This window comes from Amblyomma maculatum, chromosome 2 (genome assembly GCF_055883805.1).
Source record: "Amblyomma maculatum isolate TAMU_Amacu chromosome 2, ASM5588380v1, whole genome shotgun sequence".
Taxonomy (NCBI): domain Eukaryota; kingdom Metazoa; phylum Arthropoda; class Arachnida; order Ixodida; family Ixodidae; genus Amblyomma; species Amblyomma maculatum.
Window position 1 is genome coordinate 132,105,625 of NC_139345.1, and position 70,929 is coordinate 132,176,553.

Consider the following 70,929-nt stretch of genomic DNA (forward strand, 5'->3'; position numbering starts at 1 on the left):
GCCTTGCCCTTCAAACTGATCTTGATGCTGTGGATGCTTGGTGTTCCTCTCGCTAATATCGATAAATGCATCTAAAACAAATGTCATTTTGTTTACCACCCGCTCCAATCGAATTCCTACAGCCTACTCCCTCAATAATGATAACGTAGAACTTACGGCCACTTACAAGTATACCTAGGAATTCGTCTTCAGTCTGTCTTAACTTGGCATCTCCATATTAACACAATCTTAACATCAGTGAACCGTACACTCGGTCTTCTTAAGCGCAACCTCAAGAATTCACTTTCTCACTTAAAAACACTTCCTTATATTACGCTAATCCACCCTAACATTGAATATACTTCTGAAATATAGGATCCTCAGCAAACTTACGTCAAGAACAACATGGAATCCCTGCAAAACCGTGCTGTTCGCTTCATCTTTTCAGGTTATTCACGCTTCCCCAGTGTCAAAGCATTAAAACAACGAGCCGAGGTGGAACGACTATCACGTCTACGTTATTTCGCTCGCCTAACCTTATTTCACAAACTACATCATAATTCCATCCTTCACGATGACTTCTTTTGCCACCCCCTGCAGTCTTCCCTCGCCGTGACCACGATAACGAAGTAAAGCGCATAGCGTGCCGTTCATGTCTTCCCGCAAAGTCATTCATCCCTCGAACAATACTATAGAATGGAATAGCCTACCACCACGCATAGCTACTGAGATTAACGTACAGTCTTTTCAAGATTTGTTAAAAGAAAACACAAACTAACAGCTTTTGTATTTCTTGTGTTATTCTCATTTTACTTGATACATATATCAAGTCTGTCGTGAATTGTTTTGTATAATTCATTTGCGTTGCTTGTCGTTTTATTTGTGTGCAACATTTCATGCTTTCTCTATTACACGGGTTATTTTGTTTTCTGAGTGCTTGTGCCGTAGTTTTAATTTATGCGCTTATGCCCCCCCCCCCCCCCCTTTATGTAATAGCCTACCACGAGGGCCCTTAGGGGTATTGTAAATAAATAAATAGATATGTTTTAACCAGTCACAGTAATTTTCGTGATCTACTTGCGTATCTGGTCGTCTTAATCGTATAGACAGGAGCGCGCCCCTTACAGAACCTGGAATTCGCGAACGACGCCACATTAAGCTTCTACATTAAAATTTGTCAACATTCAACTTTATTTCTGAATAAAAAGTAAAGGTGATAAGAAAGTTTAGCTGCCGCCTGTTGCTCATATATTTATTTCGTTCATAAAGAAACCATCTATGGCAAGCTCGTCGCAGAACGAAAGCAAGTAAATAGCAGGGAAACAGATAAATACCACGGCCGCTCGATGGAAGCGATCGAGCGGCCGTGTAAATACTCAGCTTAGTATTTAAGTAAGTTTATGATTCTGTTAAGACTTACGGTGTTGTTACTAGGGGAAAGAAGGAGGGAGGGGGGGGGGGGGATGCGAAGGGCTTGAGTCTCACAGTAAGCACACAGAGTTGGAGTAGCTCAGCCCAGAGCTCTGCGTTCCCCTGGCGTATAAATGAGAACATTCAATACTGTCTCTGAGGTAAGCCGTTCAGTCAATTACCAATAGTTATAAATCTGCTATTGACACATGTTGTAAAAAGCTTACAGCGTTATGTCCAAGTGCGCGAACACTAACAACCATTTATCGCTCCGTGTCTGTTAGTGGATATTCGCCCTGTTATAATCGCGTCGTCTTCATTTTGTTCTCGTTAATAATAATAATAATAATAATAATAATAATAATAATAATAATAATAATAATAATAATAATAATAATAATAATAATAATAATAATAATAATAATAACAATTGGTTCACACAAAGGGAAAGGCGCAGTATCTGTCAAACTTGCTATGTGGACACCTGAACTGCGCCGTGAGGGAAGGGAAGGACTTTTTGCTTTTTCCTCAAATTATGTGCCTATTTCTGCTGCCTCATGCCACGCGTACTTTGCATAGCGTCAACAAGTGTGATTTGGTTTGGAGCAAGTTACTGCTTAAGGCATCCGGCACTCCGGCAGTATTAAGGCGAAAGCCTTTAATGGCTCATGCTGTCGTGGACAAAATGTGTCTCACTTTTGCGGCGTTCTGATTGGTCGTGGCGGGATGACGTCATAAAGGTCTCGACCAATCACAGAGCACCACCACAGTATGCGCGAACGCGTGCCACATATAGCCATATATCAATCAATTATCAACTTATTAATAATTAATTGGTGACTAATTAAGTAATTCGTTAATTAGTTAGTCGTTATTGATAATTGCATACTTCATCATCATCATCATCAGCCTGACTATACCCACTGCAGGGCGAAGGCCTCTCCCATATTTCTCCACTTAACCCGGTTCTGTGCTAGCTGCATCCACTTGACCCCTGCGAACTTCTTAATCTCATCCGCCCACCTAACTTTTTGCCGCCCCCTGCTACGCTTTCCTTCCCTTGGAATCCAGTTTGTTACTCTAAGCGACCATCGGTTATCCTCTCTTCGCACTACATGTCCTGCCCATGCCCATTTCTTCTTCTTAATTTCCACTAGAATGTCGGTAACCTGAGTTATTTCTCTGACCCACTCTGCACGCTTCCTATCTCTTAATGTTACCCCTACCATTTTTCGTTCCATAGCCCTCTGAGTTGTCTTCAACTTAAGTAGAACTCTCTTGGTTAGCCTCCACGTTTCAGCCCCATAGGTGAGTACAGGTAAGATGCAACTGTTATATACTTTCCTCTTTAGCGATACCGGTAAGCTGCTAGTCATAACCTGTGAGTGCTTGCCAAATGCGCTCCATCCCAATCTTATTCTTCTTGTTATTTCCTTTTCATGGTCCGGATCTGCGGTTACCACCGGTCCTAAGTAGATATATTCGCCTACTATTTCCAGTAGTTCGCTACCTAATGTAAACTGCTGTTCCTTCCCGAGGCTGTTGAACCTTACCTTAGTCTTCTGCATACTTACTTACTTACATACTTACATACATACATACTAACATACTTGTTACATACTTACTACTTAGTTAATTAATTGATTACTAATCAGCGCCGGTTGCGTAGCAGAATGCGGCACTCAAGCTTTAGCCCTTCACTACTTTAGTCGCTAAAGTCCCTCGTAATTTTTTGGTCCATCATATTCCTGTTTTGTGAATTGGCCCTCCATACTCAGTTTACTGGCAGTCTATTTCTGTAAGCAAATAAAAGGAAAATGAAACAAACACGACAGGAAGCGCGATATCAGTATGGAAATAAATAAGCGTTGTAGCGCACCACGTTCAGCCATATGAATGCTGCGTGTAAATTGTCTCGAGAGCGTCCGAAGTTAATTCAACGTGCTCACGAAAAACGCCTACGAGAATAAAGCGAATTATTTTCCAGGCGTCTAACTGAACCGCTGTTCCATAAAATTTCGTCGCCAGGCATCCCCTTCCAACCCGCACTTTTTCAGCACCACAACCGGTCCTTATCCTGCCTTTTCCTATCTGAAAATTGCAGCCACTACAGCATTAGTATTCCGCTCTTTAAAACCTATTTGCAATAAAGAAGGAATGTGTGCGTGTCGTCCGGTTATTTACTTCTGCCATCATGACTCTCACGCAGCGCTGTTCGTTTCGAGAGAGTTAATTACGTGCGCAATTCTCAGAGTTTAATGCATGCAGCGGTGGCGAAAATGCTATTAAATTCGAGGCTCCGCAAATAAATACATACACGCACGCACACTTACACATGCTCACTGGGACGGGCAAGTTATAGCCTTACTGATTCCAATGAGAAGAAATGGGCATTAAGCACTGAAATGCGGAAGAACAGCCCGGCCGGGGATGGTACGTATAAATGCGCCTCTCACACTCTATTGAGTCTGTGTGCAGGGAAAGGGGGATGGAGGGAAGGAGGTTTAAGGGTGCCACCAACGGGAAGACATAGCCGCGAGAACTCATGTACGTGCGTGTAATAGCATCGTAGGCAGCGTGGCGGTGGCGCCGCCGCTGGAAGAAGGGCTATTGAAAGAGCCGATCTCTCTGTTTTGATTTATGTGTGGGAGGAGTGGGCAGTCGTGAACGCCTTCCACTGCTGATCCGTGGTGGCGGAGAGGTGTGCTCTTGCGTACGTGGAGATTCTCTGGCGGGGCATTTCTTCGTTTTGTTTTTTTCACTCGCGGAGGCGAAATGGCGCAATGTCGTCGCACCTCGAGCATTGCGCGTACCGACGCTTTTAGGAGAGCCCGCTCGTGCGCTTCTCCTGTTTATGTCTACGTGAGAATGAAAAAAAAAAAAGAAAAATGAACGTAATCCGGAGGAAGAGAAGCGGTTGAGACGTGTGGCAATACGTGTGAGGCTCCGTATAGTGAAGGATGAAGATATGGTGCACATTTATCAAAAAGAGATGTCGGACAAAAATATGACCCCTTGAGAGCTTCCTCAGACGCAGTTTGACGCGGCTGTTTCGCCACGCTTGTTCGCGGCTGGCATGGAAGCGCAGACTTTTTTTTAAAACGTAGGTCAGGAGCATCTTCCTGGAGTTCCCCCTTTTTTCTTTCTTTTTTTTTTTTTTGCCGTGGAAAAAAAAGAACAAAGGAAACGGAAAGGAAGGAAGGAAGACTGCGCCAATGTAACTCATAGAGATGCTTGAAAAGAGCTCGCAAACGTATAGCCCCTTCGGTGTCACGACATAGCGGCTGTCTGAGAAATGGTGGTGTGAGTGTATACCTGCCTGTGATTCACCGCACGCGTCTGCAAGTCACGTGTGGGTTCGATGTTCGTGTTCACAACGAAGCTTCTCTGCAGGAAAAACAGAAGACCCTGACATTTGATAAGGCTCAATTATTGTGCAATCGCGCGGTACTTGAAGTGCTATAATTAGTTGTGGCGTGACTGAAATGATTCTAATGCGGCAATGACCAAAATAAATGCTGTTTTTGTTTATCTACTTTGACCAGCCTATGGACGCCCTTGGGCCAGGCTGCCTTTTACTTTCTAGCAGGCTACATCGAGATAACATGTGGTCCAGTATCAGTTGGTTACTCGCATACATCTGGTGGTTGTTGGTTTATTCTTTCACTTGCGCTTTCAAAAAAATTAATCATGGAGAGGCGCCAGAAAATATAGTGATACTGGTGATAATACTCTTTCTCAAGAGAATTAGTAACCAGGCAGAAAATTTCGTTCAATTCTTATCTGCAGTAAAGGTTGAACCTGCGACTCTTTCCGGCTGCGTTTAAAAAATGCCGGAGGGCAAAAGGTGTCTTTATTGCTCAGAAAATTCGGTTTTAAGAAATGGAGCATTTTCCCCCGCCTCGTGATATAAACTCTGGCGTCAACAGCGAACCTGACTGGTTATCATTGTTAGTAAGCTAAATAAGCTGCAACTATAAACTCAAAGATCCGTGAAAATGCTACTTTGACGCCCACCGCCGGTTACTTAAAAAAATAGCCAATGGTTGCTATATCCGCGTTTAATATTTCGGCCTTGTCTATCTGATTCGTTTGCGATTAAAACAGCCTTGTTTTTCGGACCGCTTAAATGAATTAACATGTGCCAAATTTAATTTGTCCTCAGTGCCACTTCAGTTTGATTCTTATCAAATCATGATTAATTACATCGGTTATATTGTCTCAGAAGGTTGGGTTATCGCGGTCCTGGTCGTATCCGTAACTATTTAAAGCACGCATGAAGAAACAAGTGGGAAGGGTTAGGTGTCTGCCGCTGATAACGTGTTCCCTGACCAGTTTAAAATTTTCCCCATATTGACGCCACTGCTTCTCGCTCTCTTATAAAAACGTGTCATGTGCAATGTCAGGATGTATTCTAACGAAGATTCAAGTTTTGTTCGAGTCTCTGCTTGGCGGATGTTCCTGCACCTTTTTCGGACTTCAGAGCTCACTATATTTCTGAACAAGGGTGGAGAATTGCACAAGTCGGTATCGATCCAAAATGTAAGCAGCGGACTAAAGACAACACGAACCATAAGTGCCTGCGACGTGCGTTCTGTCTTTTGTCCGTCGTCGTGGTTTGCGCTCTTATGTTATACTTGGGGGTTCAGCTGTTTACATACTTGCATGCCTAATAAGTATTTCCAAGATTGAAATATTAATTTAAAGGTGGCTGCTTGTGGAATTCGAGGCACAACTTTTGTCACCCTCGGGCATCTCTCTCTCTATCTCTCTCTCTATCTCTAGAGAGAGAGAGATATATATATATATATTTTGGTTAAAGCAGGAGATGCACAACGGGTGTTCAGGGAGTGATATATTTTGTCATGTAACGAGAATACCACTGTATCTGTTTCGCGATCCAAATACATTGTCAAGTTTTTAATTGATTTCGGTGACAGCGAACCCAACAGCTTGATCGGTGCCGAGAAAGCTACGTTCACTTGTCAGCAGCTTTGTCATGCCGGCTTCCCATTTTCACAGTGAGCTTCAAGGTTGGCTTCTAACGCAGCAACCAATGCAAAGTACAGCCACTTACGAAACAAGCGCGAATGGGGGTATAAAAAACGCTTTGCGCCAAGTATTGTGTAGCTGTTACAATGCGCGAAAACGCCTATACGTGGGCGAAATTAGTACACTAAGCGAAAGACGACGACAATACGCGAAGCTCAATCACGGCTCGTACATTTGTTCGTGTGGGCTTAGAATACGCTTTGCGTAAAAATAGCAATCTGTATACATGCCAGCGGCTCCCGCGGGCCCATTTGCTGTCTCTTCGTTACATGCCGTAGCTTCGTTATTGCCGGCTGTCACGGGCCCCAGCCGAATACGCTTCTCTGCGGCTGAGCGAAAAATGTCCGACGTGATTACGCGGGATTGCTAAACGCGGCCCAACACGCGACATAGATGTACGCGAAAAAAGATGTAAACACACACGCGTGCGTGCTTAAGCAAGAGCTGATGCGGTAAACGTACTTAGTGGTACAGAGTTCCCTCGCTCGTGAATGGAAGAAAACGGCGCGACCCACAGGCAACCTCCGCGGAAGTGCCGCAGTGGGCCGAAGCAAATTAGGTACTAAAACAAAAAGGTAAGGGGGGGTGTAATGGCGTGGTGCAAGGCCAGACAACACATCCGGGGAAAAATAGCAACCGAGAATTCTTTTGAGAAGTTCACCGCCTGGAATTGCGGACCCGGTTTTAGTAATTAAGAGTCGTCGCCAGCATACTCCCACAACCGCGACCCCCGAACAGAGCGCTCCTCGTCACCAGCCACGCATGACCGAGCCACATTTTAAAGGCAGGCGAACACAGAGTCGTGTCCAGGGTCCCATCTCCGTCTACTCAAGAAGCGAATGACCTTTCGCATCTATTGGACTTTGTGTTCAAGAAATGGGAAGCTCTGAAGAATCACCGTGTATGAAATATAGGCCACGCGGACAAAAAAAATATATATATATATATTTTCGACCTGCTTTCGAGTGCATCATTTTCTGTGGCGTAGAATTTTTGCCGCTTTCGGCTAACTTCTGAACTTATTTTTGGTAAGAAACAGCGTGCTTTCCTGTAGTCTGAGCACTGAGCGTTAGACATAGAGTTTCCGTTCCTTTTTTTTTTTTTTTTTTTTTTTTTCGGAAGGCCCGACATGTTTTACAAAGCATAAATGACTTTAGATTCATTTCAGTCTGAAGCTATATTAGAAGCTAAGGTGGACGCCAGATAAGGGCACATGGCTTTATTTCGTTAATTAGCTAAATACGTTAAGTAATATTTTATTTCTATTTTGGTTGTTGTATTTGCAGATGTGACGCTCATACTCCGAAAGGCGGAAAAAATTCTTTAATAATTGTAGCACGCGTTACAAAGCTAACAGACGTCAACCTGCTAGGCACATTCAGACCGTAAAACAGCGGCAGCCTGCTCTAGTGACGTAGACTGCTATAACCAGAGATTTCGTCATTCTGCTGGCATCACCCGAGACCCAGAAGAGCGCGCGTTATTTACTTCAATATCTGACTAATTGAAGCATTGTGCCTCTTACTTGCTACCCGCGGCCCAAACTGCAGCCCTAGGGTCAAAAAGGAAAAAGAAATAATCATGTCATAAACATTTTGTGCCCTTGAAGAAACTCTCGCTATGGCTGAAAGCCTATAGCAAGGAAATGCGCCCATTCGTGTTCCCCAGCCAATCGAGTCTCGGCATTTTATTTTCCCTCAGCTACATAAGGTGCGAGTACCCCCGAGCGCGACTTTGTGCATGTCTTATGTAACTATTCGTCTTCCGCCCAATTCCATTCTTACCCCACTTCTTTATTCGGTCCTTGTAGGTCACACAGAAAAATGGTAGTACTGGCAATGGCGCGCATGTGCTGAATGCTTCCCTCAATGCGAAAGTGCTAAAAGAATGAACTAAAAAAATAAATTAAATTAAAATAAATAAATAATTGAAAATAAAATAAATAAATAAATAAATAAAAATTCTGACGATAGAACACCGAAAATATCCACCGCTAGTCCCACTGTCCAATACAGATAAAGAGAGCCGCTTGCTGGAAGACTACCGTTATATTATTGAGATCTTAGTGTCTACTTTATACAGACCTCTAGCTTACAGGGCAAAAGGTAAAACATCGTATCTGGCTAGGCATCTTTAACTACTATTGCCTGGTTTTCATTATGCCTTGATGAGCATATATCTACGAACGATTGTGCCAAAAGAACATTCCTCGTTAACTATACACATACGCGCTGACTGCTTCTCCCGAAGCTTGCCAGCTGCAGAAGCATCTTGCTTCTTTACCTTTGGACAATGTACTTCAACTTCTCATTTTCTATTGCTTGGGTTTTCTTCTCTTTGGCCGTTCTGGTCACACGCGGAGCCGTAGATCGGCTATTGCGACCATTAGGAACAGGCACAGGTAAAAAGAAGGCGCACATCAGCCGAACAAGAAAAAAAAAAAAAAGTTGACGGCACAGCGAACAGCGGCTGCGCCCGCCTGCTTGAACATAGGCGCCGGCCCAGAGTGAAGCCTCACCTCACAAGGCGGCAGCATTTGGTGAACCCACGCTTGACTAGGCCCAAAGACAAGCTGGCGTTAAGGAGTTCAGATGAGCAATTTATTACCGGCTAAGCACATGCGCGAGGGTAGCGCTCGTTCTCGTGTGCATTTTGAGTAAGGATTAAAAAAAATAAAATGATTAAGCCGTCGGTATCATATCGTGCATCACTCGCGCGCCCCGAGAACGTGGTAGAGTCTAGCACGTCATGGTATCCTGCTCATAGTGGAGAGCACAAAGGGGTTCCCTAGAGGGAAGACTTCGTGATCAGCCAACTTTGAAGAGGGGCGCCTAATGACGACGTTGACGTCTTTGTCAGGCGCTATATAGGCGCTAATCGCAGCACATATCCGCTAATGCATGCCGCGCTAACTTGGTGGGCCTAACCGTGCCTGCTTTGGAGAAGCGCTGTAGCAAAGGTGTATATTGCGGAAGCAAGAGGTGGCTGAGAACCGGTGGTAATACGGTAAAAAAAGAGAGACTTGGTCACCTACAGAGGTTCCGCTCGCTATTTGCCGGAATGCCTTTGCAACTGTTCCCAGTCGGCCAGCTATTCAAAATTGGTAAAACTCCTTCTGTAAACGCGTTAAAGCAATAATAGTTGAAGTTATTTTCCGGTAATGCAACCCTCAATCGATTAGCAGTAGTCGCCAAAGCAAGCACACCAAAAAATACCAAAGGGACACTGCAAGATTTATAGCTCTACGCTAGACTTGGATTCGTATTTTAGTTTAGTGTAGTTTATGGGGTTTAATGTGTGAAAACTACCATGGCTATAAAAGACATCGTAGTGGAGAGCTCCGAAAATTTCGACCACCTAGTGTTCTTTAAGGTGCACTGACATCGCATAGCACACATCTGCCGTGCTTTTTGCCTCCATTGAAAAGCGCCCGCCGTGGCCTGGATTCGATTCCGCATCTTTGGACACAGTAGTCGAGCGGCTATAGCCACAGCCCCACCACATCGGGGTAATTAGTATATTAGCACTCCGTGAAAACTTAGCTCAGTTTCGGCGGCGAGGATAGCTGGCCAGAATTTCGCGGAAGGCACAGTAAGTATAGATATAATTAGCGGAGTGTGCTAGTGTAGTTTATTATCGGCCCTTGCTATGTAGTGCCATTTTCTCTGTTGCCAAAAGGAACATGTGGTTTGACGCAGTCCATTAGTATGCTTACAGAAAATTTACGCCATGTCAAAGTCTCTTCTTTCTTCATTTTTTATTGCCCCTAATTCGTTATACAATTGCGCTTTGACTTTAAAATGTGCTGTCTCTCGTATTTTCATAATGGTCTTCAGTAAGAGCCCAGTTCATCTGTACAGTCAAAGCTTGCCAAGCGGTACCAAAAAGATGTCTCCTGCTACCGCACTTTATGCTGTAAGATGACCCAGGTTTAACACAGATTATCCTCCAGTGCTTTTTTTATTTTATTTTTATTCATTATTCTAATTCAACAGTCCGTGAAACACTACTGGGGACAACTAATGCGACGCGAGACAAAGAGCCCCATTCAAGTGGCACAGAAACATGGCGCAGACAGCCGCCTTTTGCGTCGACAACATAATCTTGCTGCTCCTCCTGCTCCTTTTGACAGCACAACGGAGAACCGGACAAGCAGGGTCGACGTTTCGTTTGTGCAGACCGTTGTTCGCACTGGCCTCCGCTGCTCATTTTCTTTTTATTTCCCCGTGTAGAGTCCCATGGCCGTCGCCGCGTTGACCGCGCCGCCCAAAAACATGAATTCAGTTAACACGGCCTAGCCGGCGCTCGACACCAAGATTATGCTGTCAAAAGGAAGACGCGCTTCCATGAAGTTTTTTTTATTCTATTCACCCGTTTTGTAGCGCTCCCTTACTGTACCGGCTGCCGAGGACACGGAGGCCAGAACATAAAGGCGGTTAACCTTGCAATCGCTGCCGTCTTATCGTGTGCCCGCGCGCACCTTCTATAAACTTTGTGATCACTTATGCAAAGCAGCTGCCAACGCGATCAACACGCAGCTCTGTATAGCGATCCATTTTCTCTAAGCTCATTCTTCTCAGTTTGTTCCCACTCGCACCCTATCTACCACCAACCACGGTTATGCACAAAACGACTACTCTGCCTGGAGCCTTCAAGAAGCCAAAACAGATCAAGCAGGTGCAGACGCAGTGGGAGATTCGAGCGGACGGATAGCGCCCAGGGAGTCGGTCAGGCTAGCACCCGACCACTTTAGATAAAGCGGCTCACTATCGTGCCGTTAAAGTCGCGGGTAAATCATTCAATCCTTCCCGCGGTTCCGCGCTCACGATGAACCAGGCGCGGCTTTGCTTCGTGTGAACGCACACGCGCGCGCACACGGACCCAAGCAAGTCCACAGAGAGGTGCGTCCGAAGGTGAGCATTCAACGCAGATTGCACAGCGCGAATGCATACGGGCACCTCGAAGCCGGGAAGACGAGACCGGAACTAGCGGGCTGACCCGCAACACCGCACGAGCGATTACTCTAATTCTTCAAGGTGAAAGAGGTTCGTGAGCAACCGCGAGAGCTCCCCTTGCCCCGGCAGCCGCCGACGAGCGGGCCTGCAGAAGCAGCAGTGGCGGAAGAGGGAGGACGCTGGGCCCTAACCAAGTTCTCACGATGCGCGGCCCATTAATCACCACCCGCGGCACGTACGTGTTCTTCCGTGCACGCATGCGCCCCAAGACAGGATGATGCGTCCGTCGAAGCTGTGAAGGTCTGTCTCGGACCGGTCGCGATTGCGAGTGCTCCTTCCTGCGTATCTGCGAACAATAAGGTATACTCCGAGCTCGGTGTATGAAGCTGTTTTCATCGCTGTCGTTTTTGTTTTTGTTTTTTACTTCTTTATTCTTACTGTGGCTCCGTTTGGTCTCCAGCGTGACGGAAGATGAAGAATATCAGGTTACTGCCGAGATGAAACTTGTAGACGCTTCAACTCTCCTCAGCACCAGATACTGCTCTTGCCTTTACACCAACACAGAAAATCGTTTGTTTTTCAGTGTGGCGAAGCTACTCAGCGGCTCCATGTCCCCATCCTTCAACAACCAATTTGGAAGGCTGGAGAAGATCATCACTGCCTGTCAGGCTACCAATCTCCCGGTCGCTTTGTCTGATACCCGAAAAAGAGGTCTACTCACTGTATACCTTTGATGGGTGGAATTTGACAAGATACATGATATAGTTGTTTTCTTTAGAACTTTACCTGCTATATTTATTTTTATTTTATAGGCGGAATCCTCATTTGTCGAAACGCCATAACAAGGTGCATTGGTGATTAGAGGGAACCTTCACTCAGTGGTGAAGCGCGGGGAACGTTTCCTTCAGCGCCCTTTTAAGAGATTGAGGTTGTCGCGACCTACTGAAGGTATTATCCTTGAGGATTCTGCCGGGAATCGCTCTGTGGTAGCGACGCTTAAATATAGATAAGCTTCATACATAAAGCATATACCTGACATAGCTGTACTACATCGCCTTGTACATAATCACCCACAGTAACGCGTTTTTGCTATTTGCCGTGCCCTATACAATGTGCTTACTCGTGCGCTCAATTTATTGAAGGAGTACTAGTTACAGGCGCTGCGATCAACTGTTTCCCAGCCCATTCACTGAGATACGTAGATATAAAATTGTTCACTACGGTAGACGTTCTGCACATCATTCCTTGCTCACACCTCCCTATATACCAGTGAATGACATATAGCTCTGCGATCAGGAAAGAGACCGTTTTAGAGACGAAGAATACACGCTCTGAATGTGAGTTTCATCCCGCTTCATCCCGCGCCGTTCGCGACTGCGGATGCGCGCCCTCCCGCCCGCTCGCTCAGGCGCAGCATATTCCAGACACAATCGCTGCTCGGATAAAGTCACGCACCGCAGCGCGCGCGCACTGCAGCGTTCGGCGCGGTGCATCTCGGTACGGCAACCAAGGAGCTCCTACTTCTTCACGTCGCATCGAAGGATGCGAAAAAGTGCGGCTGCTGTCTATTATTCGGAATTGAATATGCAATGCCACGCGTCCCAGATTAGCGAGGTTCCCGAAGACCACGGGAGCGTAAAGTGGGTGGATATCCTGCCCAGCACGTTCGATTGCAAGGAACGATTATGGCTTCGACACGATCAACAGCACTCAGCAGCCACGTTTCCCGCGGAATCGAAATGACCGTGGCATGGAAGGCTGTAGACGCGTGAACTCGGCGTTTTGCGGATTGGGATGCGGTCTGCCGCGTGCTGCGAATAAACGCATGCGCAGGGTGCAAGTGAGGACCGTTCAGCGAACGAGAGGCGTGGCTCGTCCATTTCTCGGCTCTTTAGACGGCGGGCTTTCCAATGCTGTTGATGGTGCGAAGCGTCGTGGTTATGAAATTTGTTGAACTGTCAGCTCACTTTCATAACGCCAAATACAGTCAAGGCGCGTGATGTCTTTCACAGTTTGTAACGTTTTTCGCCTTACCTCAGCTCTAATATGCAAAGGAGTCCTCGCTTCTGTCCCATTTTGCATATAAGCGTGTCATGTTGATTCTACCTCGTTTTTATCGCTCGGTGCTTCACGCAAACGGCGTACCGTGCGAAAGACCTGGCTCTTTACGGACGACGTCCTATCGTTGGAAACGCAATCCGCTAGTGAAAGCGTTGTTCCGGTGATAACAGCCAAGATATCGTCACTTCTTGTATGACACTGTACGTATTCTACGAAGCCCGGGTAGTTTGGTTTATTGCCACACTAATAAACATAGTAAGTGCCAGGCCGCGGCCAAAGCCGTCGCCATGAATAAGTTAGTATTCACATGTTTATAGTGGGCCATAAACATGCAAAGGGCTAAGCCATAAGCCGCACATGGCGCGTTATCACCACCCGCACCATATATATGGTCGTCATCGAGCCATGATTTCTTATCAAGAGCTACTTTACACAATTTTATAATCAGTACACATCGCTTTATTGACAGTAACTAATGCGTTTGTCAGCACCTGAGAAAAATGGTCCGACGGCTGATAAGATATATATATATATATATATGAAGGAAAGAAGCCAACAGTCGGCGAGGCCAAGGAAAGCGTTGGGGATGATACTTTGTCTTTTTTTATATATATATATATATATATATATATATATATATATATATATATATATATATATATATATATATATATATATTGGGTCTTAGTGGTTGCTTTTCTGTAGATGAATGGTTTGTTTGCTTGTTTGTTCACTTGTTCACATAATCCTACACTCTTTGCGACATATGCGGATGACTATGTCCTGTTGAGATCCCTACCTCCCATTTTTCAATAGTGTTTTATTGACTGAGTAATTTTTAATTGTGTTAAATGGTGGTATTCTATTTAACGCCGCCTGTAATTTCGTTGCTCGCGATTATTCGTTTCACAGAGGTTAAACTTTTTTCATCATTCTTTCTGCTCTTGTTTGAATGAAATAATTGCCTTTGCATACATCCAGCCCTTTCATAATGCAAATGAAAATACTTCGTCCATCTGGTACTTTCGAGCCGCTAAATGAATCATTTAAGACCACTGCAGCTTCCTAGTGGTTTTTATGACCGAGACTTCCACCCGCTGTGAGCTGCCCCATGCTAATTGCATGCCGAAAATAATAGCTTTACCTTCTCCACCTCGTTTCAATAGTCGGCTCTGCCTTCTTCTCAATAGAAAGTCAAGAATATGTTAAGCTGTACGCGGGCCCACGCGGTCTGGTCTGCGTACAGGTATGTTAATTGCGTTTGAAAAGCCCGCACAAATTATAAGTCTGATGAAATTCCGGCTTTTATTGATTCACCGAAGATGTGACAAGCTTTTAAGCGACTACTGAAAAAGAGCATCTTGCCCTCGGATAGCTGACTTCACTGCTATACAAATGCCGGGACGAGGAACCAGCCCCATGAGATCAAATTTGCAGCAAGGTCAGGGGGCCCATTTGACCGCGCATCCCTCCATCCCTTCTCGTATTGCAGCCGCCAGAGGAGCTCCAGACTAAAACATTCCCGACTTAAGCGTATTGAGCAAAGTTCCCATCCATTTACAATCTGCCACAATAATCGTAAATAGTTCGCGACTCGTAGACACGGTCCATTTCCCACAGCCGCTGTTGTTGCTCGCAACTTGAACGTCGTTCTGTCTCGCAAGACACCGGCAACGCAGTCGATACACATCAGCAGCCGGCGACAAGACGAGTTCCTCCGACTGCGGAACCTGCGCTCGCGTGTGGTCGCGTTTATATTTGCATTCCTGGCGCCAACCAGCAGCACGCGCAGACCTTCACGTATGCGCACAGTGTAGCGAGGGCCCTGCCTTCGGGCCGGACACGGAGAATGGCGGTCGAGTACGTCCCGAGCGAAAATTCCCTTCTCGCACTTTATTCCCAGCCACATTTACGCGTCGAACCGGTGACGCAGCTGAGCCAGGAGCTGTAGGGAGACGACACTTCCCACGGCCGCCTCCGTGCAAGCGCGAGACGAGGGCACGTCTTGGCGGGAGGCTGAAGCTCGGCATGCGACTGCTGGCGCGGGCTCATTTCCGTGGCGTTCCTCGTCCCACATGCACGCCACGTCGACGGCTTGCGCTCTACGCGCGGCGGCAATACACGCTTGGCTTCACGCGACAAGCGGGCGTGGCTGGCCGGAACGAGTGTTGGCGTGTGTCGTGCACTGCACCTCTTTCACAGGGGCTAGCTATGCTATAGGTTTTCTTTTTTGTTGTTGTTGTTGTTGTTGTTGTTGTTTTTATTGGGGGGTACTTGAGATCGCGCTTAGTGGTCCTGTTTCTTTGCGGTTCGTCGCGCACAGAGCAGAGTGTTTTTAGGGGGCTAGCGGAGAAATGAAAGAAGAGGGAGGGGAGGGATGGGGGATGGGGGCGTGCGCGAGATAAAAATACGAACCTTGTCTGCCCATAGCTCGCAGTGAAGCGTCTACGAGATCACGCGTGTTACAACGTAACTGAAGCAACGTCAAGCGTATACAGTGGTGAAAACACACGCTGCGTTAAGGGAGACGTCAGTGTACGCTTTGGCGGATGGTGGGAAGGGACGAGGAACCCTGTCCTGTTTCTTTTTGTGGTGCAAGGTGCTTTTACTAGAGCGTCAGCCTCTGGCGTCTCGCTCATGAGGCAGGGTTTGCGATGCATGGCTTTGTGATTTTTAGTTTTTGTATTTTTTTTTATAAATACCCACAACTATATGCCACTGTTATCCTCTACCGTCCTCGAATCATACCCATTGAATATCAGAAGGCCAGTTGAAACGCAGGGAAAATGAGACAGTGAGTGCGGCAGAACGAGACAGCCCTCGAAAAAAAAGCATTACTCAAGCTCGTAGTCAATGCACGCGTAGTTGGCTGTATGGGCGCCCGAGTTATGTACCTTTGTGAGCTCTCTCTTGTGACTTCGTCTTTACTTTTGCTGCCTTTGTTAACGGTCTTGATATTGAGTTGAGTTCCTATCGAAGGGATCTTTGATAGTGCTCGACTGATATAGTGCGCTGACATGAGATGCTGGACGCGATCGTATGACACTCCGAATGGCTTTTTCCGTCTGTAGCCGTTCTTTAGCTAGCCGGAAAGGGTGCGCCGCCTAGATCTCGAAGAAACTCCATGCAGTTCCCGGCCTTCGTATTGTGTACATGCTTCTCTCTGTATGGCGTCTTAACAAGGCTCTAAACGCTCTGTACCACCGGTGCTGTCTATGTTCTTTCTCGGCATCTCTTTCCACCTAGTGGCAAAGCAGCATTTTACTATTGCATGCTCGTAACATTCTTCGAAATGAGAGAGAAATAAGGGCATAGCATTAGAGAGAGAAGCAAATATATTGCATTCACTTAATTTACAGCCCGGAGAGCACCAAGATGTCAAATTTTGTCCCACGTCTAGCCCAGTAACAAAATACTCGTCCTGTATGAACGCGAAAACCAAGTCCTCTTATATTTAATTTATCAAAGCAAATAACTAGCTGCAACAATGAAACGCTTCATGATTGTACTGCGTGGCGCCGAAAACAGTGACCTGGAGAAATACATGGTTTTTTTACTCATTTTCCGTTCACCAAGCCCCACTTCGGAATATTTTTTTCTCCTGGTTGAGAAAGCTAGTCTCGTCAGCCTTAATTTGGGTTCCAGAGTATACGTGCAAGTTCCGAGAATTTTCGCGCTATGTTATACACAGACACACAAGAAAGCAGGAACCACGTACACAGGACAAGCGCGCACTGACAACTAAGGTTTATTGATAACAGGGTTACATTAATACAGGTTATTGATACAGGCTTACTGGGTTAAAGGAATACTGTAATGATATAGGCAAAATCAATAACCCTGGAAACCTCGCACCCCATTGCGCAAAACACAAATGCAAGCCAGAATTTGAAGGAACCACAATCTTAGGCAGTTCAAAAGAAAGAAAAGAAAGAGAAATAATAGAAGCGTTTCAGATATGGGAAGCTGGAGAAGACAAGTGCGTAAGCACGCCATCAGTCATGCTAACGAATCATGAGATAAAGATAATAAAGGAGCGTAGGTGCGTAGGGATGCGACACTGCCTGTTCAGTGTTCAGTGAGTTTGCGAGATTTCTTGTATCAGAGAGGCCGGGTGGAATGTTTTAAATGTAACCCAATAGACCTCAGTTGTCAGTGCGCGCTTGTTCTGTGTACGTGGTTCCTGTTTTCTTGTGTATCTATGTGTATCGTAGCGCGGAAATTATTGAAATGGTAAACCAACTAGCCCCCATTGCTGCTTTGCATACATGCAAGCTTGGTCATTTCGGGTGAATATGCAATTTCACTGCGCGTAAGGAAGTTGAGTAGTGCTCAGTATAACTAAGTGCCCAGTTTTTCCCCTGCCCTTCTCTGCCTCATCACCACCATCAGTCGGGTTATATCAACTACAGGGCGTTCACCTCTCCCATATTACTCCAACTAACTCTCACTTACGAGCATCCAATTCAACGTTTCATATCACTTCTCAATTTCAGGATTTCGATCTCTCCTTGACCTTTGGCAGGCATACTAGCCGTAGTTTGGAGGACATTTTACAGATAGGGTCTGCGCTTTAAAGTGCGCTTAGCGTCGCAGTACGTGGTCATTTAAGCACAGTCAATGACTGTACAAAAAGCGCCTAATTGCCTGCATAGAGGTGCATCAACATGGGCAAGCATTGTGGAATAGTTCCCAGGCATGCTCCCAAGCCAACGCGCTGGAAGCTCGAACTTGACCGCACGCGCACTTTGAGGCAATTACTGCTCCGTTTCGTTCTAAATCGTCACAAATTATTAGCCGAAATTTTCCTCGACAATTTCATTAATGCGAAAGCATTACTTCGCTATGTTCACAGATTTTTGTCCGCAGACCGTGGCCACAGGCCGTGTCCGCAGACCGTGTCCGCAAAATCGTGTCCGCAGCAGTTGTGAATATTTGAGAAGTGTTAGAGGTTAATGAGTGGTGTCAATCGATAAAGGGGAAGTAATGTTGTTGCCGGAAAAATAATTAGGTTAATAAGTTAATTATGTAATTAATTAGAATAACTTGGTCGCAGGAAAGACAGGCGCAATATCTGCCACACTCGTTCTATGGACAGCTAAACCACGTGTAAGGGAAGGGAGGAAGGTGGAAGTGAAAGCGGAAAGAGATAAAGGGGTGCCGGTAGTGGATATGACGTCAAGGATGTGACGTCACGCAACCGGAATTAGAGCCGAAAAAAGGGCATAGGAAGGGGTTGGTGCGCAATTTGATAGTGCCAAGGACTAAAATGGGCAAACAAGAAGTGAACTAAGCAGTCAGAAGCAACCAACAGCAGTATCCGTGCTTTCGCATCACTGCAATGCAGCTTCTGCAGTGCTCTTTAATTTTTTTGCGTAAGCCATACTACACCAGGTTTCAGCCGGTCACGTAAACCCGGCCGGTAGCCACGTTTGACCTTTAGAGCTACCACAGATGGGGCCCCTCTTTAAGCCGTTGGGTAAACCCGGTTGGCAGCCACGCCACGCCGCAGAAGCAGCAGCAACAGAAGAAAAAGAAGAACAGAAAGAGAAGCTACGTCGGTTTTTCTTGCCCAACCTGCCGGGTTTAACTAAAGCTAAACCACAGCTGATTTCATTTAGCAGTAATCAAGCAAGCGGCATCTGGTGACTAACTGCGTCATTGAACGGAAACGTGTTTAACCCGGTCACCGGTACCTTGACCCTGTGTGTTTCAAGGCGTCTGGTATTCAGGCCAGACCAGCTGGTACAGTCACTGCTTAGGCGTGGCGAGTCGATGTGATCTCACTGCTTTGAGCAGCGAGCACGATTAAACAAAGCACAAATACAAATAGAGCGAAATAAAGTCGGCGTCGTATGCTAGCTCCGCCACCTCGCAACGCTTACAAGATCCTGGAATACTTCGGCGCATTTAGGCTTTGCACGAAGTCGTCTTGAAAGAAGAAATGGGCACAAGAGGCGGCGAAGGCGCTCAGCAGACTGCTCGTGGAGAGGCGTATTTAAACGCACTTCGCTCTCCTTGACTGCTCGATGCGCGCGTTTGTTTGTTTTTATTACGTTTCGCTATCGCATCACGCTTTGGGTACGTCACGACTTTCCGATCACTCGGGAGACACCGGGGGTGCAGCGATGACTCCTCCGGGCGTGCTCCTGCATAGGAAAAGAAAAGCTCGCCGCGGCGCCGGTGTTTGCGTGCGCCGACGATATGACGGATGCCGTCACGACGCGACCGGCGTACCGCACTGTCGTTCGATTCCGGCTCCGACGCCGGGCTTCCTTGCCGATGCGCGTATTGACGCTGTATGCCGGTTTCGTTGCCCTTGACCGAGGCTGACGCACGGCCACACGGAGCGGGCGTCTGCTGGCACCGCCGATACGGCGCGATAGTGCGCGCAGTAGAAATTCGGGCTTCTTTCTTTCGCGTGCGTGTAGTGCGTAGAACCAATTAGAGGCCTCGGCTATTGGCGACGGCAGGGTACGGCAAAACAAACACTTTCAGGTGGAAAGGACTAAACGTTCTAGAGGTTACTCTTTTGGGCGCTAGGTGTGGTCGCCACAACCATATACAGCAACCGCTGGCACTTAGAAACTAACTGCAAAAATGTACGTACGTCATCCATATTGTGTCCCCCGCAGATCAACCACTCACCGTGAGAGCTTTCATCTCAGAGTTTGCCTATTAATGTCCGTGCCGAAAAATAGCATGAGAGGCATTTATCGTGCCGGACACGTGCTAGCTACCAGATGCCGGCCGCGCGCACGCAATGGCGCACGCATTGCGCCAGCCCATGCTACTGTGCGTGTGCAACCAGCGTCCGGTATACGTCTAGCTACGCTAGTACATATCTGTTATGCTCAATCTCTCTATACAGGCTTTTTAGCATAGCGGATACATACTAAAGTACACATATAGAGGGGTACTGGACCCCTCCTACGCACGCGAAGAGGCCAAATACCTTGCCCCACCCCTGCCATTGTGCGAACTCAGCGCAGCGGACATATGGTAGGACGTCCCCGTTATAATAAATCTGTCCACTAAAATCAAATAGTTGTAGCGTGTATTATTCGCAATCACGGCGATTGTTGTCGGCAGCGCTATGTAATGCTACCCCGTACTGGGGCTTCCACAATTAGCGAATGTACACAGAGGCGTGTAAGACAACCTGAGCTGCAAGAAAATTTGTGTGACAGATACGGCGTCTTTCCATTCCTGTGAACCAATTATGAAAGGCACGTATGAGAGCTCAAGTGGAAGAAGTGACCACACGTGGTACACACTGCAAAGATAAAATTAGAGAGCACTGCAGAATCTGCATTGGAGTAATACGAGTGCACGGATGCTGCGGTTGGTTGCTTCTGGTTACTTAATTCACTTCTTGTTTACCCATTTTAGTATTTAGTACTTTCAAATTGCGCGCCAATCACTTCCTATACCCTTTTTCGACTCTACTTCCGATTGCGGGACGTCACATCATTGACGCCACATTAATGCACTTCTTGTTTACCAATTTTAGTCCTTGGTACTTTCACTCCCGCCTTCCCCTCTTCCCTTACGGCGCGGTTCAGGCGTCCACAGAACAAGTGTGAAAGATACTGCGCCTTTCCTTTCCTGTGTACCACTTATTCTAATTAATTACCTAAATAACTTATTGGCATAAATATTTTTTCAGACGATTGACGCCACTCATTAACCCTACCACTTCACAATTACTCACAACTGCTGCAAACACGATTTTACGAACACGTTCTGCGGACAGAAATCTTTGAACATAGCGAAGCAATGCTTTCGCATTAATAAATTGTCCGCCTGACACTCTTTAGTCGAGTATTCTGCGCTGAAGGGGGCAATGTCCCCTTGAAAAGAAGGCTCTGTAAATTTATATATCTCAGTCTCTTAAATATAGCTTTCTTTAAAATCTAGGGCTCTACTAAACCAGCATCGGTTTTGTTGCTAGACTGAACGAATCCCTTTTTACTACAGCGCTAAGTACGGCCATGAACGCGTCAACCAATTGCGCTATCTGAGTTCACTTAACCAAGCAGTATATGAACCCAGCGGTTATGAGGAATTGCCAACCTGTGTATCAAACAGTGGAATTTCATTGTCTATTCATGTTGCATTGATTCATTTGTGCGTCATTACCTCTAAACCACGAAGCACAGCTTAGTTACTGTAGGCGTGAATAAATAAAGTGACTGAAAAAATAATCTGGATGAATAACCTGCAAAACCTGAAATAGTAGTCGGAAATAAATGTGATTCGAACCCGTCAGATTCATCGTATCAAATAGAGGGTAGGAGAGAGGCACTTGTCCTGCAGTGGGTGTGGTCCGGCTGGTGATGATGATGATGATGATCAAATGACAGCGATAATGGGCTGTCCACTGGGCCGTCGCTCTTTTTAGATACGGGGATCGATAGATGAAGAGAGAGAAAGAAGAAAAATTATTCCCCGAAGAAAGGCAAAAATACTTTTAGAAAGGTCGAGCTGAGTAATGATCCTCTGACCTCCTATTCTGAGTCAGAAGAGACGAGTAGAAGAAACAAGCGCATGATATGAGCAGCAATGCGAACAGAAGAGAGAATCGAATAAATACAAACGCCCCTTGCAACGCACCTGCTCAGAGTGGCGAGTAAAAAACCACTTTGCGTGCCAATCGTAGGAGTGTCGGAAACGAATACCCGGACAGCTCTGCAGGACAGTGAGGTCCTCCAGACACTGAGCCGGTCTCGAAAAGTATCGCCATACTTTCGCACGCGTATGTAGGCTGAACCGCGGTGACATGTCTCACGTTGTTGCACAGACTATCACCTTCGAGAGTCGGCACGCGTCGAAACAAATAAGTAGACCGCCGCGGTAGCCGCTTTTCTATGCAGGAGAAAAGCACGTCTTCCGTTTATCGTGTGATCACATTGCACGTTGAAGAAGCTCAGTCGGTTGATATTTACGGGGCCCTCCACAGATTGATTGATTGATTTATAGGAAAAGAAAGGCGCGGTAACTGTCTCACTTGTTTTCTGTGGACACCTCAACCGCGCCATAAGGTAAGAGAGGAAGGTTGGAGTGAAAGTGGAAAGAGAGAAAGAGGAGCCGTAGTGGAGGGCTACGGAGTAATTTCGTCCACCTGGGGATCTTTAACGTGCGCTGACATCGCACACGCGGACGCCTCTTCGTTTCGTAGAGGTGTCCGTTACAGCCTGAGTCGTTTTGTGGCAGTAAGCGCTTCATAAGCCAAACCAAACCGAACAGGTTGAGCGCCCTGTGGAAGCCACGTTTTTAGCCACGGCGATATAAGTCTCCGTAACAATACTTTCTTTCTTTCTTTCTTTCTTTCTTTCTTTCTTTCTTTCTTTCTTTCTTTCTTTCTTTCTTTCTTTCTTTCTTTCTTTCTTTCTTTCTTTCTTTCTTTCTTTCTTTCTTTCTTTCTTTCTTTCTTTCTTTCTTTCTTTCCTTATTTATTTATTTATTTATTTATTTATTTATTTATTTATTTATTTATTTATTTATTCTATACTGCAAACCTTGTAGAGGTCCAAGCAAGGTAGGTTACTGCAATCGCAAAAGGTTCCTATGTTATTTAAGAATCGTCTGAAAATCGGCAAGCAGAAATCTCAGCATGCATGCTTTTAGGATCCCACATATATGAAGATTCGTATATATATTCCGCATATAGGAAGACCTTAAGATCCGTATTAGGAAGCTCGCGCTGTCATTTTCTTGTGCTTGTTTTACTACCCGCTCACAACAATACGGCGAACAGTATATGACCGCAGTGCCCAGGCAGTGTTTCTTGGGAAAATCAATAACCGTACTGGGGGGAACCACAGCAGTGCTCGCTTCTTGAAAACCGATTACGGTGCGGTATAGCTAAAACGACCAACGGTCGCCGTCACTTGGACAAAGCGTTAGCCCTGTGCACGTCGCTATAGCTGGAACGGCACACCCTGAAAGTGCGTGAGCAGAGGGCTGATATCTGCGTCCCCTGGTAGCGTGACACCTAAGGCTTCTTGAGAGCCGGCGGCCCCATGCTGTAGGCACATTCCGTGTGATGATCCGGCGCGATCCACACCCAACAAAAAGAAAAACAAAGAAAAACGACAAGCAGCTGCGAATGCAAATAAGACTCCAGGGGTGAGCAGCTCTGTTTCAAGTAGCCTGTCCGGTTCACGCAAGCTTGCGTGACCGGGAACGCTGAATGCGCATATGACTTCGGAGTAATAAGCCATAGCTGTTCCATTCATCTTCTTTTTCGACCGAAGAACAGGGCATGAAATGCTGCGGTGCGCGTTCGCATCGTAAAGTGTGCTGGAATTCTCGCTTGGGCCAACCACGTGCCATGCGATTTCGATAAATGATGAGCGCACGGCTTGCAGCTCACTGCGGGAACCGCCGTGTCGTCGTGCCCGCGCACTTTTCATCGGTACAAACCGCGTGATAGGTTATCGCCGTTTTCTTTGGCTCTTCTTTTATATTGGAAGGCTTCCGGGAGCGTCTCCTTGGGTTGCATGCCACAATTACGACTATTCCCTTTTTCTCATTATGCGACTGAAAACGGGCAAGGGAGAACAAAGGAGAAGAGGTTATGGGAACTGTATTTCGGGGGTAAGAGGACGGTTTTTAGTTTCGTGTTACAGAGAGAAAAGTGCGTTCTCAGTACATTTTGTACTGAGAACGCACTTGTACTGAGAGGGAGAAATAAGCCACTCTGAAAACACGAAAAAGAAACGAAGAATCTCACGACATAAGCGCTCACGCTTCACCCAATCAGCTCTAATAAATAACAGGTCCGGTCTGTGTGCCGTCATGGCACAAAAATAGCAAGAAATTACACTGAATGATTAGAATACGATACAAATCAGTTGCAGCTTGCTATAAATGTCAACCGGTAAGAGGTGACCAAACGTGATGTTATATGAGCACATGCTCTTGGTCTAATTGGTTATGGTTCGTATTTGATTTTAAAGGCCTCGCTCAATAGGATCAAAAAGGAAACGAGGCGACATGACAAAGTGACATGGCGCTTCATCCTGTTGCCTCCCTTCGTGTTTCAGCGTTTTGGCACCTTCGAAACCAAGGTGGTGCTCTACGTTTATTCCCGCGTGATTCACGCATTTGAAACAGCGGACAAGTTAGTGTCTGATGGCCGTGCAGGACGCGGATGGGCATCTAAAATCATCATCTAACCTGGCCTATACGCCTGCTCCCTTTCTCGCGGAATGCAGCCACCCCAACTGGAAATTACATTCAGCCGCCTCATCAATGTCATCGCGGAGTTCGTTGAAAACTTAGCGTCCCTGAACAGCAACGTTATCGAAGATCTCCCGCAGCAAACTCGTTAAATTCGCACCAGGTGGCGCACTTCCGACGAACCCTATCTGCTCGAAACCGATGAGTGTTTGACAATCAACTCGGAGAAAGCAAAAGCGAAGCGTGGGGCGAATCAACATGGCAGGAGACAGGCATGCATGGGAGGCTCGTGACGTACCTCGTCCGCACCCGGAAGTTTTTATCGTCGCGGAAGAAGACTCGTGCCAGACACGACGGGCGACGTCATCTCGGCGAAACGCACGCAGCCCTGGATGTCTAGGCACACACACGCACCGCGCATCGTCGCGAAGGCTACACGAGCGGACCGGCAGCCTTAGTTTGTTAGAGGCCGAGGACCTGCGCTGGTGACATTGCCTTCCTGGTGATATAGTGTCTCTATATGCACACGAAGACGCAGACATTTATGCATGTAAAAAGCATCGACATTTACCGTATAAGGGTTGGCTTCAGCGGTGACAAGACGGGTCGAGAGGGGACAGCTGCTAAAGGAAGAGCGGAAAGAACGAGATAAAATAAAAACACACCGACAGGTGAGACGTTCTGGAGCTCTTAGTAGCTCATCCGGCGACGACTGGAGTACTTTACATACCGAAGTGTGTGCGGGCTCGTTTTATAGATGTTTAAACGGTGTACGGCAGCCAGAAACGGCATTCGTGTGTATTTTAGCGGCGTGGGCCTGGCTTTCCTTATAATTCACTATAGAGTGGCAGTGGTCGATGTATTTCGATCGTTGCGCCGTGCAGCGGCCGCTCCACAGTGGTTTTCGTTTTGAGGTTTGAACACTCTCAGCATAGCCCAACGAAACAGCGGCGTTGGAGATGGAAACCGTAACTGTACGCTGAAAAACTTCGAAAGCGCCCCTGTCACATACGTAAATGAGCATTATAACGCAGACTGTCAATCTATACATAGGGACCAGAAGAAATCTTTTTTTATGCGTATACGCGTCATGAGAAAGCCTACAGTCGTTCCATTGTTCTCAGTAACGTGCGCTTGCCGATTAAAAGCTGACTAGTGCCAGCTATAGCAACGCCAGCATGAGCAAAAAACTTGGAGAAGATCGCATGGCGTCCACTTCATCAAGCTGCTCTTGAGCCTCATCGCTGAACACGAAGTTTGCGAGTTCAGTTCCAGCTTACCTGCCTTGATGAAGCGGGAATGCGAAAGATCTGGTACATATTCAATAAGTACAAAATCATGAAACAGTCTACGAAGCTTCCACACGGTCACAACCAGAGCCCATCAGATCTCTGCCATCCTGTTGGTTTGGAGCGCAACGAACGTATACCCTACACAGATAGATACGCCCCCTTCGAGTGGGGAGAGCGGCGAAGTCGAGCTTGTGCAGCAAGTTAGAGTAGCAGTTTTATTTGTTTGTTCATCAGCTTCTAGATTTCATAAACGTTTAGCGCTTTTTCGTTCATTGCCATTCTAACCTATTTTTTTTTGCCTATGTTGCTATGTTAAATTTCTTTCTGTGCCGGTTCGCACAAAATCTTTCAAATTCTTTTACGCCACCACGCACTCTAGTGTTGTCCTGCTCGTCTTTTCCGCTGATGCGTAAATCATGTTAATGGTAGTAAACGTACTCTATTCCAGACCAGCACCAGCACATTGTCACAGGCAGCCCATCCTCGAGGGCAGATTTATCACCCCTTGCAATCCCCCCCCCCCCTTTCCTTTGCCCTTGTCTCGGCTGGCTCATTCTCACCTTCAGCTCTTGAGTCACCAAAGTGAACTAGAAGCTTCGTATTTTGTTGCGACGCTCATGCCGATGGCGTATAACCGGAAGAAATCAAAAACTGTCGTTTAAAAATGAATGAATAAACCAGACCAAGTCAACGCAAAGAATAATAACCGACCAGGCAGGTCTCTGGCTAATTTGATTTGGTGGCCCCGCGTTTCTGCAGTAGATTCGCAGTCGTCTCAACTAATTCAAGAACCTCCGCTGTCTTTGTGATACCACTACGAGACAAAGACTGCAGATATGCTGCAACCACGCGCCCTATGCCCTGCACGTGCAGTGTCCGTGTTTTCTACCGCCAGGTTCATTTCATCTACGGGGTGGTGTAGGCTGATATTTTTCTCGTGTGACGGGTCGTTCCCGTTAGGGTTCATGACGAGCTGCTGCCGCAGCCGTGCCCGCGCCGCTCCCCCATCACCGCGCCTGTATCTCAGGTCCAGTCTATATACAGCCTACTATGTTATCGGAAAGAACACTCGCCCCCCGTCCGTCACGGATGGGCCGCTCTCGGTTGCTTTCTCGTCTCCTGCCCCTTTGTGGCCGCCCAGCTTTTCTCGTGTTCCTCTTTCCCTTAGTGCAATCCGGCCGTCTTCCCTTTGTCTCGAGAGCGAGTATGTAATACCCTGTCATGCATGGGTGGACGTCTTTCTCTTACGGCGGCCTTAGGAAGTACGTACCGGATATTCCCCTGTGACTAACGGGATTTGAGATAGTCACGGCTCATTTTGCAAACGGCTAAGCTTAGCACTAGTTTTTGTCTGAGATCGTATGCGGAAGCAAGTAAGCCTCTTCATCCAATGACGTTTGCTCCTAGTAATTAGAAGACTGCAGCACGAGGGATATAAGCTGCGCAAAATTTTATCCCAGGCCCCCAAGCTGCAGATCACCTTTTGTATTTAAAACTATTGTGCGGCCTGTGCCAAGCAGTTCCAGCGATTGCGGCAACGTAGGAACGCCGCAGTAATCTTACGCATATTGCATATTCCAACGCAATATGACGCAAGATGCATATTCCTGTAAAACACGGACGCCGACACAGGCGCAGGCCTTTCAGTGAGCCATCGACACTTGTGAGTCTGCGGCAACAGGCCCAGCGAACGAAAGGAGTCTTCCTTTCTTGACGGATAGCCCACGTCCGCGAAGGACCTGTCTCTAGAACCCTGTCCCTCCGCCTCCCCTTTTCAACCTGTCCCATGGCGTTCTTCTCCCATCATTCATTCTGTCGGGTTTCGTGGCTACGTTACGCACGCCCACGCGCTGACGGCCGTGCCTGTCACGCCAGCCGGCTGCTCTCTGCTTCTCTCGAACCGTCCGCGGTAATCTCGTCTTCTCCTCCTGCATTCCTCTCTGCGGCTGAGCGCCTCGTTGACCTCAGTTCATGCCGCCGGCATTTCCTCGGGACAGCTAGTTGCTGGCGCCCACGCGCGCTCAACTACATCAGCCAAATGAGTACTTGCAACCGACCTTAGTGTAGTGACAGTTCCTCTTAACCGGTGGGCGAAACTGAGCATTCAGGATGCGGTGATGTCGTGGTCTCGCGCTGCACGGGCTCCCGTGTTATCATCGCTAAGAGTATACATGGGCGCAGAGGATGCGTTGTAAGCGACTGCTGCAACGAACGATAATAAGGCTCGTGCGCTTGTTCGGCAGAATGCGTGCTGACCTGATCATCGCTGTTGCATAAGCAACCTGAAAGAGAATTTTGCGTGTGCCAGCAAAACTGGCGTGTTTTATCCATGCACTACAAAACACAACCATCCGCTCTTAATTCTTTGTCGCGTGCAGGAATAACCACCGATAGGGGGTTCGTGGTCCCTCCGACATTATGTGGTAACTTTTTCTTCCACTTTCTGTCAGTTGTTTCTAAGATTACATTATTATTTCTAATAGATGAACGCAAAAAAATATCCACGTTTTCCTTTTGTCAGAACTTCGTGCGGATGATAATTTTTTTATTTTTATTTCGTTTTCCCCAGTAGCTTTCCGCGTTAATTCTTTCGCAGTTTTGTTTTTCACATTTCGCATTTATAAGTAGAAGGCATTCATGACCGCTAAAGGATTTCTAAACCCTTCCTCTCATTTTAAGGCCCTCTTCCGGTTCTGCTGTCTGTTACGTCCTTATACCTTCGCACTGACGTCTCCCATTCTCACTGTAGTTCTACACGGCTTCATTGAAACGTTAGAATACAGGGTCACCACCCAGTTGGATCTAGGGGCGTAGGCCTGTAGCACATTCAATTTTCCCTCTTAATTAGACTAATTATGATCGCTGTCACCCTGCCGTTCGCCCCATAGAATTCCTCACACACACACTAAACACGAAATGCACGAGATGGACGACATTTGGGATATCTGGTTAGTGTGGGTTAGGTGGCTATAGCCACCTGACCCACACTAACCAGATATCCCACATGTCGTCCTTCTCAGTCCATTAAGCCATGACAGTATATACAGGCCTGGTTTGTTTGCACTGTGCATGTTTCTTGTCTCCCACCCTTACTACACCCTATGATAACCTATTGAATACCCGCTAGTTCCACAGATCAGTACTTAGAGGGTGACCCTACCATATAAGTTCATGCTACTAATCATTGCTAAGTCTGTTTGCAATGGCGGCCTGCCCAGGACCTGAGATTACAAGCACCCACGGCTGCATCACAAGCCTGGCCACAGTTTTTCTCACTTGCTTTTCACCCGCTGAAAAACGCTCCCCAGGTGGTCGAAATTACTCCGTAGCCCTCCACTACGGCTCCCCTTTCTCTCTATCCACTTTCACTCCCACCTTCATCCCTTCCCTTACGGCGCGGTTCAGGTGTCCACAGAGCAAGTGTGACAGATACTGCGCCTTTCCCTTCCTATGAACCAACCAACCAACCAACCAATTACTGCCTCCGTGAAAGGGGTTCTACATTAGGATGACCAAATCTAATTCTGGGTAGGGAGTTCGTCGACGACTGTGGTCACCGAGATCAGGCAGCACCCCTGGCCTGCTTACGTAAGTTACATCGAAAAGCCGATTTTTTTATCTGGTGGTTAAATGCGTGCCACCGATATTCGAACCGAACCGCGGTCCTCTTGCATGCCAGGCAGATGGTCTACATCCACGCTATCACTTAACTCGGAAAGGCCGCTCTACGATATATCATATTCATACTATCAATCAAGTGATAAAGAAATGCACATAACGTAGCTAAATCATCTATGTAACATTCATAGATGGCGAGAAATTTTACGATTCTGTTGAGCCCTCAGCAATCATGCAAGTACTAAAAAATCATTTTGTGGGTGGACGTACGTCAGAATAGAGCAAGGTATACCATACACAGCTATAGTCCTCCGTAAAGACAGCAATAAAATTCTAATAAGAGATGGTGGCAGGGTGGGAGACATCGTCTCTCTTTGTAATTTGCGGTTCACTAGTGGCATCGCCTTGCTAAGTAAGCCAACGTACGAATTATAATGCACAGTCACTGACGACAGGCAAAGCAGAACGGTGGGTCTAAAAATACATAACATTCTGAAAGCCAAAACAATCTTGAAAAGCCTTTGAAAGAAGATGCAGTTTACAACAAGTAACGAGGCACTAGAGGCGGTAAGGCCATATAACTACTTTTGACAAATATCACAGCAGGTTCGGACCGCGGAAACGAAATAACGAAAACGACAAGATTGGAATGGATTGCATGAGACGTGTAGGGTCAAACCATGAATGACAGCTCAGTATCCTTCAAGAGGATTGGTTTGGCTTGGTTTTCGGATTTAATGTCCGAAAGAGACTGAGGCTTTGAGAGACCACTGTGGTTATTTAGCTTGCACTGAGATCGCAGTGCACACGAGCGCCTATAGCTTTTCGCCTCCACCGAAAAGCGGCCGCCGACGCAGATTCGATCCCACAGTCCTTGGGCACAATAGTCAAGCACTCTAACTACTTTCCTTCAAGACAAAAACGTGTAACAGTTGCATCTTACCAGTACTCACCTATGGGGCTAAAACCTGAAGGCTATAGCGAAAAGGGCTCAACTTAAATTGAGGACAACGCAGAAAGATATGCTAGGAGGTCAAAAGAATACAGAATCAGTCAGGGAACAAACGCCATTTAAAGACATCCAAGCCGAAATCAGGAGCAAGAAATTGGCATGGGCAGTACATTTAATGCGAAGGAGAAAATTATGAGTGAGCGTTAGGGGTATACGAGAGTGCAATCCAGGAGAACGCAAGCGTAGCAGGTGGTACTAAGAATGGACAATTGAGACGAGGAAGTTTGCATGGACCAGATGGATGCAGCTGGCACAGGGCCGGTTTATAGAAATCTTGGAGAGGCCCTTGCTCTGCAGTTGGTATAGTTAGGCTGATAATGATGATGATGATGATGATGATTATGATTATGATGATTGTGGCGAATACAGCCATTCATAATGGTAATATGTTTTCTTTTCGTTAAGAATGTTTCAACCGCACAATACGAGGGGCGTTCATAAAGTTCCGATTATTAGCATGAAGGAACGTAGATAAAGAAGCAATATTTGCGTCAGAGTTTAATATTTACCTGCATATTCTCCTCCCAAGACAATGCACGAACTAACACAAATATAGACCTCCTAACTTTCGGAAAGAGCTCGACATGAACAATCACTTCCTTACTTTGTCGTCCCGGCAATGCTACCCGTGCAATATCGTTTTCGTGGGAGAGAACAAAAAGAAGTCACTTGATGCGAAGTGAGATTAATATGGATATTGGGGCAATAATTTATATCCTAATACGACCAAATGTACAAGCGCCACCTGTGCTGAAGAAGCGATGCACGCGTTGTGATGATGCAGAAAAATATATCTAGCAACCATCGTCATGTGTAAACTATAGTGGTGAATGGCGTTCACTGAGCCAACACTCAAATTAACCCAATGCAATATTTATTCGGTAGTAACCCGCCGATAGAGAGCAGTATAGAGCCTCCCCAGTCGTACTGATTTGTTGTTCATCATTGAGTGGCGCTCGGCCACTCGTTCTGGCTTGTTTGACCGACTTAAAATCATCTGCGCCATTAGACCGTATATCCTTGTACACCAGGGCACTGTAGTTGTACACCGCCATGAGCTCGGCATGAATCTTCCTTGAATGGCGGGCCTTCAAACACCGAAAGCGGATATCGGAGAGCGCTTTAGATTTTCCAATGGCTACCGCCATCTTTAGTTTGGTTCCTGTAGTGGTTTTGCGGTGTACTACATAAAAGACAATTTGTGCATTCCGCTTAAAGCAGAGAGGCGTATGCGCATTTCGATGCCTTCCGTGTACGCCTGATGCAGGGTGTGATGCCGATAATACTACCTTTATGAACACCCCTCGTACTCGTCAACTAAGAAGAAAGCCTTAATATAAAACTGGTACCCACCTCAACTGTTCCCGAGCTAAAGAAAAAAATGTTTCCTGTCAACGAGCAGTTCAACGCGCCAGGACCTCGGGTCAATGGTTCAAGTCTCGCTGGGGACGTTTGCTGGATCGTGAGGTTTTTGCATCCTGACCGCGTGTACGGGTACCGCCTAGACATCTCATTCTGTATTTCTACTGTTACCTTCGCTCTGGCCAATTTCACTGGTCCTGCCGGCGATTAAGCATTGCTTACCAGCTAACGAACTGTTATGACGCTGCCTACTGTCACCGATTTCACGGGTCCGACGCCTTGTCCACGGCATTATCTCGCAATGCGCGCTAATATTGCATCATCCACAATGCATAATACTGCAGGCGCTGTTGTTTAACCGTACACTACTGAAAAATTGCCCGCAGATGGCACTCCGAAAGCAATTTCTGCACCGTCGCTGCAAGCAGCGTGTCCTCTCATGAAATGGTGTCGCGATCACGTGAGCCACCGAGGTCCCACCACGGACCGTGTGCACAGTGTGGTGGTATATAATCTGCGCATCACCATTTCTCGACGTCCCCTTGAAAGGAAGTCGATTGCGTCGACGAAAGACGAGCCATCAAGACGTCAGGCCTTGGCTCGGCTCGGCTTTGACCGCTGCCTTGTGGTGAGCGTCGAGACCCAGGAAGCCGGCTCAATCGTGCTTCCGCGGCCACGCCACGCGGCCAGCGTGTGGTGTGACCCCGGCATACTTGACCCCGCGACGCCACAACAGCCGCGCTCTCAGGTCGCGCGGCGAAGACCGTTTGATTCGCCGCTCCGCTGCAGCGCTGACAGGAACCGCGCGTTGCGTGAGGAGCGCTCGGTTCCAGCGGATGTCAGCCGGAGGCGGCCAACGGCCTGCGGGCTGGTTAGGCTGGCCGGTCCGCTAGGACAGCTTCATTCCTGGTAGCATATTCGAGCCATCGCCTCGCTTGCGCCCCGCACGAAGGTAGAGCACCATGGGGTTTGATAGACAGGAATAACGAGGTGTTTGACCTCCGCCCTGTCATGCACAGCTTTGCTATAGGCTGTAATCTTCGCTGAAATGTATGAAAGAAGTTGAATAAATCCATACATTTATACAAAGGAGAGCCAATGGTCGTTGCTGACACGCGTGGAAGGTTCTGTACACGCCTTGTAGGTCCGCAACAGCAGGAGCAAGCAGGGCGCTCACAGTTAGATTCCAGGAAAAGAAAGAAAAATTCGTATACAAAAGGTTTTAATCTCATCAAGTTGAAACTAGGCTAGTTGGTCTTTTAAGGTCTAAAGCTGCGCCCAAACTACTAGGTACACCGCTTAGTAAAAACTCCTTATTAAAATCTACTTCACGAAACTCGTGCCGTGCAGCTTCTTGGAGAGAATCTAACACTCTATAACAAAGCACTCCTAAGGGTGCAAATGTTAGTGAAATCCATGTCATGCCAGCGAATCTCGCCCAAAATGTGATCGTGAAAGAGTTATAGCGATTCAAGCTACACGCCCCCATTTAGACGTCGAAATCAAATATTTCGATGTCCGCATGGGGTTGGAAATCATATAGGTTCTTCAGTGGTCCCGTGAATCGTGTGTTTCCTTCTGGCAGGAGGGGCAGGCTTCACCGAAAGAAGTATGGCATAGCTATCTGCTTCGCAATGGGGCACCGTAATACTCATTTATTATTGCGAAAGCAATACTACTCTAGGTTTCGAGCCTTCAGCGTAGCGCGGCCGGTAGCCGCGTCTTACCCACGTGATCGTATTCAGATCGTATTCGTATTCAGATTCGTATTCGTATTCAGTATTCAGATTCGTATTCACGTGATCGTATTCAAGCCGTTATTTTGAGATACCCACGTGATGCTGTGACGTCCCACCCGGCGTGGGCTGGCAGGAACTGCCAGCTTGGGTCTCTCGTTTCACATGGGACGGTTATGCCAGAATCAGCCTGCTAGGACCCTGGCATTCACGTTACCCTAATATACCACTAAGGCATGTTCATACGGCTTGGTTAATGCGGGGCTATATATGCGGGCTGAGGAAGAAGAAAAAGAGAAGAAGAAGAACGCTCGGTTACGCGCAGCTTATGCTTTCACTCAATATTTGGTTCAGCAGCGTTGAACCTTTGTAATTTTTTTAATTCTTTGCAGCCATTTATCCGATTTGCATTTTTTGCATGGACAAAGTTGATAATGTTTTCACTTCTAACAGATAACAAACACACGCCTTGTCCACTGTGCAGGTCCTCGCAGCAGCCCCGACATGCGGTGGAGAGACTTCACCCTGATGCTCGTCGTCCAAATTTCCATATGGAAGGTAAGAGCATCTAGCACTATAACATGCGTACAAACCTATAGTACGAAGGTACAGTATAGTGACAATCAGACTTTTGCAGGTGAACTCATAATCCAGCTTTATTTTGAGACTCTGTGGGAAGCCCAGCCGCGGTGGTTCGCAGGTTAGGCGCCCCAATGTTGAATTAAAGTACGGACGCAGGATCATATCCCATGCTGGTGTCACCGCTTTTTCATGAAGGAGAAAAGCGAACCGCCCGCGTACTGTGAGATGTCATTGCACGTTAAACATGCCCAGGTGGTCGAAATGTTTGGAGCCGTCCACTACGACGTTCCACATAGCATGGGTCGCTTTGAGGCGTTAAAACCTGTATACCAAACCAAACACGCGTGACACTATGAATGTTATTTACTCAATGAGCGTTTCAAGTTTCATATTACCTATACTAGAAAGGAACATCTAAGCAGCCGTATTAACGGTTTAGCAAACCGTCCATTGCACAAGCCAATAATACTGCATGCCGCGAACGATTCAAATGTCTACAGTGTATATTTGTTCTTTTTCGGCAGCTTCCGGCATGCGGCCTTATCATTCTGATTCGAACGCACGTATCAATTGTGCATTCTTTGCTTGTTCATGTTCGTTGTCGCAAGACTCCATCCACGCAAGTGTGCTTCTACAATGTTCCAGGGTATGCTAGTCACCGTGCGCGGTTTTATCTAGATCTTTCTTCGACGTATTTAAATTGAGCGCTGACGAGTGAAACTGCATTTAGTTCGATGGCGGGCGAAAACGTTTTCTGTTATCGCCGTCACCGATTCGCTTAGTTCTTTTGCGGACGCAAGTCAGCCCAATAAAAGAATTTCATTCAAGTGCAACGCCAATGTCTTCATTTGTTGCTACCGGGCTTGTCACCACTACGTGACATCTGGTGGAGGTGGTGCTCTTTGAAATCCGGCCAACCCCTTCAAGCGAAGACCTCAGCATCGTTCCTGGCGCTCTGAGGGACCAGCCTGCAGGTCACCGAGCCAGCCGCCAACCTCAAGGGCTCCAACCCGAACACGGTCTGCGGCAGTACCCCGTTCGACCCCGGAAGAAGGCCCCAACATTGACAGTGGCCCAGTCTACAGCACCGATTGTCTTCTCGCAGCCCCAGGAGCCCCCTGTCTTCCAAGGACTGCCCTCTGAGGATGCGGAAGACATCTGTCAAAATTATGCCAATTGGAGGATTTAGTGACCCCGCTTGCCTCTTTGTGCAAAATGAAGTACAGGGAAGGGACTGGAGACGAAAGAAAGAGAATGTTCTACGATACTGCTGTCTCGAAAACTGCTGTCTCGCCACCGAACTGCTAGTTATCTTCTGGTCCCTTATACTTTTGTCAATGCGGCTATACTTCAACGGGGGCGCTTGTAATTAGGCCACCAAGAAGTTCGAGTATTGACATGGTCGGAGAGCGCGTTCAGATGGCTGCATTCTCACGGTAACATCACGGCATGGGATCGCACCACTAACGTGACTGGCACTGATAACGTGTCATCACGGGGTGCCACGTGACAGTGTGGTGGTCACAGGATGTGTTGCACCAGGAACGGACCCTGTTGAGGCTAGGAATATGCTCACAGCTATATAACTTTACAACGTTAATAAAAAGCAATAAAATAGCTAATATATAATAAATAATAATAAAAAATTTAATAAAAGAGGCCATTAGGTTTTCGAACATGCACTGACAACAAGTTCGTCGTGATTTAGTTCACTACTGCTTACGCGCATCATCTCTTGCCTAAGATTTCGGTTCTGCATCACGCAGTAACTGCGGACTTCCTTGGTAATTGTGCTTGAAAACACAAGACCTAATGAAACGGTGAACAAAGTACTCTTCACCTGTCACCTCAGGAACAGCCAAATAAAGCAAACCCGAACCATGTATGACGTGTCTTTCTGTCTGTATTTTTTTTTTTTTTTTTTCATGCAGAACCTGGTCAACCGTCCTCCGTCCTTTGCCGGCTCAGCGAGGCGTTAGCATATCCCAGCGCGTCATCTCTCGCATGCATAACAATCCATTCTCATCTGAACTTTACGAGAGCTCCGTGCCCATTCTTGAAAAAAAATTCGTACAATGCCGTGTTCGCTCACTCCACGAAGTTGATCGGTGAATCTTGCCCTTCAGACCGTGACTGTAGCGCCCGTCTCGCTTCCTCCTCCCCGAGAAGAGAAGAAAAAAAAATTAATGCAAGGAGTGCGTTTGTTTCCGGAAACGTCTTTCACGGGCACACGCGCTAGTCGATGCGGGTGGTCACGACGCACTCAACGCGTGTCTCGACGGCGCCATAGATCTTTACCTGGAAGTTTTCGCCGCCGCCGCCTCCGACCGAATAAGAATCCGGGAGTTTCAATGCTCTGCAGGGTAAGCGAAGTGTATCCTACCATTGCGCGCTCCCGTAACGGCCCATAAACGGAGAAAAAGCTCTCCGCAGCGTGTGCCGAACGTGCGGCTCTTTTTAATGAGGCCGTTTGCTCGGGAAGTTTGTCGATCAAATTGCATCGTTCCTTATCCTGGGGAAAAACAACCACTCGTGGTGAGCGCGTTCCCCTGTAATTGGCGTTTGCGGTCAGGTTTTGCTCCGCGCTCGCATTATTCTTTCTTTTCATGTTGTCTTGCTCGCTTACTCGGGGAATTATGGCGCAACATGGCAGTGTGCGTTCTCATCGTTACAGGGCGAAGTCCATAAAAAAAAATTTACGCGTTTTTGTTACCTCTTGCGAACACAGCACACCGATCAGTCGGGGCTCTTATTCGGTCTGCTGTAATCATGCTGTCCCCATACTCTCAGTACATGTTACCCATTATTGGTTTGCGCTTTCGGTTGTGGGTGTAGCTGCAGCCTTTTTTGCTTGCTTCATTATATACGTGTTCTTTTCGCCTCTTGGTGCGTCCCCCACAATCTATACGCGACAACGAGGAAGATGTATGACGGCAGTGTGTAATGCTGAGACCACGCAGGAAACGCCTTTACTAATCTGCGATTATTTCCACAGGACAAGCACTTGGGCACGGACGTCCGAGCAGATATGGGTCACCACAGCCTAGCGCGCGCCGGCGATCGTCAAAGGCTTTTTTACAAATGCCTATAGTACACTTTTAGGAAAATATTAGTAAGCGCAGTTCCTTTTACTACCTCCAATAAGCAGTAAATTTTCCTAGCGGTAGTTCCTGTAACTATCTGCGGTGGTGTGAATATTAGTAGAGGTAGTTGGCATTACAATATCCTGTAGGTAGTAAATCTTGCTAAAGGTGGTTACTCTCACTACCTGTAGTGGTAGTGAATATCAGTAAAGGTAGTTGGTATTAATATCTTCTATAGGTAAAAATTTTGCTAAATGTAGTTACGAGTACTAGATCTAGATGTAGAAATTTGCTAGAGGTAGTTCTAGTTAATACCTTCTAGAGGTAGTGTTTCTACTACCTGCAGTTACTAACTAGTTAGCAACATATGTGACAAGCAGTTACTACCCTAAAGGTTAGTAACTACAATTACCTTTTTTTTTAGAGTGTAAGGCCTTTAAAAGGCAGACATTTTCTCTCGCAGAAACACGAAGCCTTCTCTCTTTCCAGAGTTATAATATTCCCATGTCTGTGTGAGCTGCCACGTTAAACATACCGAATTCTGCGGCAATGCCATTTCTCTCAAAGAAAACATTTCATCTCTGAAAGTGGATTTTAGTATACTTTGCCATAAATTCTGAAGTTTCAAATCCTTGATTGTAATGTTGCAAATTGCAGACTGTTGTGACCACGAAGCAATTATACCCGGAGCGTGAGCATTCCCCTGACGCAAGCGCGAGCATATGACCATATAATTCCACACAGGCACGGCTCTAATGTTGCGCTAGATTTTGTTCATCTGTGCGCAAACCCATCACGCTTTAATTTGGCGCTCGAACGATAGCCAAACGAACTCATTTACTAATACTGAAGCACATAATTAGATCATCTTGCAGTATAGCGATGAAATGAGCCGGTTGCGAGAAACAGCGAACACAAATACAGGCTAATTTGCGATAATCGAATTCAGACTAACTGGCAGTAACTTTCCCCAGTCATCCCTTCCACAGCCATTGATATCGACTGGCCAGCGGCTACGCAGAGGTGTACAAGGACACCACAAATCAGCCTTCCGTTTGAATTTTACGAACGGTGTAATCGCCTAACGGTAAAGTGCTCATAGAGATGCGGCAAGTACTGGAATAGAAGGAGTTACTGGTATTGTTTCATACTAGTGCGTTTATAGACCATCGTCTGGTTTAAAGTTGGGATACTTGACCACACAAAAAATAACATCGTTATGCCAACCCCGCTCCCCTCACCCCAAAGTTTTCTCTGGATTATGTTCCGACTCATCTTCATGCAACTTTCCTCCTAAGATCAAGAATTTTGGAACGTCTTTTAATTGCCAAGCAACTGTGAGATATTATAAGAAACTGTTATGCAGATTTTAATATGAATAGTCTAAACTTGCGATGCATGGCAATGATTTACTTGTAAACATGAGCAAATTGGAGTTCTGGGCCAGTTGGTAGGACATGATTTACAGGGAGACTTAGCGCGAGACAGCCTGGGCGTGCCTCTCTTGTCCTCGTCTGTTTCGCGCTAAGCCTCCCTGTAAATCATATACTTGTAAGGTTTCTTTTTTTCTTTTTGTGCAAACGTATAGGTAAAACTGCTATATAAACCAAGGAGCTGTGTTTTGAATATAATGGTGATACAGCTGTGAAAAATTGCAAGGTACTTTTATTATGAACACCTTTGTATAAAACATGTTGGCTTCCTATGCATAGTAGAATTTTGCTACTGAAGTTTGCCCTGTGTCCGCAGCAAGTAATGAAGACTTTCCATAAAGAAAAATCAGTAATGTGCATTTTTGAATAACTGCGAGGCATTGCAACTGTTGGAAATTGTAAGATGCCTGAGCCAGTTGCCACTATTAGTACCGGAAGTGTCGAATAGCTTGTTTTTTAAAACAACACGAGTCATTGAAGTTGATTACCGGCAGTTCTGTAGGCCTGCGTGCCACCTTTCTTGTCCGAACTTTTCGCATAGAATATCAAACCACACCTGACGAATACCGCGGGTGCTCTCAAATATCGGAGTTTTAATCTTCCTATGAGGAGCTTGAGAACGTTGCCTTAAATTTTACGTCTGTCCTACCATTCGAATCTCCATGCCTTCGGGAGAAACGTAACTTGTTAATTATTGTAAATAAACGACCGAGTCAGCAGAAAGGTTGAACTCTTGAACCTGATGTCAGCAGATCGAAGCGACGCAGAAGGAACTGCTCTTACGAGGAAGGCAGTCATCGTTGAAAATCGACAATGAATTGTTCATTGCTACATCAGAATTTTCACAAGATGACCATTAATCATGATGCGTGAAAGCTGGGACACCGGTTGAATTTACCCTCGATGAACACATTGACGGTTCACAGGCCTGAAGGCTGTATCATATGTGAGCAAACCGCTCGCCATTTCTGGCGTCGTGGAGGCTCGAACAGCTCGAAGAGCGGCGACCTTCAAACATGTCTTTTCGCCGCGCACCGCCGCCTATCACGAAATTCACTCAGTCACTTGTAAATCTTGAAACAAGACTTTGCACGTTCGACGGAAATTTTTAAGAGGGGAAAGGCTTTGAGGCGGATGGCTGATGGCTGTTGGGGTGTGCTGCTGGAAGGAAGCTGCGTTTTAATGTTTTCATTCAATTTTTCCGTCGCTCATTCTTTCCTCTGCTGCGTGAACTTCTGATGGGTAAGGCTTTGTGAACGATGGAGGATAAAGAATTTTGGGTGGATGATGCTTCTCTAGGGTGCAGGATTCAACCTTTGAGGCTCCACGCAAACAACGCCAGAAGTTTCGTGATCAGGTATTTTCATCTAGGTAAAACCTTTCATAACGGCCTGTGCATGGTACATGGGTGCCACAAGGAGACCTTCAGTTGTTAGTTGCGCATGCATTTAAGCAAGTTTGTTTTGCACAGAGCAGATTAGAATATTTTCCTCTTGTTTCCCGTTTATTTGTGGAGCACTGTTGCCAGTGATCCATCAAGAATTATGCACACTAGTTTGGCATTCGTTTCATTCAAACAAATGCTATGACCATCCAAACCTTCGCGCTGCTTCTTTTTCATTACCCGGTTTCCTAGCAATCGCATCGACAGAAAGTGGTTGGAGTGGCCCGAGATTTAACTTTCACTCAGATGTTTGCCTCAAGTTTACCTGGCCTAAATTTAGCTACTTGCTCCACCATGAAGCCTACAAATCTGACTTAGCTACTTCCTTCGCAGAACAGTTCATCTCAATTAGTCACACTAAAATGGTCAAGCATACTTTATTCCCATACAAAATAGTGTGCTTTTGTTTTCTTTTTTTCTTCGTCTAGCTATGAATAATATATTGTGCCTCCTGCTGCTGTGAAATGAACTGCCTACCTTTTGAAGAGTTTGTATGTTTGCCAGTTCAGTCATTTCCCCTTTCTCACAAGAGCAGCATTACGTCACGCATTATAGGGAAATGAATGACATCTACAAACCAATATCTGATACAAACGAACTGAAGACAAGACAAAAAGAAGTTCTGGAACTAACTGCCAGAACCTCAGGCGAAATACGCCGTGATCACTTAGGCGCCATGCATCTCGCTTTCACACTGTACAGCGCTACGCGCACTACAAGCGTCCAGGCCTTGGGAAATACAGGAACAAGATATAAAGAAAGTATACAGATAACAGAGCTACACATATACAGAGATACACGGTAAATCGGCAAGAGCGCGGCCTCCCTGGATTCAACGCGACCTTGAAAAACGGGCGGCTCACGCCGGAAGGGCGCAGGTTCAAGGGGACAGTCGCCGACGCTACGGGGCTAATTTACAGCCCCTTTCCTACGGCGCTGCAGTGACTGCGAGGGCGATACTCCAGTCAGCGCACGTATGCGTTGCATTCTGGCGGCGACGCCAGCGCGGAGCGTCGCGACGTCGTTGCGTAGGGACCCCGTGACGCACCGCAGTTTCCGCCGGCTTCTTTCGAGAGCGAATGATCCCTCGCGCAAAGGTGTATATTGGACTTCTATTTTTAGAAGCCACAGTTAGCGCTTTTATTTTTCTGGTTTAATTCGGCTACTCTTCTAGAAATGACACGTTGATTACAGCTGTAGTATAATTCCTTGAAACAGTGTCCCAACAAAGGAACAACAACGTTAACGCCGCATGAAGGGCACACTAATTGAAAGCTAACAACTCGAACATTTATCGAGATCCCCTGCAGTTCATTGCATCGCATGCTTGCCATATGCATAAGGGGCATCTTATTTGAGTGTATGATTCATGTGTTAGCATTGCATTACAATATCCTCCCTACACCGTCACTGTGACATTGTTGTCTTTCTTTTTTAGCATTAGGTGTTTCCAGTCGACAAAGAAACTCTGAACACGAAGAAATTGGCGAGAGAGCAAATTTAATTAAATTGGGAAAAGTACACGACCGCGAAAAGCAGGTAGCCAAGATGGAACTGTTTTTATACTTTCACGAAGAGGTTCAAGTGACAAAAGCGGGGTTTCCACACCATATTTACGTTAAAGCTTACGATATGTTTTGCACGCACTTACTCTAAGCATCAAGGACGTGGTGTGTATTTATTCCAGTAAAACTAAAAGCGAAAATATTGCTCAATATTTATCTTTTTTTCTATTCCGCAAAGAAAGACCGCTACGATGAATGCTGGGGCCATTGCCTATTGAAAGCAGACTTTGATTTAGCCAATAACGCGGCTCAAACATGCATGCTTCTTGCGCTTCAACAGTTCAAGAGGTACGGGAGAGCTCGTTTTTTAAGTTAATCTTGTTCACAGTGCGGAAAGGGCCGTGCGAACTCGTAACCGAACGCACACAGCGGTGATTATCAAGCGATTAGATTATTTGGGAAATAGTGAAACTGTACATACATCACAGCACTGAAGTGCCAAATCTTGATGGGAAAGTATACAAGGTCACCTTGTGACATGAAATCGAGAAATTTATAATCTCTTATAAGCTTTCAATTCCCTTTCTTTTCACAGAAAGCGAAGGATCACTGATGCATGCGCCATGGTGTTTTGCTACATAGTGGGCCTTTACGATTTACTGTGTTAGCTAGGACTTGCCCAGTACGTCTTGGCGATATCTTAAGCTCTTCAGTTGATCCTAAGTTCTTCGTGTGTTGTCCGATCTTGAGTTCGTGCCGTCTTTTGTGCTCTGTGAACGTAACCTCTGGATCACGCCGTCCGAAGCGTGCTCAATGGACCACATTTCCTGTGGAAGGCGCGTGGCCGGATGATACGTTATAAGTAACGCAGCTCACGGCTCCTCTCCTTTCAGATAGAAGCAGAAAAGAAAGAAAAGGAAACAAACAGCAGGTTGCTTCTCTGCGGCGGTAACACTAGTACGTGACTGCCATAAGGAAACAGGGCCTGAAACCAGTTGTGTTGCGTTTTAGTCTGGCTGCGCAGCAGGTCATGCGGCAACTGCGACGCATATGCGATGACACGTCAGTGGCATCGGCCACGCTGCATCGTTAGTTGCGCATAGTAAAGTCTGAATTCACCAAGACCCCTCCGCGTCAGTCCCCCTGGGATACATTTGCACGGCGTTCCGTAGGAAAGCGTGCTGGTTGTTGTTCCGGGCTTCAGACAATCCGAGAACCCTGACCGTTACTGCTATCAAATGACACTTTTACTCACCTGAGGCATCCAAGGCGTGGAAAAATACTTACAGTGGATTTATACTTGCGTAATATTGGTGTTAACTATGCTGTACTGTATAAGTGAGAGAACTGTGCGCCAATTGTTCCCGGTTTACACTACAAAAAGCTCTCGGAAATTCAGGCAAAATAGAGACTTGATAAGTGTATACACGAGTCTACGACTATACGAGTATACGAGTGTATACACGAGAGAAAATGCAGTGGTGTAAGCTGTCTTTGCATTCTTTTGAATACCATGTTGCACTCGGAGAAGATAAAATCAAAATATTTTATCGTAGTTCTACCTTGCTTTGTTCATGTATCCTATAAGCATACATCCTATGCGTACTTATACTCTGCGCAATTATACGTCTCTTCGACACAGCTCACGCTTTAACGAGGACATAGGTGACAGTAGTTGCTTACATAGGTTGAATCTTTGTTTTCGGGCTTAATGAGTTTGCCTGGCACATTCTATAGCGTCAGAAGCGCAAAGCACAATTGTGCATATATGCGAATCTTTGTCTTATTTTCATTACCTCATTTAAAAGTTTGCGAATGTTCGTCCTAAGGTTTTTTTTTCTTTTTTGTAGAACTCATTTCAAGCCAAAATACCTTGAGATGCCCTAAAGGTGCGGCCAATTTCCCACAAGTCACGCAGAGAAGCCAGCCAATTCATATTCTGACTCATAAAAAGAGGTCTTACTCCTCTATACAAACAATAGCCAGTAACGATCGCTGAACTAAATATAATCTGTAATACGGATATCATTTCAGAATCACCAAGCGCTGAAGCTTCCTTATGGAAGAAGCAAATGAGGGGAGTTTGGCTTCAATATCTTGTTTGTCATCTTCTGAAACTTTTTTTTTTTTGGAAGATGGCACCACGCGAAGCAAAAGCTTATCCGTCTAGAAATACGAAATTTTCCTAACAACAGTAGAAAGAACCAAAGGATATTGAAGAAAAATTTTCAGCTTAACGTTCTCATTCAACTTTGTACCATTATCGTCCTGAAAAGTGCTCTTGCTTTGGAACGCATAACTCCTTGAAAAGTGATTGCGCTTATTTTTTCCGACATTTCAAGCGACGGAAAATTATTTTGGTGTGGCTTGAAGTAGAATAAATTGCAAGGAATTACTGCATAATAACACCGATTAAACAAGAATTCGTATTTTCTGCACGCGTCCAACTTCCTTATTCACTAAGTCGCAAAAACAACTTATTCCACTTTTCGTTATAGATTTCTTTAAAAGAAGCGTTTCTTGCAAAACTACGGTACATTTCTTTGTGTCAACATATTTGCTCATTTCACACAGAGAAAAAAAAAATCACCGCAAAAAAAAAATGCTCATCGGACCCTGATTTCCGTCTTTATCTGAACATGCCCGCATAAAAAGCTAAGAAGCGTATTTGCGCACCATCGCCGCAATTCTTTCATTGTGTTTTTTTATTTATTTTTGTAACCTCTGTCCTTTTCAGAGGCATGTACTAAATGGATTGAATAAATTACCCTTTACTAGTACTGGTAACCCTTTCATGGCTCGGGTATACAGGTAGCTCTATCGTTCCAAAAACTAAATTTGACGTGGTGTTGTTTCAAGAATACTGACAACCTCTCGTGGCTCGGGTATACATACGATTAGCTTTGTCGTTCCTGTTTTGCCCTGTTTCGGACTCCCGCGCGTGCACTTTCAGCTCAGCACAGCACGAGATATTATGCGGTGTCAGTCTGTGCTAGCCAACAGTCGACTTTTGTGTCTTATCCAATCTTCATTTCATCGTAATGTGCCACTATAGAAGAAAACAAGCAACAATTTTGCCCTTACGTCCACAAGGTTAGGTTTTTGTGCTTTAAACTTCACAAACGCTAACGAATAGACTTGACAGCAAAATCTGCGCTATATGCTCAGGTCAATGACGTCGATTTCTTTGAAAAACTCTCAAGCACGCTTTTTGGGCACCATTGCTCTTGGCACTGTTGCGGGCCGAGCTCGGCTAAAGCATCAGTAAACTTTATCTCTAGGAACAAGTTCGCAGTACGGAAACAAATTGCGGGCTTTTTTTTTTTTTCGACTAATAAGATATAACGCAACTTAGAACAACCCTACTTCGTCATGCAGGGAAAAATTGCTCGAACAATTGTGCTGCATGTACGATTTTATTTTGCATGGATATATCCCCCCCTACTGTAATGCCTAACGGCGTTGTGGGATTATGCATAAATAAAAAGTATCAGCTTGCAAAAACTGGATTCGACTTTTCTAGATATCATTTTATTTTTCAATTGTTTTTTTTTTTTTTTCAGAAGGCCAAAAGCGTTACAGGGGAGAAGTGCTGAAAAGGCCGACGTGTAAAATATATGAATACAGAAATTGATGAAAATGAAAATGAATATGAATACAGAAAGAAATTGATGAAAATATACAACGCTACAGAAAACCTGAGTAATTGTCTGCAAAAGTAGAGCCAGAAAGGTTATTATCGTTAATATTCACAACTAACTACTGCAGAGAGGGGATTTCACTCTCATATGGTATGGAGTGCAAATTACTGGGCAAAACAACCTGTTCTCGATGATTCGATGCCCACTTTGTAACAATTATCGATGCTGTTCGTATGCACTGATTCTAAGAGATAAGCTGTTTGGGTGGGGGGGGGGGATTATAATAATTGTGTATAATTGTGTAATTGTGTATGCACAGACGGAAATTAATTCTACGCAATGATGGGATTGGAATATTGAGTCCGCATTTCATGTTAGTTGTGCTAGCTGCCCTGTCGTAGTTTGATTAAATAAAACGAACATAATTATTTTGGACGAGTTCAAGTGAATTGACTATGCTTGCTTCGTGAAGATCCGAAACCGGCTTAGCGTATTCCCATTTTGACCCTATTGCTGTCGTGTAAAGCAGCAGTTTCGATGAGATGGAGCTTCGGAAACGTTGCGGCGTAGATAGCCTAACATGCGGTTAGCATCCCTATTATGATCTGAATATGAGGCGATCATAATAGTTAGCAGATATAAGGACCCAAATATATTTGTATGAATTGAATAAAGCTAAGGAGCTGTCGTTTAGGTAATAGGGATTGGAAGTCTTAATTATCATTGGGACTTGCATAATATTGTGCTTGTTAATGTTTAACTTCATTAGCCATGTATTACACTAAGTTACTGCAGCACACTGCAGAATTGAGGAGCCGTAATTATTGTTTATTGCTCGAACAATAACGCAATAGTCTGCGAGAAGCTAAATGATAGACTTTATGAGGGAGGGGAGATCACTGATATAAATAAATAATAACAGCGGTCTAAGTACTGCACGTTGCGGAACTCTAGAGCATACATTGATAAAAGAAGAGTTAGAATCATTAAAAGTAACAATTTGAGAACTGATTGTAAGAAAACATTTATTACATTTTACTTTATTGTCAACTAAGTTTAACTGGTTTAATTTATAAAGTAGTAGTCTATGACATACCTTACCTAATCAGGTCTAGTTTGGTTTGCGGGGTTTAACGTCCAAAAGCGACTCAGTCTGAGAGACGCCGCAGCCGAGAGCTGCGGAAATTTCAACCACCTGGGGTTGTTTACAATACGCTGATATTACACAGCACACGGGTGCCTTGCTTGTCGCCACCGTCGAAAAGCGGCCGCCACGGCCGGGATTCGATCCGGCATCCTCGCGCTAAGTAGTCGAGCGCCCTATATCCACTGCCCCACCACGGCGGGGTCCATAGTTTATGAAGTGCCTTGTAAAAGTCTAAAAAAATGCAGTTGGCGTATGATAATTAAGCGATCGAGAATGTGGTGTAATGAGTTATACAATTATATTAGTTGTGGTTCACAAGAGTACATTTTGCGGGATCCGTGTGTAACCACGGCAAAAAAAAAAATAGTTGCATTATGGAACATTAAAGAAGGTTAGAAAATATAATAAATTCGCGTATTTTGCTTCAGCGAGCGCTGGTGAGTGAAATGGGACGGTAATTAATAAGTGGTGTTTTAATGCCAGTTTTGTAGATATGAACTGCCTTTCCGATTTTCCACTCAGCGGGATATATTGTCAATGATCTGCTGAAAAATATTGGTTAGAATTAAGGAACTAGAATGGCAGTTGTTTTTCAGAAACTTGTCCCATATAGGTCTGATGTTCGAAATATGACGCACTGTTGTTTCAAGAACTTCAATTGTGGACAATTAATTCAATATTTGTTTATGAAAATAAAGCCGAAAATGATTATGCTGTGAATAGAGAACAACATCCGGAACATTCATTGTGTGCAATCAGGGCCGCTGCGGCGCTTTACCAACACGAGCAGGCCGTCACACTTTTCTTTATATATGTGTTCCCACTTCGGCACGGGTAAAATAAAATAGGTAGAATGTGTGTATTTTGACATGTATTTTACTTTAGTGTAGCGTCCTATATTTAGGGTCCATAACGAAGTGGCATACGCAGACAAGACATTAAGTGACGGGACATCCGCCGACCCTGTCGTTTCCTATATGCGGCCGCCATTTCTCTGGTGACCATAAATTTAAGACGGTAGTTCCTGCTAGCTAAGCTAAACACCTTAAGGTTAAATGTGCAGAAAAGCATTCTTGCTTCCTCGTCGATGGGGCAAAAGATTATTAAGGCGAAAGCCTTTAATGCCTCATACTGTCGTCCGCAAATGTGTCCACGTTTCGGATGCATGCCTTATATGGGCATATGCCGATCACCATTGAATCGATACCTAATCAATAGCAATCGGATGACATCGAAACATGATTTAAGGCATTTTCAAGATAATTTATGATAATTTACTACAAATAATAAGTAAAGCAGATGCCCATAGGAACCCATGCATTTGGAGGTCATCGTAACTATCACTAACCATCACTCACTAGTTAAGGGTGTTTAACTAACTCTAACCAGGCATTAATAAGTACTCAGAAAGTGCCAGTCATAATTAACTATCACTAACCAATTGTAACGGTTAGACGTTTCGAGACGTCCATAGCTGGCACATGGTGACATCATCGGCCGTCAGGTCATGACCGGATGTGACGTCACGATAATGTCTAAAAACCGGAAGTAATAATCACGTCACATCCGGTCATAATAGTATGACTGGTAATGGCGTCACCAGGAGATTCACGCATATACGAAGCTGACCCCGCCGGGCGTTCCATCCCGGCGTCTGTGCGGCGCCTTTCATTTCTTTCATTTGGCGCTTCCTCGAACGCCGCACCACAGAGCAAATATAGAAATAGATGCAGTACAGCAGGCATCAGCGGCGTTTAAAATTAGTTGACAGCACAGAGAAGGCGCCGCACCTGTCACACTTCTAGTCAACAAACGGTTTCGCAGACAATGCCTAAGCAAGGCGGCTGGGAAGGCTTCCGCCTTGAAGCACTTCCGCCACTTCTTCAAATCACGCGCACCCGATCGTAAATTAAGCAGAGCTGGAGAATGAAGATAATAAACCACGATGTAAACAGCCCTAGTAATGAGACTCAAGCTGAAAGGGACAATGAAGCTTCTTGCATGTATGTATTTGGCTCATTTTGATCCATATATCAGTAGGACGTGCTATATATATATATATATGTATATACATAGATATATATATATATGTATATATATATATATATATATATATATATATATATATATATATATATATATATATATATATAGATATATATATATATATATATATATATATATATATAAATATATATATATATATATATATATATATATATATATATATATATATATATATATATATATATATATATATATATATATATATATATATATATATATATATATATATATATATATATATATATATATATATATATGTATATATATATATAAACTTGAAGTAGGTGACACGATGAAGAAACAACACTTTAATCCAACGTTTCGGCCGGGGTCCGGCCGAAACGTCGGATTAAAGTGTTATTTTTTGATCGTGTGTCACCTACTTCAAGTTTATGACCTACCGGACCCATTCGAGATTCAACCCCCTCCCTATATATATATATATATATATATATATATATATCCATTGCAGTGTAATTTGATTTGATGATTGATTGGGTTCACAGGAAGGGAAAGGCGCAGTATCTGTCACACTAAATAGGAGCCGTAGTGGAGGGCTTCGGAGTAATTTGGACCACCTGGGGATCTTTAACGTGCGCTGACATCGCACAGCACACGGACGCCTCTTCGTTTAGCTGTAATTTGATTTCGTTTTAGTTTCTGGGTTTGGCTCATTACCTCATTACAAAATACTCCTCATATGGACGCTTGTTGAGTGTTGGCAAGCTTGTGACGTCTGTCATTCCGACATATCAAACTAAGTAGTATGCTTCGCCTTCCAATTCGTTGTTCATGTTTTCATTCTGCACAAAGCGCTCCAGTTAGAACCGCGCAACCGAAGCAATCAGACTCATACATGTACAGCTCTGCACGGATTGCACTAACCATTGGTATCCGTTTACGCCTGCACCAGTCATAGACGAAAAGGCGGTTCAGACGTACCATAGCGTTTTGGAAAAGCGTTAAGGATCGAACAAGGCACATCCCAAACAGCCCGCAGGAAAGCGCCCAGTCCACCCAAATGACGTAGTCCGAAGAGCGCGAGGCATGATCCGGGGGGTCATCATCTCCCACGATGCGATCTTTCTGGGAGGCTTGGACGCAAATGAATGGGGATTGGGGATCGCAGTGTGCTGCACTGCACACTGGGCGCCAGCGAGCGCACAACGCCCTTCGCTACGACCATGCAAATTGCTACACCGCGGCAGGAGGTCACCGTGCCTGTCAAATGTATGGCCCGACTAAGTAAAACCGAGCAGCATTGTGGGTGCTCGATGCGGAGTGCAGCCATTGGAAACGCCTATTCGGATGGCACTTCCTTGTGCACATGACTATGCCTTGAATGTCTGACGGTCATATTGGGGCTATGCGGCAACAGTAAAGCCGATGACCCACCACGACGCGTCAACATGCAGATATGTGACTACGGTGCGTTATAGCTTTACACCCGCCAGAGATTACGCACAGTTGCATGGTATTATCGAGGCAATTCGCAGATACGATCGAGACACGACCTACGAGGCGGAAAAAGGTGAGCGCTTACTGCAGTACGGTCGATATGCACCGATAAGTGTCCCCGATTCGTTTTTATATATTCCACAATGTTCCGAAAGGGTTAGATCCGGGTGACCGGAGAATGGCGTAGAATAACAGTCATCGTTGGATAGCCCTGGTGCAGTAATCACTACTTGCCGGTGAACGTGTGTGACCGCAGTTAACGTAGACGCAGAGAGCATGCCTTATGCGTTTGTGCGCGCTCGACTTCACTGAACTATACTCGCAATTTTCTTTGCACTCACTGCCGTCACATTTCAGACCCTTTTGAAACATACATGGTTTCGTCATTTATAGCGCGTCTGCGCTCCTTCGCCTGCCTTTTCCTCCTGTCTATATGACGCATAGCTGGCTGAAGTAACACGAAAGCTGCCGCCTTCTTACTTTTTCTTCTGGAGAATTAAAACGAGCAAAAGTAGTTCCGTTATATTGCAACATATTCAATATCTTGTAGTGCTTAGTCTCGTAGCTTTAGAGCAAAGACACGTGGCCTTCCCTGTGACCATACTGCGACACGTAATATACGATGAAAGTTTTCTGGGGTCAGTGCGACACCCCTATCCTCTCTTATACTGGAATATTCGGGGTGCAAGACGCGAAGAAAGTATGGCAGAGAGTCAGCAGCGCGAACCACTAAGAAGAACAGTGCAGCCTGTCACAATTAGCGGATCAAAAAGCACGAAAAGCAATCTGTCTTCTCTAAAAGCCCAAAGAAGCTTCTTAGTTTTTCATTCAATTAAGATGATTCTCTCGGCCTCGCAACAAATCCAAGCAGGAACACGCTAATGAGTTTGTTGTTTTTTTTAGCAAAATTGTTCGGCCCGAACTGTGTCACGACTTTTGCGTTTTGTTAATTTTTTTTTTTCACCATTGGCCATCCGCTGCCTTCGATACCAGAGCCAGCTACGGACTTTGCTTGTTGAACTGTCAGCAGTGGTGTGCAGTAGCTACAACTAGCGGGAGAAGGGCAAAACAATTAATCGTGACAGAGAACAGCCATAAAATACAGCCCTGTGCTTCAATAAGCACCAAGGTGTTGCGTATGCGCCTCCCACTCTTCTGTAGTAGTTTCTCTCGCAAATGTGTAATCTCCCTTCGTTGCCGCCGCGACCGCGCAGGCGTCTTCTCAAGCCGAGCCCCCTTGGGAAGGGAAGGACCTGTCGCTGCCGGAGCCCCCCAGTGACCTGCCTCGCCTGGTGGGCGTAGAAGTGGCGTGCGGCAAACGACACATGCGTGTCCAGCTCCAGTTCAGCGCCCCTTTCCACGGCATCGTCTTCTCCAAGGGGCACCACGGGCAGCCCGAATGCGTCTACGTTGGGCCTCGTTCGGGCATCACGGCGGCCAACTTCGACGTCTTCTACGACAGATGCGGCACAAAGGTACGTTCGCAAGCCAACATAAATCGCTTGCATCGCTTTGTAATGCACTGAGAGCTGGTTGTTGCGGATTCTGGTTACATGCACAACTTATCCATGATGACGATACTATTACTACTACAGACGTAAAAGTACTCTACAAGGGATGGCAGTTTTCGGACGCGCACCTTCGAACGTAGAACCGTTGAATGGTGCAGTGCGCTGATGTTTCGGACGTTCCAAGCCTTCATCACTTCTTCACACTACAACAACCGTCACTCCAGTGGTATAATTTATCTGAAACTAAATGCTCAAGAACGCACAACGTTTTTCGTCCCAGCCTTATGAAGCTGCTCCAAAAGGGAGGGGGGAGGAGCAGCCGTTTTTTGCATGCCGTGAAAGAATATGCTTGAAAAGCATGCGGCTGAACGCTGTGTATTAGTTTGCCCTTACGAACGGAACAGTCTAACAGTGCGCTTAGAGCAATAACAAGGTGAAGTGTTGTACTCTTGTTCGCGCTGTGTCTAGATTACCAAGCGTCTGTTTATATCCTCTGGACCAAGTGCACCACACTCATCAACTTACGGGAAACGATAAAATTGTAGTCCTTACTCTCATGGTACGATGAATGATCGATGTTAGCTGGTTCCCTGATGATTAGCAAATGATGACGCTACCTAGCAGCTGAACACTTAATGTGCTCGCCTCTGGGACTAAGCTGCCACCAAACACTAGCCGCAGTAGCCTGTACCTCGATTGGGCTGATTTGTTCCTGACTGGCAGTGTACTTTGCATCACGATCCGTGTTTCAGCCTCAGTCGTGTTCGGTTACCTAATCTGGCCTTCGGCGGAAGGTGGACCACAAATAGGGGCTACCATGTCCACGAGCCAGATATGCTTTGTACGTCTTTTTTAATGCGAACAATGTGCCGTAAGGCATGGCCCATGCGGACAGGACGACGACGACGAAGCCAACGGCGCGAAACACGCTTACGGCTAACAATGTATAACGCCCCACGCACTCTCTTCCAAATTCGTCCTCTTTTAGCGGCAATCTGAGCTGTAGGGTGGTTTTGACGGGCTCGCAGCCGGATCATCACGGGAGCTTCTATGAGAACACGATCGTGGTCCAGTACGGCGTGGACATCATCGAGGCGTGGGACGAGGCGAAGCGGCTTCGCTGCGAGTGGCACGACGCGTATGAGAAGTCCGCGCTGCGCACCCCGTCCATCCAGCTGGCCGACCTGGACGTCCAGGAGCTCAACTTCCAGGGAGACAGCGTGGGCTGCTGGATGGAGATCCAGGAAGGTAAGTGCTCGCCCTCCATGCATCCACATTGGCTTGACACTTCAGTAGCGTAGAGGAAAACGTTGCATGCCGACATTAGCTTACGCGTGAAAGAATTTGTTTCGTGTAATTTCGAGATCTAGTCCTTCATCTACGACTGGTGCAATGAGCGGTGCAACTTCTTCCTGCTTTGTAATTAGCAGGTTCCTCCACTTCGTCCGTACACAAAGAGGGGTTAGTATAGCTTACTATAATATGCATCTCACAACAATCACTAGTCATTATTAAGGCCCGGTTCTGACATATCTTGGAGGTAGCTAGCAAGATAGCTACTTGTACGTATAATGTACCACCTGATCTCTGGATATTCGTAGAAAATTGACCTTTGTATATAGCGACATATTTACGTAACGGCACGGCCACTGGTGTGAGGGATGAAAATAACCCCATTTCACTTGCACGTGCGGCGCAGGTAAAGGTCCATGGGCGAAGCAGGTGTCGAGCATCGTGCCCCTAGGCAGCCCTCTGACCATGGTGATCGCCATCAACGACCGCGACAAGCAGTTCGACATGCGTGTCAAGTCGTGCGCGGCGCATGACGGCATCCGGGGCCCCATCCAGCTGACGGATGACCGGGGCTGCGTGCTGCGCCCCAAAATGCTCACCGCCTTCATGAAGGTGCGCGATTTCAGTGGCAAGGCGAGCGTGGTGGCCTTCTCGCACTTCTACGCCTTCAAGTTTCCCGACACCATCGAGGTGCAGATCCAGTGCGTGGTCGAGATCTGCCGCCACGGCTGCCCCGACGACTGCCCTGCACACGAGCAGCACCCGCCGCCGCCACATCACGTACGTGAATTTATGAGTATGAGTGAATGAAAGTCGGAGTTTTCAATGGCATAAAGTGGTAAATAACTGACTGAGTGGTTAAGTAACTAATTAACCTAGTAATCGAATAAGTGACTAAAATAAATATTTGGCAAGTAAGTGATGCATGAGCCAGCGTATATAGAAGGGGAGGGGGAGGTGGGGGAGGGAACACGCGTACATGTATCCCAGCAGGCATCGAGAGAACGCCGACGGCCAGTACACTGGTTGGGACAGTGCCTCTGAAGAGTACGAAAGCTGTTTCGTCAGTTCATTGAGAGAGCGCGGGACAAATTAGCTGGGCTGCGTAGCATCCGGGTTCTGGGTGTGTGGTGTTGGATAAGTGAGAGGCGGCTTTATTTCAGCGAAAATATGATACGACTGAGAAATGAGTTTGCATTACATTCAAGGCAGCACTTTTAATTTGTACTTCTGTGTGTGGTTGAAAACTTGGCAGATGAATCAGATCACATACGTTTTTGCTTTTTGCTGAACATTCCCAAATACTGGTTAGATTAGCGTTTGCTGTTTTGTTTTTACATGCAACAGACAAGTAAAAGTCACTTACATATCATACTTCGTACACAAAAAAAAAAAATGTTTTCTTTTTTTTTTTCAGCACGCAGCAGGCCAATATGCAATTCTCCAGCTGAGTTTTCTGACTTCCCTATCAGTAAAATCATCCGTCTATATATCTATCTGCCGCTTCTTTCCTCATCTAAATTCGGGTTTCTGTACATTGTTTAATGCTGTCATTAATTATTTTGCAGTTCGCTTTATTTTTATTTTTCTAGGGCATGTATAATGCTCTATATTTTGTTCGTGTTAGCAAAACCTATAAACGGCAGTTAGTGTTGACACTGTGCTAACGTTTTATTTTTCTACCATGAGACCACACATTTTTTTACGCGGTTGAATTAAATTTCTTTCGAGCAGCACGGTCCACATCGAGCTGCACGGTTCACATACGCTTGCATTTTGTACTCTGCGAGACCAGAAAGTTCAAAATATATCATCAACAAAAAAAAACAAAACGGCCAAGAACAAGTTGCGATATATATTCGCGCACGTATAAGATCCGCCAGTTTCATTCCGATATCTTCCGATTTGACCGTCTGTAACTATTCACTCCATTGGGTCACTGATTGGGTTTTACGCCGGCTTAAGAAATGAGCGGAAAAACGTTTATTGAAAATGTGCTCGCACTAAAGCCAAGTGGTGCTTGTACGTATATTGTATGCAAAAAGTTTTAGTCTATTGCGTGGAGCTCGATTCCAAGCAAATCCTCTTGGTGCGCTTGAAATCTCGCGCAAATACAGTGAGAATACTCGATGGCATGTGCTGCCACCTGTCAAGGGTTTCACCATGAGTTGTTCGCTTCTCCTCACAGGGTGGCGACGTTCCTCCTCCCAACCACCTGGAGCAGCAGCGACCACCGCAACGCCATTACATAATACCACCTCCTTACGCGGCTTCTTCGTCGCAGCACAAGCTGCAGAGCCCGCCTCCTCCGCCAGCGCAGCGAGAACAGCAGCAGCGCGAGCCGCAGCGCGAGCCGCAGCGCGAAGGGGTGGCCGCAGGAAGCTCCGTGCACACTGTCAAACAGCAGCACCCACCGCAGCAGCAGAATCACCAGAAGCAGCAGCACAGCAGTTCCACCCAGCCCCCGGTGCAGCGCCAGACGATTCCATTCGGCCTGCCTCTGCTCTCGATCAACGTTTTGCCCGACCACTACTGTAAGCATCTGGGAACAATTATTACCTCTATCTCCATCTGAAATTAACGATGAACATATGAGAATTGCGCCGCTTGCTTCACATAGGCGCAAGGCAGGCACTGCTTCACAAGACCGTAGGGATTATGACTATATACAGCCGAGAACATTGCGTCCTGATTTCCACCCAAATTTCTGCTGCAGCGCAACTTTGCTTGAGTCTGAAGGGGTAGTAGCTAAAAAGAACCTGTTAAACAATTCTTATTTGATTGGAAATAGGCCTTTGCTGTGATAGATAAATGGCGATTTTCATGGCTAGATTCCTTTTATATGCAGGGCAAAACTGCAAAGATATAGCCGAACATTAAATATAAAGTTATTTCAGCGCAAATGTGGCCGTGCAGTATATGCTCTGAGGGTAGGCAGGTTACAGCGTGTATAGCGATAGCGCGCTCGCTAATTGTGACGAGAAGCACAACCACTCCGGCGAGCAAAACGCATATTTTTCAATGTAATTCAAATGTGATGAAGGTAGCTCGTTTTACCCTGAGTACGCAACGCCAGACAGCGTGCCATATCTTCAAGTCGTGAAAAGAGCTACCTATGGCAATGTTTTTCACTCCCATGTTGTAGTACCACAACAGTATTCTCCCCTCTTGATTAAATATTCGCGTCAATGTGTACGTGCCGATAGGATGGCCCGTAGCTAAGCAGCTTTTCTCGTGAAAGGCACTCATTTATAGTCATGTAAAGGTACGCAAATACGTAATGCAGTGATCGAATTACTGAAACTATATCCTACGTGATTACCAACAATATAGGCTGGATAGCACTGTACATAGCACTGCATCATGACTGCTGTGTGTAGGAAATGTGGACAGAAAGTGTGGACACGAGATGGGAACAAAATATAACACGATTTCGTGCAAAATTTGCGACACAATTGTTCTTTGCGCAGCAGCTAGGGTGGTGTCAAACCATTTCTCTTCCCATTTAACATTCATCTATTCTACTCAAGTTGGAGGCTAGTCCGCGATAGGTTCGAACCGACGACACATATAACCTCCAATTATATTCCGTTAATTGTAACTGTAGCGTTCCACCGAGAAGGGAGACAGATGCACGGCATTTTTATTTGCACAAAACCCAAACCAACTAAAGACGTTTAACATCTTGCTCAAACCTTGCGCCAGCCTCTCAATGCTAAACCACCTAGCAAAGCCGTACCAAACAATAATTTGACGCGTCTGAATCGGCTTAAATGGACTTAAACCGCGGTTAATTTTCTTACGCTTGCTGCAGAATGACCCTTAGTGTAATGGCAATCTCTTAATGTGTCTAAGCATCGATAGCTAAATTCTGGCTAATGCATGCCAGAAAAAAATATGAAACGGCCGAAGGTTATATCAACTGAACCTTTATCACATCTTTTGCACTCCTCTTTACAGTTCCTCCGACACCACCGGGCGTCCAGATAGGCCAGTTGCATCCTCACAACATCGGCGCAGTGCATCAGGGACCGCCTCACCTTTCCTACCCTCCGCTGGATCCACATCTGCAAGTGATGCCGCGGCGTCCTTCCTACGAATCGGCAGACGAGCAGGCACTTCCGGAGGACCAGCCCAAAGATATCATCACGGATCCTCCTCAGTTTTCCACTACCCTTTCGGGACAAGAAGACACGTCATCTCAAGCGACGGTCGTAAATTCGGCAGAGTCGAAAGCACGGCAACAGCCGTCGAAGGAGCCAGAGCACTCTGCGTCTAGCGCACCATCATACAAGCAGCCCATGGTACGGCCTCTCTATTATGATGCACCGAAGTCAACTGGAGAACTAGCGTACAGTACCGAAAATCCGGTCACCGCGACAAAGCCCACATCACCTCCACCAGAGGGCGACTACGATGACTACGAGACGACGGCAACCCCGAAGACGACGACGACGACTACGACGACAACCGTCCTGGACAGGCCTTCTACACCGACGTCTCCGGACAAGAACAATATGCCGCCACCAGTTCGGCCCTATACCCAGTCCCCATCGCGGGAACCCGAGTCTGATAATCAAGGCATCATTTTTGAGGGAAACCATGACCACACACCCGACCCCATTTCAGCAAGACCTGTCTTCTTTTCGTATTCGCCGCCTTCCAGAGCACCCATTAATACTCCCAGCCGGGAGGATCAAAGTGAAGCAGATGGCGACGCCTCGGGTGGCGGTAAGTTTAGCGCTATCAGACCGCGACCTCCGGCAACTGCGCCGCCTAGCGCAAGCGGTGAGTCATACCGACCTCCGAGACCTCACTACCCTTACCCGTTACCGAAGTTTGGGCCGAGCACCACGAACCCGGATTTCTTCCAGGAGAGAGTGGATCTCTCAGTCGAGACCGTGTCCGAGTCCTCTCCCACAACAACCGAAGTGAAGACTACACAGGAGGCAAATAAATCCGAAACGACCGCGGCCCCAACAACCATAGAGCCACCACATGTTTCGAAGATTCCTATCCAAGCATCCGTCACGCTAACAAGCGGCCGCTTTCCGAACGGACCCCGCTCGCTCAAGACCAAGAGAAACGCCGTCGGATCATCAGATCAGCTGGGTGTTCGTGGCAGTCTAAGAGTTATAGCTGGCGTCGACTTGGCTTTCCTGCCCAACGTAACAAGGGACGAGGCTGCGATCTTCACCGGCCGCTACGAAGAAATCATTTACGGAGTCTGCCTTCCCGCCACAGGATTGGCCGCCAGCGTTGGCGCGTTCGTACTACTCATCCTGTGCACCACGTGCATCGCGGCGTACCTCTACTACGTACTAAGGACGTACGAGGCCAAGTCGAAGCAGACGTTCGTTCTGCGCAGGTTTCTCTCGACATACAGGAACAGGAAAATGAAACACTGACGGGCTTGACGGCGCTGTTGTAGAGTTATAACAGTATTACAAGCCATGGAACAATCTCAGGAAGGAAACATTGATTTTGGGCGAGTCTTCCATTCGCGCTTTCGATTGTTTTGTCACGTACAGAAGACTTGCAATCCCCAACGGAACATAGCGTTCCCACATCGTTACCAAGGCGATGTAGAAAGGGCCGCGTGTGCAGTTATGAAGTGCGGCACTGTGCTCAGACCAGTAGGGTACTTTTGAGCCTTGCTTTTCGGCATAAAAGGATTGCAACCATGCACCGTGAACCAGCCCAGTGCCGTTGTCAGCAAGAGGGCTTGTCGAGCGCGTCATCGCAAGTTCGCAGAGACGGCAGCGACAAGAACTATGCTATGGTGGTCGCTGGCGACTAGAAAGGTGAAGACAGCCTCCGATTTGTCGTGCAGTGTAGTGTCCTTTGTGCAATGTTGCAACGCTGGCATTAACTAGATGACTGCTGCAGAGCAGTTCCTATCCGCATGCAGCTCCAATGAAAGAACAGTACAATCCTGGGGACACACGATGTGCCCTGTTTCGTGATTGCGTGGCATTCTCTTATTTTTTGGTGGCCGCACACGTGTTCCACGCACAGAAACCATGTGTTGTTCATTGTTGTGCGAACTCTACACCACTCGTTGTGCCCTTAGGAAGTGCTTCGTACGAGTCCTGTGCGTGTGTGTGTACAAACTCTCGTAAACGCTACAATTAGTGGACGTTCTCATGTGCGTGACCTCCGTGGTGGACCAAGTTTACGGGAGCCACAAAGGCGTTGCCTTAGCGTCTCCTTCTCTAACAAACACCTTCTGCGCATGTCGTGGACCTTGGGCGGCTTGCTGAGACTAACCGCGCAATTGTGTTTAACACCAGTGACCTACCGACCCATCTGCTGTCAGTAGGCTTGGACATGAGACCGTGTAATTATCCGTGTGGTGCCTGGAACGGCGTATCTGGGAAAAAAGGGGAGCACAGAAAAAAGCGCGCAAACGTACATAATTACTTCTCGCTAGAGTGCATCTTACTTGTTTAGAAGCAGAATAATGCGCCTACTGTATGTAGTGGGTGGAAACAGATGTTCCAAGTTTGAAGTTTACTTGTGGTTATCCAGTGCGACCGACATCAGACGCGCATGTTAATTGATAGCATACGGCAGCATGCCGGCAAGACTGCCCTTGTTATAATGATAGTTATGAATGACCCGGCGTGGGTTCGCACAAAACGTCGAGGTCTATGAGACACAGAACAGTGCTGAGTTAAAAGCAGTCTTTGGACGTCTATGTATGACACATATTGCCAGCTCAATTTAGCTCCCGCTCTGAATAGGTGATAAGAGAAAAAAGAGTGTTACCGCAGCTAAGTGGCGTTGCTCATAACACGGATATAGGCTGAGAATACAGAGGAATGAAAGGAAAGGCAGAAAGGTTGACCGGGAGAAACGTCGTAGTGCTATACACACAAGGAAATCAAAGAAAGAAAGTAGCATGCAAATGGCAGAAGGTGATGATGTCATAATAGAATGAGTCTCCGCGAGTATCCCTGGCTATAGGCAGTTCAAATGCGCTCATCTGTGAGAAACATCTTCCAATTCACCTTTTCCATAAGCCAAGAACAGAGCTTCTAACATGAATGCATTTCTTAGAGCAGAGGCTTAGTAGGTAATTTTGCCTGTAAACAACAAAAACGACAAAAAATGACCAGGAACGAGAACTTTAAAAGTGTGAACCAAGTGCTTCAAAATGTTCATTTCAGACTCCTTCCATAAAGCATCTGTTCCTGATCGGCGGTTTAGCTAAGCGGAACAATTCCGTCTTGCCACTAAACATAAGGCTGACTTTGATATCGTCCTCAACGATTAAAACGCCACTTGAGGCCGGCACACCTTCCGTCATTCCTGTAATGACGAGGGCCACATTTCAAATTGGTTTGGCCGCATGGTCTTTGTGTCTTTACATGTCGCTTTCTGGTTTTCAGAAAAGTCGAGGAAAAGCTGCACCACACATCACATTTTTTTTTTTATAGCTAACCTGGTATTTACTTTGGTGCGCTTATCAACACGGTGCTGAGGTGATGACGAGCCATTATTTCGTCAATCAAAACTTAATTCCACTCTTTATTGTCGCAGTGTACCTTTTTTATTTGGCTGCTAATGTTCCACTGAACCATGAACCCGTTCCATGAACTATACGTTCACTCTTGCACAAGTCGGTCGCTGGCCAAGACTGCAAAGTTTTCCATTGTGTGCGTTTTCTTTCGTGGTAAGCGCCAAGAAAGATAACTAAAATAATCACCAAAACTTCAAAATCATTGTCGTCAGGGAAAAAAGGCGTATGTTTGAAAGATTTTATCCTTTGAGTTGTAAGTCTTATTGCTGAACTGTTGAGAACCACCTTGTGCTACATCTGAATGCTTCTGTTCCTACAGACAATAAAAGCAAATCTTAATGAGTGAGTTGCTAAATTCCTTGTGTGACGTTTCCTGTTACCAAGGCGGGAGTTGGTGAGTTACCAATGCTTCACACCACGTTCATGTGTACGCATCCAGCATAATAACCGGCCTTGCATGAAAACCACAAGTGCTGTCACTGACGAGCCACTACAAATATATCAAGCTTTATTTCAAGCGACAAAATATTCGCTTTATATACAGGACTGACATTCTAGGTGTTGCTGAAAGCGTTAGGTTAACAGCATACAGCATTTTCATCGCGTTACTACAGAATACAAATATTGTCATTTGCCATCCGTTTGATTTCGCTATATAAAGAAAGAATAACCAGCCAAGAAGACGGACACAGGAAAAAACTGAGGCGCAGAAAGGAAGAGACTGGTTTCTTTATTTTTTTCCTGTGTGCGTCTTCTTGGCTGGCTAGTCTATCTTCATGCAATGCACCAACTAGCTCAACTACGTGTTTTACTGATTTCACTACCTTTCCTTAAAGAAAAAAAAATTAAGTTGTTCCTTCGACACCTACCCCACCGCAAAGAGCTCCAGAAATACTTTTCACGATGCAAAGGTCTCTTTGCTGTTTACTGAAATCCCAATGTCCCAATGTTTCCACAGGTTGTCTCCATCTAAATGCGGCCTGATGTCGCCAACGTGACCTCATGTTCTGAGAACCAGGGTGCCTGAGCCAGCCAGCTACAGCAGTGGGTTTTGTAAAGCAGAATAGCCGCTTCAAATACATGAAAGTAACTATCAACTATAAACTCAGTATTGTAGGTATCGTGAACCAAATTTATAGTCTGAGATTTAAAGGCTGTTCGCCTGTCTAAAAGCTTTAGTCCGAAACGGCCATGATACTTCTGGAAAACAATGAATGTAATGCTTTCGGACATTCTAAAATCAATAAGGATCTTGATGGCTCACATCTTATCTTTCAATCACGGGGACGTGCATCAGAATACGGACGACAAGTCTAGTTGTTTGGGTGCACAGGCTTGAATACCCCACAGTGCGCCAACATGGACAGCGCTGTTGTGTCTCTCTCGGTGCAAACTCACTTTTGACGTCTTCTGGTCCTCAGTTCACGCCTGCAATTGTTGCAAGGTGCTACGTACTGCAGACCTAAGGGTGCCGCGGTTTATTCGTCGATATGGTGCGTGCTACTGACACGCACGAAGTCGCAGCTACAATTCCGGTCAACGAAGGTGCGCATGACAGGCAACTACACAGCATGCTCCGCCCTGGAATCGCCGCCGACTGCAGTGCTCCATTGCAAACTGAATGGCGACTAGCTAAGCAAACAATGCATTGCATGAGTGCCTCCCCCCTCCCCACCAAGTGTATATAGCTGGTTCCACCGTGCCGCAAAGCGTAGCCAGGTGGCACCTGTGCAGAAATGCACCACGGTTCAGAACTTGCAGAGGAGGTCACTTATGTCACCTGCAGTGCGTTGCTTGCTGAACTACATATAGGGGTAGTCAAAGTTACAATATTTTCCTTTCAAGTAAAATTCACAATTCAGACTACATAAGTTTTATGGCAATCTTCTGTGTTCCCCGAGAGCACAAAGAAATGTCTACGCCACATCCGTTTCATCAGCCTGGCTACGAACACTACAAGATTAACACCGTGCGAAACAGAACCGTAAACGCGGTCGGGAAATATAGTTAAAGGCAGAGCTTAAGTGTCTGATGGGACTCTTTCAAGCTCCACCTTTAAAAGACTTAAGCTCCATCTTTGAAGGTATGACGTGATAGCGTTAATAGGGAATATTAAAATAGGGATACACCTTCTGTAACAGACCTCTCTCTGTTTGCAAATAATGTGATGTCAGGGAGGCACGTGACGAGGGAGGCACGCTGAAAGAAAACCTGCTTGGTGGGAAAAAGTGTTTTGATGGGCAAAAGTGTTTTTTTCTAGCCCCGTCTCTCTGCTGTACGATAGCATCCGGGAGCTGCCCGTTTCTGTGGAGTTTTTGCCTCAAATTATTCGTTAGCAATTTGGTAGCCGTTAACCGTTAAGCATGCTGCAAAAGGGGTCAATGCAGACCTATTTTACAGGCATTGTTTTTTTTATGTCCTTCACAAAAGCCATTACTGAGCCCCAAAAAGCATCGACAGTTGTGAGCGAAAACAGCAGGGTATGAGCGAGATTCGTACTTGGCTGGGTGATTTTCCTCCCAAGTATATACATTTTAGTTTCTGCTATGTTCGGGCAAACAAAATATTTTATTATTACTTTACAGTCGGTAAATGTGCATGAAAGAATTATTTCCGCATAGTCGTGTAATACAGTCACATAAACTGGGTAACGAGAAAGCGTGAATTTTGCCCGCTGCTAGCAGTACCACGCGAATGGGTCCCGCGGTATGAAAGGTAACAAAGCGCGTTTTTTTACACCGTAATATTATTCATACAGGGCATACAAATGTTCATACGTGCATTCTAGTAAAACCACTTTTCGAATGGGCCTTTGAATGCACTATATTAAGGTTCCGTCTAGGGATGCGGCTGTACTTGAGCGGTCATGCCGCTGGCATGACCTTGGGAGCCGTCTTGCGAGAGAGTTAGCTCTTTCCAACATGGTCTGCTGAACTGGAATAAATTCAGTGCCTAGCAAGAATCTCTAAAAGCGCTGCCAATCATTGCATGCCGTCCGGGCCTTTGAGGGCGTGTTCGATCTGCATTCAAACACGATTCGTTCCGAAGGGCAATAAAGCAAACTAAAGTGCTTGTTCGTTCTCCCAGAAATACGTGAACGCACTAGTATGCCAGAAAAATGTGTTTACTGTTAAGTACAATATCGAGGCTGCCAGCGCATGAAAAATACATTTCGGCCGCTTTTGGAAAGAAAGAAACAGATGCCATTGGTCATCTTCTATAACATATCGCATCATACCACAGGAGAGCTTGACGGCATTGAGAAAAAAACCGCGACTTGTCACCAGACGATATCGAATCCTCCGCACCATGCTACCAGCAGCGGAATTTTTTTCCCACTAGGTCAAGCCACTTGGCAGCCGCACCTTTCACCCCTCCTCCGGGGGGGTGAGGCAATTACTTTGAGCATGCGCACTCGCTCCCCAGTATTCTAAACCTCGCTGTCTACGGCTGCAGCGCCTCTTACGAATCTTTGCTCATTTACATGGACAGTGACATGCACTCTGCTACTTTCTTAGTCACTATAATTTATAATGTGTGCCTCTATTATGTTACGGATATTAAATATATACGCGGTGAAAGGTGAAAGCCTGTTATCAGCCGAGACGTCCTGATTTTGGTTTTTGTTTCTCTTTTAGTTACTTTCTGCCTTTCGCCTTTTATTCGAATATATTCAGCTGGACAAATTTCCGTCTAACTATCTGCTTCGGATTCAGTTATGCGAAAGTCCACTCCAACATAAACACCTATACAGTTCTTCTTTAACCAATCCGCACGTATGTGCCTGCGTGGCTTGGAGTAAAATATTTATATCTTCAGTTCAGTTCAGTTCAGTCGTTCAGTCGTGTCCGACTCTTCGTGACCCTATGGACCATGTCACGCCACGCTTTCCGGTCTCTCACTATCTTCCTAACATCATATAACTTCATCTGCAGTGCCTCGAGGATGCCATCTAACCATCGCGTTCGCTGCCTACCCCTTCTCCGGCGACCCTCAACCTTTCCCAACATCAAATCTTTCTCCAGCGACTCCTCTCTTCTCATCAAATGACCAAAGTAGCTAAGCTTTAACTTTAGAATTTGACTCTCCAATGAGCAGTCAGGGTTTATGGTCGACAATATCGACTGATTGGATCTTCTGGCAGTTCATGGAACTCTCAAGAGTCTTCGCCAGCACCACAATTCAAACGCGTCTATTCTTCGGCGGTCAGCTTCACCCAAGAGTAAATAAATGTAAATAGGTTTATAGGAAATTAAAGGCGCGGTATCTCACACTTCACACTTTCTTCACAGTTTCAGGGTCCTGAACCACATGACTATGCAAGAGCTACGAACACTGAAAAATCCGCCAACCCGCCGAGGTGGGGCAGTGGTTGCCCCAAGTCTACTCAACCAGAGTATCCAGGTTCGAACCCGACCACCAGCGGCTGCGTTTCGATGGATGTGGAACAGAGAGGCAGCCATGCGTTCTGCGATGTCATCATAATCATCATCATCCTCATCATCATCATCATCATCAGCAGCAGCAGCAGCAGCAGTTGCCGTGCCGTACTATACCGACTGCATGGCGAAGGCCTCTCCCATACTCCTCCAATTAACCCGGTCCAGTGCTAGCTACATCCACTTTACACCTGCGAACTTCTTGACGTCATCCGCCCACCTAACTTCTTGCCTCCCCTGCTACGCTTTCCTTCCATTGGAATGCAATTTGTAACCCCTCGCGACCATCGATTATCCTCTCTTCGAACTACATTTCCTGCCCATGCCCATTTCTACTTGATTTCCACAGGAGTGTCAGTGATTTGAGTTATTTCTCTGACCTACTCTGCACGTTTCCTATCTCTTAAAGTTGCACCTACCATATTCTGTTCCATAGCCATCTGCGTTGTCCTCAACTTAAGCAGAACTCTTTCCGTTAGCCTCCACGTTTCAGCCCCATAGATGAGTACAGGCAAGGCGCAACTGTTGTACAAGTTTCTCTTGAGCGATACCGGTAAGCTGCTAGCCATAATCAGCGAGTACTTGCCAAATGCGTTCCATACCATGGTATGTTAAGCACCCGATAGTGGTCGAAATAACTGCAGCACCTCTTTCTCTCTTTCTACTTTTTTATCGACGCTTCCATCGTCATGTTACATAGACCTTGACAAAACTAGTTTGGCCCCATAGCCTGATTAGCTAGTGGCAGGACCAATTGATCAAAGTACCACAGAAAGAAATGTAGCATGCGCTACTATAGCGACACAGTGATAAAAGAAAAACAAAACTAACAACACCCATTAGAACAGCAATGTACTAATTAGCGGGTTGCAAAGTGAATTGGCCATCAGTCCAACCATACTACTTCGCTCCTGAACAAGCAATGCTTCATGGCCGCAGACAAATTGCGTGCTGCTTTCCCGTCAGTGAGTATACAATTCCATATGAGAGCCTCCTGGAACTCTATTAGCCTTCGACCGCAAGCATTCCTGTAAACGGGTAGAATAAAGCAGTTATTTGTTGCAGCTCTTGCGTGGTGGTATGGTAAATGAACTTAATGACAAGGGGTCATCATATGCTGTTATTTTATGTAACATGTCAGCAACGCCTAATGCATGCACAGATTCTAGCGGAAGTACGCGCATCAGGGGAACAGCGGCTTTCTCGTATCTGTTCTCTTTGCAAAGGTAATGATTCTAATTGCCCTCTTTTATAGGCGGCTAATAAAGTTTAAGTAACTTTTGTATGCACTGCCCCATGATGCTATGGAATAGCTCAAGTTATTATTCACAGATGAGAAGTATTCACTGGCTTCAAGTAACATGCGGAAATCATAAGCTAACTTCGAATGCCTTACTAATATGAGTTAGCCCGGTTCATATCTGCATCAAACATGACCCCTAAATACTTTTACTTTGACGCTACTCGCAGTGAAAGTGCAGACTCCAGGAATAAATTAAACATATAAAAATTAAGGTATTTTTCCTCGATTGAAAAACAACGTATTTCGTTTTGTTAGTATTTATATTTAATTGATTTCTTTAAACCAGGAATGAACTCTTTCACGTTCCTCGGCAATTTTTTCTTCGGGCTCATTTAAACTGTCACCAACAAAGATTAGCGCCGTATCGTCTGCGTACATTAATGTTTAGAAGTACAGTAAAATGAAGGAAAGGTCATTAACGCAGAGTGAGAAAAGTATTGACCCTATAACTGAACCTTGTGGCATCCCGGAAACCATTGGTCGGGTTGAAGAAACGATACCATTCATTACTACTCATTGATGTCTATCTGAGAAGTGGCATATTTAAGAATCCGATGTATTTTGCCCCTGAATCCATAGTCATGAAGTTTAGTTAATATAATGTTATGGCTAACGGAATCTAACGCTTTATTTATGTCTAGGAAAACAACGATGGCAATCTTACTGTTGCGTCGAGCTTTGTTAACTTGTTGGGTAAGTACCAGTACTGCAGTTGATTGGGATATATGGGACCGGAGACCATACTGACTTGGACAAATAATACTATGCTTGCATGTAAATGATGTTATCTGCTTTGATAATACATTTTCAAAAATTGTGTTAATCACGTACTTAAGACAGATATTGGTCTGCAACTTGAGGCACGGTCTCCATCTTTATATATGGGCACGCCTTTGCCACACTTAAGCTCATACGGGTACACATCGGGCCCCTGCCAATGACGGAACTTACGCAAAAGGTGGGCACCCAGAATGTCTATATTATATTTTATTAATTTGACTATATTGTACCGAGCCCAGCCGCTTTATTAATTTGCAGATTATTTACTACTGTTTCGATATAAGATATTTGTATTTCAAACATATGGCAAAGCTATTAGAAACAGGTCTTGACGAGCGCGTAAAATCCAAATTCTCTGAAAACTGTGCAGCCAAGGTACGTCCTAAATCTGCAAAATATTTGTTAAAGCTGTCCATCGTGTGGTGAGTTATGGCATCAGGCAGTACACGTCTGTCAGATTGAAGACCAACTGCACTTTTAACTACCTCCCAAAGTTCTTTTTTTTTTTTTTGCTGTTGCCCTCAGATTCTGCAATGAGCTTAGTGTAGTATTCTTTTTTCGTTTCCTCATCAGTAAAACTAACACATGTCTAAAATGTTTAAATTGGTTTCAGTAATACTCATTGTTTCGATGCTGCTTCATTTGTGGTACCAGCTGTCCTTTTGTTTTAGTATTCTAAAAATACCAGGTGCCGTCCAAGGGCAAATTGGATTAATCTATTTGCTACTAGTAGTAATGGTGCTTTGTGATACCGTGCTTTAAGGGAGGCTATGAAGTTCATATAGTCTATGTTGACGTCTTATCATACGTAGTACGGAAATTTCGTCTACTTATTTTGACTCGTGGTAGGCTATAATCAATCTTCGTGATCGTCCTCCTACCTGAAAGTTTGGTCTATAAATGCTCAATTTTGATTGTTACAAAATTGGCAAATGGTCTGCAATCTGAACAGGAAGTACACCAGCACACACAACATTATTAACGTTAAAGGACATGATCAATAAGAGTACTTGAGGTGTTAGAGATACGCGTAGGCTCTGTGATTAGGCTGTGCAGTTTGAAATATTGCAGAAGTAACGTATATCCATTGCAGGTATCACAAGACAAGTCAATATTAAAGTATCCTACAACTGCACTGTTTTGCAGTGCGTATAGGATACGCTCAAAAGCACAGACCCCTACTCCTTAGGAATGTTTTGATCGAAGAGCCTGCCGGGCGGTACACTACGCCAATGATGAGACCTCCTGCAATCTTAACAGAAAATGTTTCTGTAATTCCATTATGCTGACAGATGTACCGGACATGGCACTGTGTGCAATATGCTCTCGTACAAACGAGGCCACTCCGCCCCTTCGAGCAAGCGAGTTGTGGGGTTGCGATAACAGACCGTAACTCGGCATGCTGAATGTCCCGTCAGCCTTTAACCACGTTTCGCTCACAGCAACAATGATGAAAAGAACATCTTTACGCGCTATACAACATACCGAATCGTTTAGATTTCTACGCAGACTTCGAATATTGCAGTTAAAAACGGAAAGGGCATTCCGCTTTTGTTTTTTAATGTCTAAAAGACAAGCCAATATTGGTGAAGCGAGCGTTTCGTTCAGAAACCTTGACAACTTTCTTAGGATCCCCTTCAGGCCTGCATGTATATGTAGGACAGTCGAGTTTTCAACTTTCTGCATCAAAATCCGGCGCTGGGATATCCATGCAAACTTCATTTTTTTTCTCAGTTTTCACTTCCCGAGCTTCCTGAACAGTATCTTCGTTTCTAAGCAGAAATGCTCGTGTATGTAGACTGGATCAGTGCCCTACAAGGCCAAGTGATTTGCGTTCAGTCTTATTTTCTTAGCAGCAGAAAAATCTGCCGCGAGATGTCCTGGTCGATAATCTTACCACAACGTTTGGTTTACCTTATACTTGGATGGCACACGATAGGCCGCGTCGATGTCTTCCTCTGACAGCTCAGTTCGTAGACAAGTGGCCATTTTCTCTACTGTCGTCTTTATGCTCTCATTATCAACAAGTGGAAGTCCTAGGACCTCTACGTTCATGCTCCTTCCGTGTTGCTAAGTTCAAAAATCTCCCTTTTTGCATCAGCGAGCTGTCAGATCATCTCTTGACTTTGCTTCCGAATCTCTTGCTTTTGAATCTTCATCTCTGTACGCTCTCGCCGAAAACTCTCAACACCTTCGTTAAACTCTTCAAAACTCACATTCATGAATTCAACTGACTCAGGCATTTTACTCCGGATTTAATTTCGTTGCTGGAGCCCTCAACCTTGATGACGTGCGCCTTAATGTCGACTGCGAAGTCATCTAGCTTAGTGGCTGATTCATTTATCACCTTGACAACCTCTTTGAAGCTAGTAGGGGCCTTCTCAGCAAGCGCCTTCACCACGTCATCAATGCGACCAGGATGTGAGTCGGCCATATTGTTAGGAAAGCCCATCTATAGCATTAGGAGAAGGGACTTCGCAGCAGAGCGACAAAACAAAGACCCACGACAGCACAAACACTTATAGCACTGTTCCAGGTGTCCACAGAAATGTGACAGACGCTTCGCCTTTCCTTTCCTGTAAAACAATTACTATTGATCAATACATCGCCATGTCACCACCTGCCAGAACTATGCCCGCGATAAGCCCCGCCACGATGGTGCAGTGGTTAGTTAGTTATACGGGGTATTATAGCGCATAAGCACTGTGGCTATGATGCGCCGAACACATGGGCTAAATGATTTGTTATATGGAGCACGTAGAGTCATGATAGTCATATTTGATCCAAAACATTTGCTTTCTTAAAAAACGCATAAACAAAAGAAACATTGACGATTGCTTGTTCGCCTAAAAGCAATTCTGGATGAAATGGAACGTGCTCTTTGTAAGGTATATTAAAATATTTTGCTGTGTTCCTCGAGTTGTGAGCATAAGATTAAAATATGATTACATGTGAGCTTATCACACATTTCACAGATAGGTTTGTCTTTTTGGTTAGCAGGAAGTTTATGGGTGATGTGTGCGTGAACTATGCGTAGACATCAAATTAACTCGATGAATCGTTTCTGATGTTGATGTGACTGCCATTCTCCTAATATGGGCGTTACGGAGTGAAGCTTGTTGTTTACTTCATTTTCCTAAGCAGCCTCCCACTTAGCTCTCAGTTGGCTGCGCACTAACTTTATACAATCTCTGTGTGGCGTGTTGATTTGTTTTATTTCCACATTTTTCGCACGTGCGGCACACATATTTGTTCTTTCATTGCACCTAATCCCAGCGGGACTGGGAACCCAGTAGAATTTTATGGTATGTTTTTGCGTTGTGAGATTTACTATGTTAGGTATAATGTTTTAGATCAATCGTTCAACAGACGTTTTGGAGTTTATTGCAGTGATGACGCTTAAAGAATCTGTGCAAATGATGCTACTTTTGATGTTGTCATTCAATATTTTCTCCCCCGCAACACAAAAAGCGTAGCATTCAGCTGTAAAAATTGATGCAGGCTCAGGTAATTGTATTCTTTCCTCTGTTTTATCTTGTACCATTGCACTAACAACATAATCTTTATGTATGTATGTATGTATGTATGTATGTATGTATGTATGTATGTATGTATGTATGTATGTATGTATGTATGTATGTATGTATGTATGTATGTATGTATGTATGTATGTATGTATGTATGTATGTATGTATGTATGTATGTATGTATGTATGTATGTATGTATTGTGAGCACTGTGTGGCGCTTCTTCTTCCACACGGCTGAACGTGCTGCAGCCACCGTAGTGCTGCTTCATCTTCATCCTGCTCCCTCTTGTAGATACCCATCGTCATCGCGGAGTGTTTGGCTGCAGTGTGCGACCAAGGCTTCAGGTCTGCAATAAAGCCTGATTCCCCAAGTCCGACCTTCGCGTTACCTTACACGTGGTGGAGGTGCGCCTTGATTTCCCCGCTGCTTCGTCACCTGCATCCACCTGGAGCTTCGTTCTGGCCGCCGTTTGACCCCGACCACCATCGTCATGACTCAAGAGGGCCACTCCGCTACTTCGGCTTC

At 45.7% G+C, this 70,929-nt stretch overlaps 1 protein-coding gene across 1 annotated transcript; it reads left to right on the forward strand.

Annotated features, from left to right (window-relative positions):
- Nucleotides 1–34,168: 34,168 nt before the first annotated feature.
- Nucleotides 34,169–60,692, forward strand: LOC146199908 (uncharacterized). Its single transcript, XM_084592227.1, has 6 exons — nt 34,169–34,222; nt 51,239–51,499; nt 52,564–52,783; nt 53,235–53,608; nt 55,017–55,362; nt 56,789–60,692. Exons 1-6 carry the CDS (start codon nt 34,169–34,171, stop codon nt 58,234–58,236), a joined length of 2,703 nt encoding a protein of 900 aa, XP_084448353.1. The 3' UTR covers nt 58,237–60,692.
- Nucleotides 60,693–70,929: the final 10,237 nt, after the last annotated feature.

Coding starts and splice junctions, on each gene's coding strand:
- LOC146199908 (XM_084592227.1), top strand. CDS start 34,169: ATGCGGTGGAGAGACTTCACCCTGATGCTCGTCGTCCAAATTTCCATA. Junction 51,500..52,563: donor ACGACAGATGCGGCACAAAG/GTACGTTCGCAA, acceptor ACGGGCTCGCAG/CCGGATCATCACGGGAGCTT. Junction 55,363..56,788: donor CGTTTTGCCCGACCACTACT/GTAAGCATCTGG, acceptor TCCTCTTTACAG/TTCCTCCGACACCACCGGGC.